The 71164-nt window shown below is 42.0% G+C and overlaps 4 protein-coding genes and 1 long non-coding RNA gene across 20 annotated transcripts; 2 read left to right on the forward strand and 3 right to left on the reverse strand.

Moving 5' to 3' along the window:
* Positions 1–9710: 9710 nt before the first annotated feature.
* On the forward strand, positions 9711–11233 carry LOC122002209 (tricetin 3',4',5'-O-trimethyltransferase-like). The gene is made up of 4 exons (XM_042557298.1): positions 9711–10193; positions 10272–10582; positions 10658–10722; positions 10807–11233. The coding sequence occupies exons 1-4, from the start codon at positions 9775–9777 to the stop codon at positions 11101–11103; spliced, it is 1092 nt and encodes a 363-aa protein (XP_042413232.1). The 5' UTR covers positions 9711–9774; the 3' UTR covers positions 11104–11233.
* A 404-nt stretch (positions 11234–11637) lies between these two features.
* LOC122002208 lies at positions 11638–29851 on the forward strand. Its single transcript, XM_042557296.1, has 7 exons — positions 11638–11849; positions 12491–12642; positions 14605–14706; positions 14798–15457; positions 27365–27432; positions 27505–28078; positions 28303–29851. Exons 2-7 carry the CDS (start codon positions 12538–12540, stop codon positions 29710–29712), a joined length of 2919 nt encoding a protein of 972 aa, XP_042413230.1. The 5' UTR covers positions 11638–11849; positions 12491–12537; the 3' UTR covers positions 29713–29851.
* Positions 29852–30572: 721 nt separating this feature from the next.
* On the reverse strand, positions 30573–34392 carry LOC122002210 (zinc finger protein GIS-like). The gene is made up of 2 exons (XM_042557299.1): positions 34266–34392; positions 30573–31496 (listed from the first exon to the last, which is right to left on the reverse strand). Exon 2 carries the CDS (start codon positions 31489–31491, stop codon positions 30796–30798), a length of 696 nt encoding a protein of 231 aa, XP_042413233.1. The 5' UTR covers positions 31492–31496; positions 34266–34392; the 3' UTR covers positions 30573–30795.
* A 76-nt stretch (positions 34393–34468) lies between these two features.
* Positions 34469–38869, reverse strand: LOC122002211. Of its 16 annotated transcripts, none has more exons than XR_006117617.1 (9): positions 38655–38831; positions 38520–38583; positions 38221–38375; positions 36084–36758; positions 35953–36007; positions 35824–35874; positions 35495–35702; positions 35355–35415; positions 34469–34612 (listed from the first exon to the last, which is right to left on the reverse strand). XR_006117617.1 is itself a non-coding variant. In XM_042557302.1 (7 exons), exons 3-7 carry the CDS (start codon positions 38365–38367, stop codon positions 35643–35645), a joined length of 375 nt encoding a protein of 124 aa, XP_042413236.1. In that variant the 5' UTR covers positions 38368–38375; positions 38520–38583; positions 38655–38831; the 3' UTR covers positions 35617–35642. The 16 variants fall into 16 exon arrangements, 3 of the variants coding, with proteins under 3 accessions (XP_042413236.1, XP_042413235.1, XP_042413234.1); XR_006117615.1 differs by adding an exon at positions 36853–36957 and having other exon boundaries at positions 35495–35874; positions 35953–36137; positions 36697–36758; positions 38655–38828; XR_006117614.1 differs by adding an exon at positions 36853–36957 and having other exon boundaries at positions 35495–35874; positions 36697–36758; positions 38655–38821.
* Positions 38870–40613: 1744 nt separating this feature from the next.
* Positions 40614–42938, reverse strand: LOC122000422. Its single transcript, XR_006117125.1, has 2 exons — positions 42713–42938; positions 40614–40813 (listed from the first exon to the last, which is right to left on the reverse strand). It is a non-coding gene; the product is annotated as an uncharacterized LOC122000422 (long non-coding RNA).
* Between the last annotated feature and the right edge of the window lie 28226 nt (positions 42939–71164).

Consider the following 71164-nt stretch of genomic DNA (forward strand, 5'->3'; position numbering starts at 1 on the left):
TGAAAATGCGGTAGAATTACTCTGACTCAGCTCAGCTTTGGATCCAAGAAATGGATACAAGTCATTTAACATTGATGATATTTGTAGACATGTTGAAAATTTTATCCCAATGATTTCACTAATAAGGAGAAATTGCATATAAAGTATCAATTAGAACTTGTTGAGCATGATATTCGATGTAACAACCATTTTCAGAATGTGAAAACACTTTCAAAATTGTGCCAAGTCTTGTCAAATATGAAAAAGATGGAGAGTTACTATCTTGTGGATAGATTAATCAGACTTATTTTGACTCTTCCAGTTTCTATAGCAACAACAGAGTGTACGTTTTTAGCAATGAAAATTGTTAAGACACGATTATGAAATAAAATGGAAGATGAATATTTGGCTAGTTCATTGCTAATGTACATTGAAAAGGAAATTGCTCAAACATTCAACATTATTGATGAATTTGAAGCTATAAAGAAACGCAGAGTACAACTTAAAATGTTTAACTATAGTAAAAAGGTAAATAGATAACATTTCATATTTTCATACATATATATGTTTTCATAAATTATTATTTTAAATTTATGAACTATGATAGCTGCTTTATAATTAATAAAGTTTTATTTTTTATTGTTTACTTTGTGCAGAATTGATTGCTATGGAATTTATTGTGGATAAAGTGTCGAAAACATTGAGATTATAGTCACTTTAATTCCCAGGTGATTATTTTGAATCAAAAATTTCTTATTACTTGTAGTTTTTGGTGCACTGGATTATTATTATTATTGTTGTTAATATTGATACTTTGTGGGTAAGAAATATTTTAATGATCTTGGAAAGAAAATTTTTATCTCTCCTAGATAAAATGTCTAGCTCCATCCCTGGCAACAAGGTTTGCCTCCAATTAGTACTAGCAAGCATGGAGGGTATGTGATCCAAGATGAGAAGAAGAAGCAGAGAAGCTTTGGAAGAAAAATCTCCCTTGGCTTCTTGGTGTCTGGCGCCAAGGCAAAGGAGAGGAGAGAGAGGGTGGCTAGGGTTTTCCAAAAATCCAAACCAATGAACTAACATTTTTTCTTTTTTTCCCCTCCTCATAGAGGAGTATTTATAAATCTCTACATGACTTAGGTAGCAAGTTATATCCTCAACCTAATAAGCAAAACCAAACCAATCCAAATCCATCCGCACTTTCATTTCAACAAATATCTTTCCATATTTGTCTTTTATTTAGTCCAACCAAACATCTTATGTCTTGATTTGATAATTGAATTCTCAAACTTATTTTACATCTTTCAGATACTCATAGTGCATGTGATTCAATAGGTTTTCAATTTATCTTGGTCATTCATAATTAACTATTTAATTATGGATCGATTATAAGTGACACCTAATAGTACATCATGATCACCAATTAATCAGAAAATCACAACTGATTCCAGAATAAGTTCTAAACCCTTCAGCAGCTACAGTGAGTCGTGCCTCGTTCCATTCACTCATCTTATACTCACTTGGTTCATGACATTGTTTATGTGTTTCTCCCCACTAAGCTGATTACGTCACACCTAGCCCAAGTAATATTTACTTGTCTTGTGGATTCAAATTACTCCAATTATGTGTTTAAGAGTCTCATACTCTTAACATGTGATATTTTACAAAGGCTTTGAGTAACAACCCCGACAAGTGGTCATAGGATATATGTCTCCCCGCAGGGAGCGGTGAATCCTCTGTCTGCTATCCAACACATTCGGACACTTTGACTTATACCCAATCATCTTGGGTCCACATCTCTAAGAAGATGTTTTGTTTAAGATGTCAAAGTATAAATTTCCATGACCAAGGTGACTTGAATACCTCAAGTAGAAGGAAACTTACACTTGAGCTACAGTAAGAACTTCACAGACATATCTCCAACGTTGACGAGTTACCCATAAAAAGTTTTATAGCAAGTCACTCCGATGAACTAGTTACCATAACTAGTACAAACGCCCAATGTCTCTAGCTAGTGAGTAATAGATGTTTGGTCATGTTGGAATCCCAAGGTTGTTTTGATGTGATCAAATAAGTTAAGTTAGGTCATGTTAGTTTTTGATCCCTGTATCTAAGTGTGCAGGAGTTTAGGAGCACAAGAAGTCGAGCGGAAGACACGGACGGTACGGGAGAGAGCCAACGGGCTCGGTGCATCTGAGGGACAAGGTGCCGTGGAAGAGTACACCGGTGGACGAGACGAACGTGCACAACATTCGATGGATGAGAAGTCGGAGCGGAAACCTGCTCGAGGAAAAGGCCGAAATTGGGTTCAGGTGAGCCTTATTTCAATTTGTCGAAATCACCCAAGTGAGCAGAGCCGGAGCGGAAGACCCGGACCGAGGTGAGGAGCACTGGAGCAGAGGGTCTGGATCAAAAAAGTCAACCATGTTGACTTTAAGGGTACGAGCGTCAGGACCCATTTCGGGTGCCCAGACCAGTCCAGGCGCCCGAAGCGATTCCGGGCGCCTAGAACCCAATTCTATCTAAATCACATTTGACCGTAATCCGTTGCGGAGGGGATAAAGTTTTATCTTCGTCCATACACCTGGAACCCTTCCAAGCACCCCGACCAAGGCTATAAATATAACCTTGGTCCAAGAAGCTAGTATCAACAAGCATTCTTGCAACAACACTTGTACACGCTCTAGTTTTCATTTACCTTCTAATTTTTTGTGTTTACACTACTATAAAGAGGCTTCTCCGTCTGAAGAAGAGTTAGTGCATTTCACTTCCTTGGATTAACAACCTCCTCGGTTGTAACCAAGTAAATTCAGGTGTCTCTTTCTTTTTAGTTCATTTTCTATTCTATTTTTATGCAAGTATTCATTTAAGTCCGAGAAAGGTATTTTTCTATTTTATTTTGTGCAGGGCTATTTAAACCCCCTTTTAGCCGACCTAACGGTCCCAACAAGTGGTATCAGAGCCAAGGTGCTTTAGGAGGACTAATCGTCGATCGAAGCAAAGACGATGGTCGGACCGAGCATATACCCACCGAAGTTCGAGGGGGAGTTCACTAGTTGGAAAAATCGAATGCAGGTATTCTTTAAAACTGACTTTGAATTACTTTTAATAATGAAGTTCGGTTTTGTAGCATCCGAATGTAAGAAAGAATACCAGTGGATGAAGAAAGAGCAGGCCGACTACATGACAAATGGTAAAGCAGAATTCCATCTACTGAGCATCCTTCCACCACAAGAAGTCAACCGGATCGACACCTACAACTCAGCAAAGGAGCTTTGGGAGAAGTTCTTTAAGCTACACGAAGTGACGTCCGAGGCTAAACTAGCGAGACGAGACTTACTCCACAACCAGCCGACGAACCTATGGCTTGAAGAAGACAAAACAATTGCACATCTTCACTCGAGGACTAAGGAGCTCATCATCGGACTTTCGAATCTCGGAGAAAAGGTAAGTAACCGAGATTCGCTAAGGTACGCTCTCAATGCATTCCCTAGGAATACCAAATGGGTATCATTAGTAGATGCCTTCTATATCTCTAAGGACTTAGAATCTATTACCTCAGAAGAATTCTTTTCAACTTTTGAAGTGCATGAATTGAGATGTGTAAGTACGAAGGTGCCGAAGCATAACATTGCCCTCAAAGTAACAAGAGATGAACATGAGTCAGAATCTTCTCTCGACAACGAAGAAATGGTGATGATGGTAAGACGTTTTAAAAAGTTATGTAAATCTAAAAAAACTAACCATTCGCAAGATAGAAAGAAAAGGACGATTAGATGCTACCACTACAACGAAGAAAGACACGTCAAAGACAATTGCCCTAAGTTAAGAAACAAGGACAAGGACAAAGGAAAAAAGCATGTTCAAACGAATAAGTGCAAGACACTAAAGGCGACGTGAGACGATATGTCATCCGAATCGGAAGTCGAGACTTTCTCCAGACTTGCATTAATGGCAAGTCATCAAGAAGATGAACACGAAGCAAAGCTCATCCGAAATGAGCATCAATAAAGGGGGAGTTACATCGGAAGAAAGCAGCAGTTCAGGGGGAGCTACGGATAATGAAGTCGACAAGATAAGTCAAGTACGATCTCTCCCACCTGACAAGTTATTTAAGTTTGTGAAATTATTAACCAAAGATTGTTGCAAACTTGAAAAAGAAATTAAAATTTTAAAATTAATTCTAGTAAAATCTTGTCCATTAGAAGAATTTGACAAGATTAAACTGGAAAATGATATTTTTCAAAAAGAAATAAGTAACTTGAAAAATAATGCATGCTCATATAATACAAGTTTTAAAAAATTCAATAACCTAAATTGATATTTTAGATATCACAAAGGATAAATTAGAAATATTTCAAAGAAATATGTTCTTAAGAAATACCTAATCAATCCAGTTGTCTGGAACCTTTATTGGGTTCCCAAGTTTTGCCTAACTTGAATTTTATTTAGATTTTGAGCTTTCAGCGAGAAAATTAAACGTTTAATTTCCTTATGCGACTTTGTCTAAAACTGGTTGATGATCTAATAACCAAGAAGGCCTAGTGCCTCGCCACAGCCTAGAAGCCAAATATTGAAATAAAATGTTTAATCGACTAACTGATAAAGCATTAAAATTGAAATTAGATAATACTTTGAATAGTTATCCAATTTTTATAAAATTATAATTTTTTTTTGCGAATCTGCTTAACTTCTTTAGCAATTTTTTAAAAACGTAGAAATTATTTAATTTTTTTTACTTAAAGTTTCTTTTAAGTTTTTTTTTAAAAAAATGTATTTTACTTAGATTTTTTTAAATTTTTTTTTACTTTATCAAAATTTCTACAAAAATTAATTCTTAAAAAATTTCTTTAACTGAGAATTTTTTTTACTTAGAAAATATTTCTAAAATTATATTTTCAAAATCAGAGTTTACTTAGAAATTTTTTGAAAATTCAAAGTTTTATAAAAGTTACCCTTAGACTTTTATTAAACCCCATTTTTTTATGTGATCAAAGGGGGAGAAGAAAAAGATTAAGTCTAGGGGGAGGTAGCTTAAAATTAAATTTCCTATTTTTCGTGCTTTATTGCAAAATTTATTTTTTTTTTTACCTTTATTTGTTTACCCTAACATAACTTGGGTTGCTCACATCAAAAAGTGAGAGATTGTTGGAATCTCAAGGTTGTTTTGATGTGATCAAACAAGTTAAGTTAGGTCATGTTGGTTTTTGATCCCTGTGTCTAAGCGTGTAGGAGCTTAAGAGCACAAGAAGTCGAGCGGAAGACGCGGCTAGTGAGAAGGAAGGTACTGGAGAGAACTGACGGGCTCGATGCATCTAAGGGATGAGGTGCCGTGAAAGAGTACACCGGTGGACGAGAAGAACATGCGTGACGTTCGAAGGACGAGAAGCTAGAGCGGAAGCCTGCTCGAGGAAAAGGCCGAAATTGGGTTCGGGTGAGCCTTATTTCGGTTGGTCAAAATCACCCAAGCGAGCAGAGCCAGAGCGGAATACCCGGACCGAGACAAGCAGCACTAGAGCAGAGGGCCCGGACCCATTCCGAACGCCTGGAACCCAATTCTATCCAGATCACGTTTGACCGTGATCCGTTGCGGAGGGGATAAAGTTTTATCCTCCTCCAGACGCCCTGACCAAGGTTATAAATATAACCTTGGTCCAAGAAGCTAGTATCAAGAAGCATTCTTGCAACAACACTTGTACACGCTCTAATTTTCATTTAGCTTCTAATTTTTTGTGCTTACACTGCTGTAAAAAGGCTTCTCTGCCTGAAGGAGAGTTAGTGCATTTCACTTCCTTGGATTAACAACCTCCCCGGTTATAACCAAGTAAATTCAGGTGTCTCTTTCTTTTTAGTTCATTTTCTATTCTATCTTTATGCAAGTGTTCATTTAAGTCCGAGAAGGGTATTTTTCTGTTTTATGTTATGCAGGGCTATTCAACCCCTTCTAGCCGGCCCAACGGTCCCAACAGGTCAGACCAATGAGTATAACCCATGCTAGTCTAACAGAATTGATGATGTCCAAATACATCGATTTATTGACTAAGGAATATTTCAATACTTTCATAATTACACATGTAGAGATACTCACTAGTTGTGATCCAATTACAAATTCTCTCATGCTATGAATCAGATTGAGGGCATTCAGTAAGTGAGCTTAAGATCATTCAAACACATAAACAATGTGCACTTAAATAGTAAATCTTGATTTATCAAAATAAATAGTACAAACCATAAGGTGATTACCTTAGGACACCTTTCAAGCATAACAACTACTTTATTTTAAGAATATAAGAAGGTCACTTCAAAAATGTCTCAAGGATTATCCACTAGCAGAGTTGAGCCATTAGTTACAAGCATTGGAAGTCTTCATAAAAGAACACTAATATAACAAGGCATAAGGCTAAAGGTGGAAATATGGATGCTAAGACTGAGTTAGATTGGTATCTTGATGAAGATATTAAGGTTGCAAATGAACATTTTGATATTTTGCTTTGGAAACTTAACTCTTCCAAATTTCCTACTTTGGTTGAGATGGCTTATTAGCGATTCCTATTTCTATTGTGGAATTGGAAAGTACTTTTAGCACTGGGGGCGTGTTCTTGATTTATTTAGAAGTTCATTAACTCCTCGATTAGTGTAAGCTCTCATTTGCCTTCAAATTAGTTATGAAAAGAAACTTCACCCATTAAAGTAGAAGATGACTTAGATTATCTTAAAGAGATCAAATCTGGTAAGAAGTTCATGTCTTTTTTTATGTTTAATTTATGTTACAATTATTTTGTTATTTAATGTTTTGTAATAATTTTCTTAATTCTTTTAGATTTGAATAGTGTTGGATTGGGTTTTTGCATAACTGAAATATAATCATTCCAATGAAATGTTGTAAGTTAAATTTATATATTTACTTATTGTTACAAGATTGTGATTTATCCTTGGTAGTTGTAAATTTGTAATGAATTTATTGTTTTTCTTCAATAAGTTTTTTAAAATGAGGATGAGAAAGATATTATCAATTAGTTTCAGTAAATTTACATATTTAATTTATTATATTCGTAATCACTTTCTAATTGTAATGATTTTTTTTTGCCAAACAAGATTTTAAAGTTGAAAACTTTCAAGTTTCATCTAATTTTAAAGTTTAGCAACGTGTATAATTGTATATTGAAAGATTGTTAGGATTGTATTGACCGAGTAAAAATCGAATCTTGAGATTTGAAGTTTGTAATACTATTTTGATATTTGTGGTGGTGACATGGATTCATTTGATTGTTCACAAATCACAAGTCCATGTTGTAAATTATAGAATGTGGCTTATGTACTATTTCTTACTTGTGGCTACTGATTATCAACCAGGTTGATAATCAATCAAATAAAGTATTCAATTCTCAGTGTGATGTGATGTGATAATAGGAAATGATTTAAATTCATAATTATTTTAATAAATTAATATTTTTTCTTTATCTCTAAACTAATATTTACAGTAGTACCAAATTAATTTAATTCATTATATAAATTATATATAACCGATCGTATAAATTAGACTGTAGTACAAAATGATTTAATTTTAGATCAAGAATTTTTAAAATCAAAATTGAAAAAAATCGAACCATAATCAAATACAACAAGACCAAACGAGCCAATGCCCATCCCTAATTACATCGAGTCTCACATCTTATACCGACTTCGAATAAGTATTTGGACAACTCTCTAAGGCTTGAATAACTTTCATTAATTTTCTGAAAATTAAATATATGAAGTGATGCGGATGCAGCTTGAGGGCAAAGGGAGGATTAGGAGAAGGGGGAGGGGTGTTTTGGTCTTTTCGCATTTAGGGTTCTTTGGTGCTTAAAGAAAGCACTGTTCACGGCGTCAGAGGAGGAGAGGAGGAGCTCGTGTTATGGTTTCCGCCGCCAAGAAGAGGAGGTCGCCGCCAAGGAAGGGAGGCCACGACCAGATCCCTGTCGTTCTCGCGAGTCCTCTTCTCGACATCGCATTTCCGTCCTCGTCGTCTTCTTCGATTCGCTTCTCTAAGGTTTCCACTCTTCTCTGCGATCGCTAGCTACCGATCCCTTTATGCCTTGCCTCCTAGGCCCAGTTGCCGAGTAGCAAAGTTGCCACTTCTTCCCCATTGGTGAACAGAAGCAAGAAGGGACATGGTTTCCTCCCCTTTCATGTTCGTGAACAGAAGTATATAGTGGTGGAGTTTCTTCTCCCTATTCTCACTTGGCACCAGCCTCGGCAAGCCACTGCTTGGTTGCCTCTTCTTATCCGTGGACTGACAGTAGGCAAGGACGAGGGTGAGCAACAATACTTCACCTGCACCAAGGATTATGATCCGCCGCTAGGGATAGACCAGCGACGCCGCTGGTCACACACATCGCCACTGTCGGTCGCACACCTCCTCCATCATCGTTGGTGAGCCCTTGCTTCCTTCCTTTATTTCCCCTCTTCGTTGCCTCCCCTAGCGGCCGCCTGCCCGTCTCACCGCCGCCGCCCTCCGATGCCACATCCACCGTCGGCCGACCCACGACCTCCATGACTGGTATTGTGCTTTGTGTGTTGTGTTCCGGCCATCGAGCCGCTGAGTTATTGATATTATCCGACCTACGTGCCGTATGTCAACCTGCGAGCCGTTGTAGTATTCCGGTCTGGGTGTCGTTGTCATGTCTCGGCCTGCATGCCGCCTTTTGGATCCATGTTGCACCGGATTCCATGTCGTCGCCCCCGGAGCCGACTCCTTAGCTAGTTCATATTCATCTACTCATTCGATCAGCAGTGCGACCAGCTTACCGATCCATCCGAGGGCGCCCCCTCCAGGGCCAGGGTATATCACCGTACTCGTCTTGTATTTATTTAATTCTATCATTAGTCAACTACTTATATATTCGCGGGACCCGCCTCGAGCATCGGGGTACTAAAGATCGGGGAAACCCGATCGCTGACTGCAGGTAGTGTTGACCAGAGGACATCGGACGACTTGGTTAACGTAGGAGACAATCCACCATCCGGATCATTAAGATACGGTCAATATTCTAGACACGTTGTTCCGATAATTCCGTCTTCTCAGTTTCCCGATGGGATCATGAAGGAAAAAAAGAATATCTATTTACCTAAATAAAAACTAGTATTTTCATTATTTTTTCTTATAAATACATCATCGTAATTAATTAATCAATTAATTAATTAATAAATAATTATGGATGAGGGCGACTAACATTTTCAAACAATTGTCGAAATTGATATCAAACATCAAAAAAAGTGCAATGATAATAATAATTGAATATCGGAAGAGAAGTACAGCTAACGTTTTAAAATGACAGCAGAGAAAACAATCAAAATATTAAAAAAAAAATAGTAATTGACTTAAGAAAGGGTCATTAATTACCAGACAAGCATTCCGAAGACTTAGAAAAGTCATCACAAGAGCCTGGTAATTTTTGTCTAACACAAGAAGAAAATTGCAGTGAATTTAAGAACAAAGTGGCAGCTGACAGCAGCACCATCACTCATTCACTTGGACTAAGATCACAGGGGAGACTTTTCATCTCGTGCGGGACCCATGCAGTTGCCTCGGTGCGCTTCGACATCCCCGCCATCACGATCGAGCGGCGAAATTACTGTCACGGAAGCAGCAGGCGGAGCAGGTGGAGACGTTTTGTTCAATTGATTGGCCTTGCAATTGATTGCTACATCGCGGTAGGTGAGCGAGAGAGTGTTATTAAACTAACTCGATCCACGGAGTCTTCGTCCTCCTTATCTTACCCACGGTTTTGGTTTAATCTGCAGCGTTTAACAGCCATGGGATCCCTCAAGGAGGAGGCGCCGGAGATGACGCCGGAGGAGGACGAGGTGGCCTGCATGCTGGCCATGACTCTCGGCAGCGCGTCCATCCCGCCCATGACGCTCAGGGCCGCCGTCGAGCTCGGCCTCCTGGAGATCCTGGTTAAAGCCGGGTACGGCGCGAAGCTGAGCCCGGCTGAGATCGTCGCGCAGCTGCCGACCCAGAACCCCCAAGCCCCCGCCATGGTGGACCGCATCCTCCGCCTCCTTTCCGCCTACGACGTCGTCGCGTGTGCCGTCGAGACCGGCGCTGACGGCCGAGTGGGGCGGAAGTACGGCGCCGCGCCGGCGTGCAAGTACCTGACCAAGAACGAGGACGGCGTGTCCATGGCCGCGCTGGTGTTGATGAACCAGGACAAGGTCCTGATGGAGAGCTGGTACCAGATCCAATCTTTTCGGATTTTCCCTTTTCGACTCATCGAGATCGGAATTCAGTTTAATTAATTCATCGGCAGGTACCACATGACGGAGGCGGTGCTCGACGGCGGCATCCCCTTCAACAAGGCCTACGGCATGACGGCGTTCGAGTACCACGGCACCGACCCGCGGTTCAACTCGGTGTTCAACGAGGGCATGAAGAACCACTCCATCATCTTCACCAAGAAGCTGCTCGAGAACTACCCCGGCTTCGACGACATCCAGGTGCTCGTCGACGTCGGCGGAGGCGTCGGTGGCACCCTCTCCATGATCACCGCCAAGTACCCTCGCATCAGGGGCATCAACTTCGACCTCCCCCACGTTATCTCCGAAGCTCCAGCTTTTCCAGGTCGAAGCCCAATACATTCAACAATTACTCACATCCAAAATTAACTCATCAATTCTCTCGAATTCGGAGATGCAGGAGTTGAGCATGTTGGTGGAGACATGTTTGTGAGTGTCCCAAATGGCGATGCGATATTTATGAAGGTCAGATTGTGCTAAACTCCAACATATATATTAAAACAGAGCTGTCTTTTGTTTCTGATCTGTATTTTCGGGTCCTTGCTGCAGTGGATTCTTCACGACTGGAGCGACGAGCACTGTGCCAAGATACTGGAGAACTGTAGGAAGGCGCTGCCGGAGAAGGGGAAGGTGATGCTGTTCGAGTGCATAATTCCGGCGGTGCCGGAGGTGAATCTCCGGGCGCAGGGAGTGTTGCACATGGATCTGGTGATGCTGGCTCACAACCCGGGAGGGAAGGAGAGGACCAAGGAGGAGTTCGAGGCCTTGGCGACTCAAGCAGGGTTCCAAGGATTCAAGTCCACGTATATCTACGCCAATACGTATATCATAGAATTCACCAAGTAGAGTTTGTTTGTATGAGTCATGCAGTTTGATGCGATTGTATCTGGCTATCTGCTATTACAGTTTGTTAGATCATCTATTAATGCAATATTTCTTTCTCGTGATATAAAATCAACGGAGTTGGTTGAGATGAGATCGGTCTTTCCTGGACTTCGATATGGTGTGCTGTTTATACTCTGTCCAACTACTTTCTAAAATTCAACTTCAGTTCGATGTCCCTTACATGTGCAAAGCATGGGGGTGATGCCAGGGGTCGTCAGGCATTCGCCGGGCAGGGGCGTCTGTGCCGCCGGGCAGTCAATGAGAGCGAAATGCGGAGGACCTGAAGGCCTGCAGCGTAGGGCGTCGCCGTTGAGGCCTTCGACTGCGGTGCGATTGACCCATGACCTACAGCGCCTCGGGAGCCGCCCGCCGTGGCAGGCCAAGCCACACTGGCTCGAACTTTTAAATGACCCAAAACGCCCTGCCTCTCAGCCCACGTCACCAAAGAGATCAAGGGCATTTACGTCAATACGGCCTTCTTCCTCACATAAAAAGCAAGTAAAGCCAAGACAGAGAGAGAGAGAGGCAAATCCAACAGGACCAACACGACGCAAGCGTTCCTTCCCGTCTTTCTAAATTCTCCCCCCTTGCCGAATCCGTACAATCTCGTCCCAAATTTCCTTCCGTCGTAGCAATCGATCTCGCTCGGTAGCTCTTCCTCCGGGCGCCGGCGGTTCCTTGCTGTCCTCCGTTGCGGTTCGCTGCTGGTATAATTTTTCTTCGCTGCGCCGATTAGAAGCTTTCGTGTTTGTTCCTTTTCTACACTCAATATTGTGCGGGGCGAATGGTCGTGCTCTGAGTATCGATTGGATGGAAGTTTTTTCTTATCTTCCTGAAATAATGTTTGGGAAAACGATCGGAAAGGGAAGCAATTTGGGAACATGGTGGGGATCGGCACTGTAGAGAGCTTGGGTTTGATCTATTTGGCAAAATTATGTTCTTGTATTGGTCCTTTTTTCCACCTTATGTGTGCTTGTTTTTTACTTATGCTGGCAACTAGTGGTGTTAGGTTTGTTGGATTGGTCCAACTCCTCATCATTGCTAGAGGGGCTGGACTTTAACGAGGCATGTTATGGCAATTTCCTTGTTTAGGTTAAGATTTCACATTGTTAAGAGTGAATAGAGAACCTGGAATAGTTGGCATTAGTGTTCTAAGATTGATGATCAAGTATCACGGTTCTTAGGCGATGCTTATTAGGTTTCTTATGACTCGTTTATTTTGCAGAATGTTGAATCGTATTTTAGTTATATGACTAGCACAATTCATATTTGTTGGTATTTATGCGCCAGTAGCTATATATTATGCATAAATCAACTTTTGATATACAATTCATTTTTTGTGATGCAGGTGACAATGATTTGGCTGTGACAAGAACATTGGTCGCTTTGTTCAAAATGATAAGCAACAAGGTTCTTATCACGTACAAGAGGAAGCGTCTTTCAGCCAATGCTAAGCCTGCAATTCTAAAATCTGATTCATCTGTCAAGGTTGATGGGGAGGTAAATTTCAATTTCTGAACAGACAAATTTGATATTCTAAGTCAGTAGAGGATAATAGTGATAAGTAAAAGGAAAGTTATTGTCTGTTTGTTATTTGTGCTCTTTTTTCTTCACCTATAGATGTTAATTCTAGTGTACAATTTTGTGGAGCTTAAATAACCACAAGTAATTTTGTATGCTCTTTGGCTGATTAATGTTAATACAACTCAACTGAATTTACCTGATAGCGTTCTTTCATGCAAAAGTGAGGCAACTCTATATATATATCTAATTTCGGAGGGAAAAGAGTGAGCATACTAGCATAAATTTCTACATTGATGCTGTTATTTCTTTTGTATTTTGATTTCAGCATCTAGTAGGTTGACTTCTTCACGTTTTTTGTTTTGGAGATAGTTTAATTGATTACTTGGTTTGTTTTTGTTGACAACAAATACATATGACATAACAAGACTAAAACTTTGTCCTATGTAGCTTGGAGCCCTGGACTAACACACTAAGCTGCTAAATTCTTTAACACCCTTCACAAACTAATCTTCTCATCTAAGTCTTTGAGGTTCTATAGACTGTTTGTCTTGGATAATTTTTGTAATTTTCCAATTTCCTTATAGGAAAAGGAAAAATTGTTTGTGACAATATATTTGGTAAAAAATTTATAAGAAAATGTGTGATGAAAATAAAAGAAATGGTGTTCTTGTTTATGTGAAAGGTTGATTTGTGTGTGTGTGTGTGTGTGTGTGGTGTAAGCATAAAATTTGTATATTTGTTAAAAGCAAATAAGGCAATGGGAAACATATTTCTTTTACTTTGCATTTCTAGCTTATATTTGCTCATGACAAAGGAAATATAGGTTTTTTTCCTTTAAGAAAATACATTTTCTAATTTGTCCAAGGTAGTGTGTCACATTATGCTGGTAGCATTTGGCAAGCTTGCCAACAATGCATTTTATTCACCTTTCGTGCACATTCAAAGATCGCAACATATTTATTAGCACCACAATGTTAGGAGTCAATTGTTTTTTAAAAATTTTAGTCTAAATTGAACTCTAGACTAGACTAGGTTATTTCCATCAGAAAGATGTTATACAATATGCACCTTAAGATGCTAGTTTTGCTGACTTGGATAAAAAGCGGAACTAAGTACCTTGAGAAGCGCGAGTACCAGCAAACTATCTCTAACCATGAAGTATTAGATCTCAAATAATGCTTTAAGTTTAATCAGTGTTCTTATTGTCATGCCGAAAGATATTTCATTATATGATGTTTGCAGAGTTCTCAGTAGTGGATTCTTAATAGTTGAGAGTTCATTTGGATCAATTTTTAACTTGAATTATGATGAAAATTTTAGGACCTTAAGGAATTATGTTGAGACTTTTTGGAACTTAAGGGTCTTAACTTAAGCAAGATTAAGTCCGAGTATTTGAAATGTAAATTTGCATGGATGAGAAAATTATAGGAATGGTTGAGATGGATATAAAAGGAACTCTTTATAGTTAGACTTTTGAGATATTCTCAAGTTGAAGAGATTGAAGAAGGTATGCTTCGTCTTTGATTGACAGAAGCTGGCTGGTTAAAATAGAAGAAAGCAAGCCAAAATGAAAGACTCTATTACCAAATCAAAACATACCAAACTTTTCACACCTAAAGTAAGACAACTATTAAAGTTAGTTACAAATTTACAAATTCAAAAAGACCTATAGTTTTCAGTTTGCATCATCTGTTCTAGAAAATTTTCTACTTTAGTCCATTGCCTGGTTTTTTTCTGTCTTCTCACATTTTTGCAATAAAGGTAGCATTGGCATGATAAGAAGTTTATCCTTATTGCAAGAAATTGCCAATCAAAGGATAGATCACCATACTTCCACTATCCTTTTTATATTTTTATATTCCTCTTGCTCTGTTTTGTTATACACCAACTGATATATATCATCTATTTACTTCTTATGCTTCCATTTACTTGCCACAGCATTGCTTTAGGTGTGGTAACGTTGATGTTAATGAAAACCTGCTTGTATGCCATAGTTGCTTTGGAAGCTACCATCTTCGATGCATTGAGTCTTCTTCTGAGGTTTATGACTACCAGTTCATATTTTCTCCTTGATATTTCTGTATGTTCATGTTGGCCTGATATTTCTTCTCCTTTTTTTTTTTGCATTTAGTATGTTCCCGAAGACAGCTGGCTATGCTCTACTTGTACTGAAAAATGTGATACTGAGGTACCTTTACTGCTCCAATTCGGCAAAATAATAGAAAATGAAATTGTTGGAGAACCTGAAATGGGTTTAATGAAGCTGGGTGACCAGAGAGTGCTGTTGAATTCAAGATCACTTGAAGAGAAATTTATTGAAGAAAACCCTTCCCTAATGAATCCAACTATCAAGAGAGTAAACAACATTAAAGATAATTTAGGTGCAGATTTTGGATCAACAGGAAAGATTGTTAAGGAAACTTCAGGATTTTTATCATCAAATTTGGAGAGTGTAGGAAGATCAACTCATATAGATCTGAATACTTGGACTGAAACAGATCCTAATTCCATATTTTCAGAGAGTGTTGCCTTAGTAGTCAGTTTGGATAAAAAGTGTGACATTGTTGTGAATGATGACTGCCCAAAAGAGAACACCAAGACACGCTTGATTACATTTCATAGAAGAGTAAAAAAGAAACAAAAGATAGATGACGAATCAATCACCAGATATTCAAGGGATGAGAGCAAACAAAGCCAAGCTGGTACACACAGCCATGAATTAGGAGGAAGCTGTAGATGTGCTGGCTCAACAGTTGTATCAGATCTAAGCAGACCCAGCCAACTTCAGGATGTGGGTACACTTAAACCTTTTTTATTGTTTGTTTGTCATAAAAGATAGATATTTTCTTTATCAATTGTACTTATTCTTTCTTCAGTTTTTACTTTTAATATCTACAAAATAAACTGCAAACACAAAGAGAAAAAGGAATAAAAAATGCTAAAATTTTAGCATAACACATGGTCAATGGAGTTGTTTATTATTAAAAGATGCATAGAATCAAAGAGAAGCATTACTGTTTAGTTGCTTGTTCTCATACCCTATTCTACAATTTCTGTTAAATATTAATTGTCAGTTATGGTTCTCCAACCAGTAATAGTGACCAACATTAGTATGAATCTTGGTGCCGCATTAGCTGTTAAAATAATAAAATTGACATAACATTAATATGAAGTAATTGTTTGTTATTTCTATCCTGCCTACTGTGAACTATTCAAATTCTTACTGCCATTTTTTTGGGGGGGTGGAGCTTGTGGTTTTTTATTGAATGTCTAGGTGGACAATTTGCAAAAAGGGCCAAATCTGGGAAGGTGAAATTTGCCCTAAAAACTTACTTGGGGAAGAAATTACTGCAAAAATGTTGGAGAATATATAAAACTGAAATCTGGCTCTCAGTTTTAATATTTCACTAACTAGACACCTTTGTTATTAACTACCATTAACAACTTCAGTTTGACTGTCAGTGTATGAAATGTAGATTAAAAAACCTTTAATTGAGTGTTGAACATCTCATTGGGACTGCAGAAGTAACTCCATCTTTGATAATCCTTGAGGAAAGTTCACACTAGGGTCTTTCCAACATTCAACTGGAAATAGGTGATGGTGTGCTAAGGTCATCATTTCTTGAATGGCGTTTTGGCATGATCTTTGCAGTACTTGCCTTGAGATGTTTGGAAGAATTTATTGACCACTACTCTAGGACTATTTCTTAATTTTTACAAATATAACCCACAAGGTCGCCTGCATGCGTTTGTCATGTCAAAAAAATCTCAAAAGAATGTTTGAATAATACAAAGAGTGTGATTTTGATCAGGCCAGCATCCTTAATCATGTAATATGTCCACACATGATGATTTTATTTCATACTTCTTTGAAGATAGTCCAAAATATACTCATCCTTTAAGAATTTAAATCTTACAATCTGAGTGCTATGCCGACAATCCTACTCTTCTAGGTTTGATAATCAATTTCTTTCGAGATTAAATGAAAACTCAGTGCTTTAGTGCTTTATGGTAAATTTGTTTGGTAATAAGTAATATGACTAATGTACCAGAGAGTGAATAATAACTTTGAAGGGTTTCTCAGGAGTGAAGTTATTTGGCCAGTCAGTTCTTTAAAGAATGAAAGATTACCTTAAGGTGTTTATGCTTACCTCTGAAGCATCACTAGCAAACTCAAAGGGTTTCAAAAGATCTGGAAATCTGTTGACTGGTGTATATATTGTAACATTGATGAATCAACAAAAAAAATTGCATAGTATATAACAATTTTTCATATGTGCTTCTCCAGACCACAATGTGATGACTCAGGTTTCAATCATAGTCTGGATATGTCAGTAATGTCTTTAAGTTCTGAATTAGCATAAAGACTTTAGAAGATTAAGAGTAAGATTGAAGCACTTGATGATAGAGAAACCAGTAAACTATTATACAATTAAGGTGCATTTGGTTGGGAGTTATCATTGATAACCTTGGTAGGTTTAAGTAATCAGTGATTCCCGGTAATGCAACATCCCGCCATGTCAGCAATCAGGGAATATAACTTGGAATTGGAAAATCTTAGAAGCCTTAGGTAGCATGTGGTTGGCATTTTTCTTTTTCATTTTTATTTTCATTTTCATTTTCATTTTCTGAGAAAAGGGAAAACATTGTTTGGTTGACATTTTCCACATCCATTTTCTAGAAAAGGAGATATAATTCTATGGAAAAATAGAGAATGTCTAAAAGTCATTTTATAAGAAAAGGGAAAACATGTGTTTTTCAGAAATGAAAATAGAAACCAAACGCTCCCTTAGGTTTTCCATGATTCCGAGGTTAACAATATTTTTTTTTTTTTTGACAAAATTATCCTCAAGGCGAGCAAGCGACGGAGAGCAGTTGACTACGACGAGTAGGTGGCAATGTCAACCAAGGCCGACCATCGTCGGGATGAAGCAACGATGGCCCAAGGCTCACGATTCTCCTCCTACGAGTGTCCTATAATCAAACCATAGAGGACAACATCCTCGGGTAGCAATAGCAGAGACGACGCCGGCGATTTGTGGAAGTGGTGGCGCCGGCAGCTTGCGAAGGAGGCGGCGGTGGCGCTAGCAATCGCGTGGGTGAGGGAGAAGCGACCCAAGGTGCACGATTCTCCTCCAAACAACATCCTACAACCAAACCATGGAGGTCAACGTCCTCGTCGACGGGCAACGATGGCTTGTGGAGGAGGCGACACCAGCAATCGTGCGGGTGCACAGTGAAAACCGTCGGGGAGAAGCACAATAAAGTGAAGAATTAAAATTTTTAATCAAATATCTAAATTTATTTTAATTATATTTTAAAATATATAAATTTATTTTAAATTTTAAAAATTATAAATCAATTATATTTATTTATTATATATATTATCAACTTATTAATTTAATTTATTCTAAAAAATTAATCAAATATTAATTGAACGAAGGGTAATATAGTAAATGTTAAATTAGATTATAGTATTACCTAGGTTGAACCAAATAATATTAGGGTTATATTTTATTCCTTATAACCTTGGTTATATAATTACATGGTAATCACATAAGCAAGGTTATGTACAAAATTTGAACCAAACGCATCCTTAATGCAATGGAAGATTTTTCATCCTTCAACTTTGATACGTGATATTAAGAACGGACCTAGGTATGACGTAGCAGTCAAAGTCAAGGTGAGGTGGTGGTCTAAGTCAAGGGAAGGTGGTAGTGAGAGGATCACTCTCAATAGGGTTTGGTTCCTCGTCCATCGCTAAGGCTCTCAATACAAGGACGGTCGCCAAGAGGCCAGTCAGACCAAAGAGTGCTCCCTGTCTATATTAAGACATCTAGTATATATTCGACCAGTCATCATCCATTCGGATTTAAGAGAGGCCCGATCGGCCACAAGGCCAATCGAGAGTAATATTCGGACAAGTCCGAGGGACCTAGCCTTCCGCTCTGAGTGTCTAGTATGCAGTGGATCGATCTCACAGTCAATCAAACATATGAGTCTTCATTGTTTATTTTCCCGTCCTCTTGCATATGGGTGGCCGGATATAAAGTTAACCAGAGTTACATGGCTTAGTATCTATCTCTGAAGAATCAACATACAAGGCAAACCTCAGAATAAACTCGACTGGATTTCTAAAGCTCAAGCTATCACTTCAGGGACAAACCTCCAAGTACAAGGTCGATCGGCTGAAAGTACCAATCATGTCTCTTGGGCTCAGTTCTCCATTCAGAAGCAAGTATCCCCATATATGACTTATCGATCATAAAGTCGTCCGGATCTAAAGGACTTGGTTCTCTATTACTTCATAATCAGATCTCCAGCATCACACGACATATATTTGAGCAGCCCTAAGGGCCGAACGCCTAACCATACTTAGTGTGTATACACACACACTCGGTCGACTAAATACCTGGCTAGGACATCTTCGAGGGACTATATGGTCAGAGAATACGAATCATTTGTCAAAGAATATTCTTTTGTTGTTACATGAACATTCAATGGAACCTTCTTCTGAGGTGACTCTACACTTTTTATCAGCTGACACATTGTAACAACATATTCCTTCAATTGCCGCATTAATGGCGTAAGTTACGAAAAGGGTGCATACGGATAACGGAAGATTCTTCAAGCGACGACTGCACGCATCTCAGGCGACTTCTAACACTCGACATTCTTTGCCACCTCATGATTGTGGAAGTTATGAGAGGTGGTATATAAAGGGATCCTCTCCGTTAGCTAGGTATGGCTTTACAGCAGTCTCCTTTTACGCGCGAGACTTTACTGTTCATTTCTTTGTTTTTCCGCTTGGACATTACATTAAGTTGAGCATCGGAAGGCCTTTGCCAAGACCCCTTCCCTGATTTTTGGGCACACATTATGTCTGCTCGTTTGAGTGTGTGCAAAGAGGATCTCCACTCTCGTTCGTAATCTTTTCTCTGATTAAAAGTCTTCCTCCAATCAGCATTCGAGCCACCTATCCAGCGCGTCATCTCTCCAACTTTTAGACAGGATCATATTTGGCGCCGTCTTTGGGATTCTTCGGCTGAATCTGAAACGTAAGGATAGAAAAAGTCGGATGACTCACCATTGTTACCTTAACGCAAGAGGAGTTAGAAATGTTGATCAATACTCGAGCGCAGAAATTGATGCAACAATCGGCGGTACTTTGTCGCACGACCCCGCTGTGTCAACAACAGGAACAAGCCCTCATACTGAGTGAGGGGTCTGGGTGGGAGGTCCAACGGAGCGCCAGCCAATTCCTCCGGCAGCTGGTTTGGTGCCGCCATATGTTCCACCAATCAACTTACCATATGTGCCCCAATTGCCTGCGTATCACCGGGTGCTATTTCGCACGCCGCCCGAGCATATAGGTTGAGAGGAATAACCCTAAGGATCGTCTTCTGGAGACGCACCCGCTCGAGATTTACGTAAAGGAAAAGTCTCGATGGCTGATAGCTCTTTCAAGCGGATTAGTACACCGTTCTCCCATGGGGTGCGTTCTCCTAGGGGGTGTTGGACGATAAACTGTCTAAACATTACCGTTCCTTGGCGATAGCGGAATATGCAGGGTCCACAGACCCCAAAGATCACCTCAAGTTCGAAAATGCCGCCCTTCTCTACCAGTACACGGACGACGTAAAGTGTCGAGTGTTCCTCACGATACTCTCGGGCTTGGCACAGAGGTGGTTCAAGCGATTGTCCGTTAAATCCGTTTATAGTTTTAAGGATTTCTGCAAAGCTTTCCTCCATCATTTTGCCTATCACAAGACCCCCTTGAGCCTCTTTTCACTCAAGCAAGGGCCTAAGGAGACACTCAAGGCTTATATCAAAAAATTTAACCAGGTGGCCATGGATGTCCCCTCGGCCACCTTAGAAATTCTAGTGCCTTTTCCCAAGGACTCTACAATGATTTCTTTCGCTCTCTCATTAGGAGGCCTCCTAGAGACTTTGACCATCTACTAAGCTGAGCAATCGAATATAGTAATGTAGAAGAAGCACAGTCCGCTCTCTCAGATGGAGGTCTCTGCCCCCGTTCTAGCCTCTGCCTCAGAGCGCCGAGCTCCTCCACCGTCTCTTCCGTATAAGGGACCCCGAGCGGGTCCTCAGCCCTGTCCCAAGAGTCGCAACCTCATGTTGTACAGCATGTGGGGTTGAATGGGTGGAATGCCCCAAGCCCCTTAGATGGGCTCCACCCAGATTCTACGCCTACCATCGCTCGACGACACACAACCCTCAAGACTGTTACCATTACAATCTCGAGCAACGTCGAGCAACTAACCAAGGGCTTCGCTAGCGTTCACCATCTCCTCGTTGCCAGTCATATCAAAGGCCGAACGGGCCACTCGGAAGAGACTACAAGGGTGCCAACCGACGTCAGAGAACGCCTCAATAGCAAGGAGATCAGGCTCAGGCTCTCATCCGAGTCTAGCAAGAACAACCCTCGAGGCGGCAAGAAGAAAACCGCAATAATGCTGTTGGAGAGATATTGGCATAATTGTCGGAGGCCCGACCGACGGAGATTCTAACCAGGCAAGTCATGTGCCCATCGACTGGAGATCCATGCAGTCGAATATAGCCCAGAGCAGGAGCAAGGGCTCGAGATTAGCTTTGGGCCCAAGGATTTGGAGGGGGTCGAAGTGTCTCATGATAACGTTTTAATAATTATGGCTATTATAGCCAACTATAATACAGGTAGGTCGGTGGACATCATCTTCAAGTAGGCGTTCAAGTAGTTGTAGATCGAAGAAGGTGAGTTCCAGCCCATGGTGACTCCATTATATGGATTCACGGGCAATGAGGTTCAGCCGCTCGGACAAATAAAGTTGGTCATATCTTTAGGAGAGGAGCCCCTAATGAGGATGTGTTGATCGACCTTCATAGTGGTGGGCACGCCCTCAACCTACAATATAATTTTGGGCCGACCAGTCCTTAACAAATTTCGAGCAGTCATATCAACCTTCTACCAGAAAATAAAGTTTTCCAACCAGGTTGAGGAAGTTAAAGGAGATCAACTAGTAACGCGCAAGTGCTACGTCAACATTGTCAAGATGGAGGCCAATGTCGCTTGGAAGATTCAGCGGATAGAGGTCAACACCATTCGTGAAACCCCTTGTACACTATCTATGAAGAAAAAGAGGAGGTGCAAATTCGGCCAGGCGGAGGTCACTGACAGAGAAATCATTAGTGTTGAAAATTAAGTTGGACTATGTTGGAGGGAGATGGGTCGAGGAATTACCAAGTGTACTGTAGACTTACCGCACTACTCCAAGAAAAGCAACGGGTATAACCCCTTTTCATCTTGTTTATGGTGGTGAAGCAGTTGTTCCAGTTGAGGTGAGCGTGGGGTCCGATCGGAGGTAACTATATGATGAAGATAATGTCGGTTGGTGTCATATGGAGCTCGATTTGATAGAAGAAATCAGAGACAAGGGAATAGCTCGACTGATGGCGTACCGCAAGAGGATGAGACAAAATTACAATAGAAGGGTTTTTTCAAGATTTTTTCAGGTAGGCGACTTGGTTTCGAAGCGGATTAAGCCAATCGAGGATGTCAATAAACTGGAGCCACAATGGAGTGGACCATACAAAATAGTGGAGAAGTTGCCCTCGGGTTCCTATTATCTCCAGGATGCAGATGGAAAAATATTGGAGCGACCTTAGAGCACGAATCATCTGCAACCCTATAGGGCTTGAGAGTACGCTTGTAATGCATTAATGTAGCATGTTGAATTTTGACACTTAATAAAAAATACAGGCGACATTCTTGCAAAAGGTCCATATCCCAGACTCTCAAGCACCCGATAGGGTTATAAGCGAGCAATACTCTCGCTTCTATAAATCCCATACTCCCGAGCACCAGATCGGGTTATAAGTTGTTGGTGCAAGTTATACTAATAATTATGTTTTGATGTATGACAAATAGGTTAAAGTTAGATGTGTTGTTTATCTAACCTTTTACCAAGTGTGCAAGACTTGGTGGGTCTAGAGGATCGGAACACCAGGCTGAAGTCCAGTTAGGTTGATAGCTAACACGAAAACTAAATTGGTTGAGATCTGGCAGAAGGAAGTCTGGCACGAAATTCAGATCGATTGAGATGAAGGAAGTCCAGATTTGTTGAAATATGACAGAAAGTCCTGGTGGGTCAAGGGACTTGACATCAAGGAAGTCTTAAATGGTGAGGTAAGTTGAGGAGAGAGATCTAGTGAGGATGAGTCTCGGTGGGACTATAGGCGCGGTCTAGTTTAGAGCCATTTGGGAAGTCTAAGCTGGGACCATAGTTAGATCTTGGTTTTGAGAAGACAGGATCTAAGTCATAATTTGATCATATTTTTAATGTGCTAACTTTGTTTTACAGGATAATTTTTATGCCTAGATTATTTATTTTTTTTGCAGAAAGAGAACCGAAAAAAGTGGTCCGAATGCCCAGAAGTGGTCCGAGCGCTCGGAGTCCGGGTGCTCGAGAAAGGCTCAACTTGGAGCAACCCCGGGCAAGTGCCTGGCCTGGCAGTCTAGGTGCCCGGAGTTGCTCCAGGCGCCCGAACAAGGGAAAGTTGATCTTCGAATTGTGGTGGAGCACAACGATTGGCCAGCCCACGTCAGCAATCCAGGCGACCGGAGAGGGTCCGAGCGCCCGAAGGTGGATAAACTTCGATGAAGTTTCGACGAGAGCTCGCCACGTCAGCATAGTCCAAGCGTGTGAGACGGGATCCAAGCGCTCGGACTAGGGAGGAGACTTCGACCAGCAACTTCAGAACAACAATTGCTACGACTTTTGTACTCACGTGTTGTTCCGGAAAGGTCTTCAGAATACCTAAAAGCTGCATCAATAACCTGCGCTTAAGTTTACTAAATTGTATTGTCGGTATAATTTAATTCCTGCAATTGTACTTAAATTCTGTAATTGCTTCGTGATTACAGTGATTGCCTAACAAAAACACTCAGCGAGTGGGAGCCTTGGAGTAGGAGTCGTCGAAAGTTCCAAATCGAGTAAAACCACCTATGTTAATGCTCGCTTTTCTTTTACTTTGATTATTTCCACTGCGTCTTCTCTTGATTTCCAAAAAAACGACGAACGCTATTCACCTCCCTCTCTAGCATCTTAACGATCCAACATAAGCATGTATGCTCTTGCGCTAAGTCGCAGACTCCCGAGCATTAGGCCGAGTTTTAAGCGAGCATGTTCTCGCGCCTCTATAAATCTCAGTCTCCCGAGCACCAGGCCGGGTTATAAGCGAGCATGCTCTCGCGCCTCTATAAATCACAAACTCCCGAGCACTAAGCTGAGTTATAAGCGAGCATGCTCTCACGCTAAGTCCTAGACCCCCGAGCATTAGGCTAGGTTATAAATGAGCATGCTCTCGCGCCTCTATATTTTCTAGACTCCCGAGCACTAGGTCGGGTTATAAGTGAGCATGCTCTCATGCCAAGTCCAGACTCCAGAGCATTAGACTGGATTATAAGCGAGCATGCTCTCGCGCCTTTCTATTTTCCAAACTCCCGAGCACCAGGTCGGGTTATAAATGAGCATGCTCTCACGCTAAGTCTCAAACTCTTGAGCACCAGGTTAGGTTATAAGTGAGCATGCTCTCACTCCAAGTCCTAGACTACCAAGCATTAGGCCGAGTTATAAGCGAGCATGTTCTCGTGTCTCTATATTTTTCAAGCTCCCGAGCACCAGGTCGGGTTATAAGTGAGCATGCCCTCACGCCAAGTCTCAAATTCTTGCATATCCGATCGGGTTATAAGCAAGCTTGTTCTTGCATGTATTTTATTCATATTCCACCCAAGTTAAAATTCTTGCTCAGATTAATTATGCCACTTGGAAGAAAAATTATTTCCCCCAATTTAATGAGGATAATTGGTTGACTTATGAGCATGCTGGCTCACACGTCCGAATATCCAACTACTACTTCATTCAAAATAATTCTTCTGTACGGTCTTATTATTCCGGTAGCTTGATTATGCGGCTTAGTGTTATTCCGCCTAGGTTATTATTCAAATTAGCTAAGTATGAGTACAATTATTCTTATTGGCCTGATTATTTCGCTTGGTACAATTATCTCGCCCAACCCACTAATCAGTTTGGCTTAATTATGATTCTGATCACTAATGCAATTAACCTTCGGATCTCCGAGTTACTGAACCTTTCTTATGGGGAGTGCTCGTTCGGATTTCATCTTACAAAGGAGGTATTATTGAAATATTGAATATACGCAAGACAACAGAGAGGGGAGTGTCATTGGTTCGTACGAAAAGACGTGCATTAGTTGTCGCTTCAAAGAATGTGTTAGTGGGACATGTGACACTTGTCCATAAATGGACATTTATGATGGTTAAGACAGCCGAATCATTATGTTGAAAAATACCTTTCCACGTATCAATGGTACACTATTGGGCATATCGATCCTCTGACATGCATTTTTTTCAAAAAAAAAAATATATAGCTAAGTATGACATTAAAGCTCGAACGGGAGCCTGATTGAACGATCGGATTGAAGGTCTATCCACTCGGCCGAACCAACAAAGAGGACGATCGAGCAAAAATAAGACTTAGATCTACTCAGTCGACTATCAACCTCCTTTGATTAGACTTGAAGGGGAGGCTAGTGATAGGGGATGTTACGAACGGACCAAGGTATGATGTGGCAATTAAAGTCAAGGTGAGGTGATAGTCAGAGGGTCACTCTGGCTTGGTTCCTTGTCCAGCGCTAAGGCTCTCAGTACAAGAACGACCGACCAAGAGTCCGGTCAGACCAAAGGGGCCTAGTGCTCCTCACATGTATTAAGACACCTAGTATATATTCGATCAGCCATCATCCGTTCGGATTCAAGAGAGGCCCGACCGACCACAAGACCGACCGGGAGTAATATTGCGACAGGTCCCAGGGACTTAGCCTTCCGCTCTTCACTCTGAGTGTCTAGTATACAGTGGGTTGATCTAACAATCGGTCATACATATGGGTCTTCATCTCCCCGTCCTCCTTCATATGGGTGGTCGGGTATAAAGTTAAACAGAGTTACAGGGCTTAGGATCTATCTCTGAAGAATCAACATACAAGGCAAACCTCAGAAGAAACTTGATCGGATTTCTAAAGCTCAAGCTATCACTTCAAAAACAAACATCCAATTACAAGGACGATCGACTGAAAGTACCGATCGGGGCTCAGTTCTCCATTCAGAAGCAAGTATCCCCACATATGGTCGATCGGTCATTAAGACGTTCGGACCTAGGGGATTTGGTTCTCTATTATTTCATAATCAGATCTCTAGCATCACACGACATATATTCGAGTAGTCCTAAGGGCCGAATGTCTTACCATACTTAGTACTCTACTTATATATAGACACACACACAGGTCACACCAGCCTGTCAGAAAATACCAACTGTTTGTCAGATAATATTCTTTTGTTAACCTTCCTTGGAGGTGACTCTACATTTTCTATCCGCCGAAAGCATTGTGATAGCATATTCCTCCAACCGCCGCATTAATGGTAAGTCACGAAAAGGTTGCACACAATTAACGGAAGATTCTTCGGACTGGGACTGTACACCTCCCAAGTGGTGCATATTCCCTTACTCGATAGCTTTTGACACCCGACATTTTTTGTCACCTCATGATTACAGATGTTATGAGAGGTGGTATATAACGGGTGGTCATCTTCGTTGGCTACGTACGCTGTTACAGCAGTCTCATTTATGTGCGAGTCTTTATTGTTCATCTCTCTGTTTTTCTGCTCGGCCACTACACTGACTTGAGCGTTGGAGGTCCTTTGCCAAGACCCCTTCCTTAGCTTTTGGGCATTGATATTTTGTCTGCTCGTTTAAGTGTGTGCAGAGAGGATCTCCACTCCCATTCAGAGCCTTTTCTCTGATTAAAAATCTTCCTCTGGTCAGCATCTGAGCCTGTCCAGCACGCCAACTTTCTAGCTTTGTCCGAATCAAACTTGATCTCGATGCATCTTAATGTTAGACCTTCTCTTTCTCAACCTTTTGAATGTCATATTCAACTTTAAAACTTTAAATCGCGCTTGGCATCTTTTAACATTTGTTCACAAAGCATTATTGCACCCATTAGCTTAGGATTGCCATACTAGATAATGACTTGAGTGATTCATCTGTTCGAAAATAAGTGGATATATTTCTTATTTATATGTTACAATTTTTTAATAATGGATACCTTATACAATATGTATATTAGAACTAAGCTTCGATGTATTTGAAAGCTGAAACTAACTTCTGTAAGGAATATGGACTTTGCAAGTGTAAAGCTAGATTTGAAATTTCTTACTAGCATGCTTTGTACCTATTTGATCTCAGAAAGCCTTTTGTTTTCTCAAAATAAAAAATAAAAAAATGATCCCATGAGTAAAATTGTAGTAGCACCTAGGATGTTGAATTTGGCTTTTGAGACCATAGCCTCTACCACCTTAGAGCTCGTGGTTTCCAATTCGACAATATATGTTTATCATTATCTAGTTGCTTTTAAGGAACTGGCAGGAAATAGTCATTTTGTCAATGTGCATACTTGTTGGAAGTTTAATCAGAAAGCATGACTTGGTCCAGTTTAAAGGATTTCTCCGAAAAATGAAGTAAATAATTAATGATGCAAGCCTTATTTCTTCATGTCCATTTGATCCTCCAAGTTTTTAGAAAAAATGTATCTTGTTACTAAATCCCCGTGACATGCTGGATAGGCACATGATATTAGGAAGGATGCTCATGTTGAAGATAATGGTACTGGACTTAAACACACTGGACAAAGGTAAATTACAGTTCTTGTTGCTTGTCTCTATAGTTTCAGTTCTTTAAAGTGATATGCATTTGTATTTATTAGTGATGTAGCAGATGAACATAAAGAGCTATGTTTTCAGAGGCCCCACATTGTGACTCATGATCCCGCGCCTTCACAACCTTCTCATGGTCTTAATTATCAATCTGTTAACTTGGATAGTTCACCAAGTGACGCAACAGAAGAACCTATGTTACTGAACAACAACAAGCATCCAGGAAGGCCCAATAATGTTACATCAATGACAGATGACAAGGGAACTGAATTAGTCTCAGAGGAGAGAGGGATGGTGAGTGGAGCAGAGATTTGTGCTGCCATACCTGTTTCAACTTATCTGAGCAATTCATTTGGTAAGCAACCTACAGTTGCTATGGCTGGAAACTTGCTGGAGTCACAAAATTCATCTCAAAATTGTGAGCTTGTGATTGTCAATGAGGAAGCTAATAAGAAAGTCAAAGCCTTAAAATGGTTGAAAACACTTGACAATGAATTGGAGGCTAAAGGAGTCGGCTCATCCAATCAGAAGGAGAGAAACAGCACAAATTGCAGGGTAGAATCAAATGGAAGAGCTTCCTCTATGAACCTTATTAACACAGTCACAAAAATTGAACTCAACAAGGTGAGATTAAGCCTAGGAATGGGATGTGTTTATTTCATAAATGTTTCAATCTATTGCATAACATTTCCAGACTTTTCAACCATTTCATCTGTCAAATATCATTGTTCTTATTTTTCATATTTCTCATATTAACTGACAAAGAATAATCAGTAATGCCATTGGTGTCATTATATAGCATTTCTCCCTGTATTGATACATACTTACTGAAAGCTCGTCCACTGCAGGATATGTCAAAACAATGCAGGAATCAGATATCCGGACTAAAGGAAACACTTCATATGAAGCCAAGACACTCAATATATGAAAAGCAGCAAAATGAAAGGACATTTAACAACCCTAAATATACTGATTTTCTAGATCTTTCTCTTCCCATGGTTTCTGAAGTGCATGAAGTTTCCATGAATGATTTACGGACCATTTCAGTGCCATTAGGTGGCGATGACACTCTTGATACCACTTGGCACAACATGGGTGGAGTTGCATCCCTAGATAAGCAATTGCATGTGAACCATATGATTGGCTCACGAGAGAGTGGTTTCTTAGATAAAGTTCAGAGGGTTCCTCATGAATGGTCTGAGGAAGAACTAGATTCCCTTTGGATTGGTGTGAGAAGACATGGATTGAGTAATTGGAGTGCCGTCTTAATGGATCCAAAATTATGCTTTTCAGATTCAAAGGCTGCAGAAGACTTGGCTGAGCGATGGGATAAAGAGCAAATGAAGCTTCTTACTGGTGCATTATATCAGCCAAGCAGACCTACTTCAGATATTTCAGGGCATCTTGGTAGGGATGACAATTGCTGGAGGAATGCAGCATCAAATAGATTTTACAGTGAGAGAGGCTTGCCTTGCTTCGATCTACCGATACTCAGAGCAGAAACTAAACTTTCTCTAGGTGGTGTATATGGTCAGGGTGAAAACAATACCAAGAGAAGGTTGCCCCATTTGTCTGGCTTTACTTTGCACCCTCTTGCATTTAAAAGCTCCTCTCAAAATCCTTTTGTAGGAAGTATCCCAACCGGTACTATTCACCAAAAGCCAGGAAATGGTCATCAGAAGAGACTCAAAACAAAGTACCTCAGGTATGATTGTGAACCATCAGCTTCACCTAAAAAAAAGGTTGAAAGGGAAGCTGCTGCTACAGGTGTTGCAAATAGTACTCTTCCCCATTGGCTCAAGGAAGTGTTAACTACCCCTCAACGACGAAGTAGTTTGTCAATGCCTTGTGGAGTTTCAAGCTCTAACTCTGCCAACATGATCAATGTTGATGAGAGAGTCACTACTTTTCCTAGTGCCGTGGAGCCACCTTCTCGGTGCAAAGATTCCCTTGGAAGGGGAATTTTGAAGCGGAATAGCATGACCTCTAGGAAGAATGTCAACGCCGTCAAGGTATCAGAATATTCAGTTTCTATGGATAATTCTTTGTTGCAGAGTGGGTTCTCCCTCCATCCAAATGTGGGATCAATTCCTCTGAAACCCACACCACCCATCAATACATCTTCTCGAGCAAGCGACGATGTCGTAGAGCTTAATAACACAAGTTGTGATCCTACTGCACCAAGCTACTTGGTAGTGATCAACAGCGATGCATCTTCTGAGGAAACGATATCAGATGATCAGGGAAATAGGTGGTAGCTAGCCCCATGAGATATTTGCTTATAGTCATTTGTACAGAATTTTGTTATGTCTGTGTAGTTCGATTATGCAGCAAGTTTCTTGTGCATAGTTTTGTTGTGAGTTGCAACTTCTGCTCATCAGTAGTTTCTTGGCATCTTGCTCTTTGGATCCTTTCTACATTGCTGCATTGTTTTAGATTAGTTTTTACCATAAAAGGAAATAAGAATTTTTTTATTCACAGGCTCTGTCTGTCCGCTCACTTAAGCTTTTGTTTACTTGAATGGAAAGTTTTTAGACTTTGTTTACTTGGATAGAAAGTCAAAAGAAGGAAACCTTTGTTTTTTTTTTGTATTATTATATATCTTCCTCCCTTTTCTATCTTTCTATATAGAGAAGGAAACCCTTTTGGTGAAGAGGCAGGACTCCTATTTTGAAAATTATTAAGGCAAGTATCTTATATGTTCAGAACAATTTTTTATACTCAATTTTCACTGATTTCAGTTCAGAAAAGCTGTGCTTGCAAACTTAGAGTCGGCCGGACGGTGTAACCAGTTAAACCCAGAATGAAAATCCGGTCATCCTTCTCTAAATCTCCATGAACTTTGTCCTATAGTTTCTCTATCATTCTCTATGGACCTTCCATGATCCACCTTAGACACGCCAAGTCAATCTTGATAGATCTTGTACAACTTCACACATACACATGAATACCGCAACACACCTAACTAAAACCCTTTGTCAACTCATCAAAACAATTATCTGCATACGCATACATATAGAAAGAGATGAAAGTTCCAACAATGAAAATTTTCACCTAAATAAACCCTTTGTCAACTCAGCAAAACAATTATCCGCATAAATACATATAGAAAGAGATGAAAGTTCCAACAATGAAAACTTTCATATCGAAAATAGAATGAATATATATCAAGATCCACTATAATCTGTTGCCAAACCATGTATAATATAATTTAAGCACTTCTCAACTCACCAACTATAACCATAATCCAGTAACAAGCAAGAAAACAGGATAACATATTGTAGCTCATGTTCAAAAACTAGCGATTCTTCCACAAAAAGTGATCTTCAGTTAACCACCATTCAGAGATGAAGGGTAAGATCGATCTCCCCTTCGTTGGCAGACTTACCATCCTCGACATCTCCTTCCTTGGCAGACTTACCATCCTCGACATCTCCTTCCTTGGCAGACTTACCATCCTCATTATTCCCACGCTCGAATGCAGATTTTAAGCTTGCAGGCGATGGCACCATCATATTTTGCTGTTCTACATTTGATTCTTTCATGGTCCTGGATGTGCCAGCATATCTCGGGTTATATTTCCTTTGCCAGTTTGCAAATCTCCATTGCTCTTCTCTTGCCAAGTGCTGATCATAAGGAGAAGCTGAGAAAGATTGCGGCAGAGAATACCTTGGATCAATCCTTGATGGCAAATGATAAGGGTGATAACAAGATTGTCGCGGCTCTGGGTGATAAGGAGGGTGAATCCATGGACGGAAGTGGCTTCTAGCAGCATGTGTGGAAGATTGAGTTGTGTGGAGATGAGTTTGGGGTGAGAACATGGGAAGGAGTTGGGGATGCTTGTTGAAGATCTCAGCTTCATGTTCAGCAATCTTGGCAGCATCTCGTTCCCTTCGATGGCCATTTTGATGGCCACCCAATGCTTGCGAGCTTGTGAAGATGCGATCACAATATTGGCAATTGAATGTCCTCTCTGGTTTAACCTCTGTTTTGTTCTCCTCTGGGTCTAATAATGCATTCCTTGCTTCATTAGCCATTTGATCTATGAACCACATGAAGGTTTATATAAAGATTAGCTAAACCAAGCACAAACTAGCAGAAGCAAAAGTTGATTGACTATTGATGAAGCAAAAAAATGTCATGATTGATGTGAACATAGCATAGTGAATTCAAACTATCTACGAATTAGCAAAATATATTTCTAATAGATCGAGAAGAGAAAAGGAAAAACACTGCGACGATTAAAAACCTCAGAAGAAACTATGGGATGACAAGAAAAACATGGAAACACGAAAAAGAAATAACATCTTCATTCTCTTAGCCAACATGAAGGATAAAAGTACACACAAGTTAATACTTCTGGTGGGTAGATGTGAGAATGAGATGTACTTGAGAATTGGTCTCTTCTTATACTGTTGCAAATGAGGAACAAGCTCACAATGGAAACCTGCTTTCCAAGGAATTTATTTACTGAATCAAAACTTTCTCAAAAAGAAGTCTAGGTTAGAAGAAGATTTGGCCAGGCAAAAAAGATCTCTAGACATAATGGGAGTATAAATTAAGGCAATCTCTCTTTCCTTAAACAACATATTCATCCCTTCCTAACCTTCATTAGTAATTGTCTAATTAATTCAAAGTTAATCTCTCATATGAGGTAGCAACACAAGTGCAATAATTTATAGTCAACAAAATTACCAAAAAAAATAGAAATTTAAAAAGGGACTTAGTAGGATAAAAGCAGTTGTAAGCTTTTGAACTGTCTCTAAAAGAATTATAGAAGCATTTTGTATTGACCATGGGACGCGATAATTTTTCAAACTTAAAAGTTTTCACTGCCCCGCTGAAAATACAACTCTTGAACAGAGTCTATTTTATACAATTATGAAAAAAAATAAATACAATTGCAACAAGTATAAAATCAATTTTTTTTTCATGGTTATAAAATATTATGCCTAATTTTGCCAAGTTATACATGCTTTCTCGCTTAATATAAACTCAAGTCATTAACTTGAGATACTTTTCCAGACATCATTTAAAGGAGAAAATAAGAAAAATCCTATAAGGCTAGTCGTAAACAAAAATAAACAAATTTAATAAGTTCGAAGTTATCTTTCCATAGAATTACCAAAGAAAGCAAATAGTTGGCATAATAAGCTCGCAAGAATGGCATGTACTAATTGCAAAAAACTTTGTTTCAAATGAAAGAAACCGAAATTTCCTTTAATTTACTAAGAACATTAAGTAAGAAATAAATTAAGACTTCCCCAATAAAAAATAAGAAGAAAAATAAGTAGCTGCCATGAGTACATACTATTTTAGACTAAAGAAATTGGTATTATATTGTATGAGGTTTAAAATATTGTTCCGTGCAAGCGTTTTAGTTCCGGTATAAAATATTACCATATTGGCACAATAGTGTGTCAGCACTCAACGTATATCAAAGAATACCAAAGTAAAATTTACATCTTTAACCCCCTTCACCTTAGTTTATTTTCTACAAGTAAAATTATAAAAATGAGATGGTTATTTCAAATTTTCTTTACCGTACAATATTGATACAGCACTAAAACTTTCTACTTTAAAAATAATAAAAATATGTCAATTAGATAATTGAATAAAAAAATAAACTATTTGTTTTTGCTTCAATGCATGTTGAGAGAGTTTTAGACCTTTAATCTTCTTCCACTTGATTAAGTATAACAATTAGATAATCAATTGAAATAGAATTTTAGAGAAATAAACTACAAAAATAATAAACAATAGTCAAATTAAATCTCATTCGACACTTCAACCCATGCCAAAGTGTATCAAGTGCTAACACCAATACAATAATCATTATCATAGGAGGCATAGGATAGATTACCCCCGCTAGCGATTATTAATTTAAACAATTTACCAAAATGAAAAGTTTCACCTATGCCGCCTAGCACAACACAATTTGTCAAACTATGCTCTCGCCATGAGATTCTATATGAGGGTAGATTGTTAGAATATTGATACCTTTAATATCATTTTTAAGTATATGTTAGACATAGTGTTTTTTTAATCTTTGTCACTCATCCCATCCTCTAATTGAGTCAACTTATGTAATTGTAAAACATATTGGGGCTACATAGAGTTACACATGATTGCTCATGGGATACTTAAACCCATCATATAGTTTGATTGTTTGTGCCACAGTAGTTATAAAATAATTGCCTAAGGGAGACATGATGATCATAGGTTCCAAAAACTCCACCATATTTTTAAAAAATCACTTTTTAATTTCTAAAAATTTTGTTCTACCATTTCCATTAATTAACATAATATTTCAGTTATCAAAAGTTAAAAAAAAAAAAATCCAAATAGAAGGTCATATAGAGGTGCTTGGTTCCAAGCAACTAGACAATAAAAAACCGACGACAAGTAATAATCACACATTTAGGTCAAGTTTGATAGAACCATGAAATATCATATTAATAAAAAAAAACTGTATAATCAAAGCTCAATTGGATTGATTTACTAAACCAAGTCGATAATAAATTCAAAAACTATAGTGAGAATGCACAATAACATTAGCTGATGAATAATATTTCCTCTCAAGGTCTTTTTTCCTTTCATCATTTTTAAATACTATCTCATAATTAAATGGCAATATGTTCCTTAAACAACTAGAAAAAATATTTGCATCTATTTCTCTCTTATTTACCGATGATTTCTCATCCTCAAGATATTTAATTAGGGAAATTTGACCTAATGATCAAGTCAGCTTGAGTCACATGCATAATAAATCGACTATGATCAACCTTGTTATTAATAACACCACTCTCACCTTAACAAAGGTGTCACCAAAGTGATCGGAGAATATTTGAGATTGCTACCATTAGCTGTGTCCCTTGATCTTCTCCATTTGCTTGCCATTGTTTCATCAGAGGATGCATGCTGCACTTAATTCTGCTGGAAGTTATATACTTTGACTACCAAAAATGAAGGAAATCATTCTTAGAATATTTAAAAGATTGTGTTTCAACTTGCCTGAAATGGATGATACAGAACTGCTCCAACAACATACTAGCACCAACACTGGTTTCAAAAATAATGACACCATTATGGGAGAAATTATCAGCCAGCTCCATGCCTCCATCATCTTCTTTAATATAATGGTTGAATACAACCAGGCTACAATGAAAAGACAAGGTAAGAGTAGGAATACAAGCATGGTGAGATGGAAGACGGAAAACAAGTATGGCGACTCAAAAAGTAGTGTTTATACAGAGACGGGAGAGAAGAGGCAAGAGTAGGAAGATCAAACTTAACTTGCTTCCCAATCTTATACTCCTAAAAAGGACAACTCAGTGCATGAAGCTCCCGCCAATGGAGGGGTCTGGGGAAGGGTCTATTATATGCAACCTTATGCTCCTAAAATTGAAAAGTGAAAAGGACAAGTTTTGATAATTTTGTGCACTCATCTCCTAGGAGTCTCCCAAAGATTAGCCTCCTTCAACGACCTTCAACAATCTAGTCTTTGACGACATCCCATGGGCCTCCTCTAGGAGCCTCCCTTAAGCCAACCTTTGATGACTTCAAAAGTATGAGAAACATTCGACAACTAGCCTCTGATGACCTCCTATAGCCTTAGAGAAATCATTAAGAAGGCAGGGAGGGCAGAGGTTAATAAAGTGATATCCTTTTTCTCTCCCAATTTTACTTTGTTCCAAATTATTCTTTTTCATCCATTTTAATTTACAAGTAAACTAGAAATTCTTTAGTTTACAATATCTCACACCATCTCCCCACCATATTTCCTATCCACCCAATTAAATATGCTCTCAGAGATTCAACATATCTAGTTTAATTCACACCCAAATATAGGAACTTGAATGTTACCAACCAACAAAGTGAAAAGAATTAGGACACTTACAAGATGACTTTAATTAACATAACTTCCGTTGACTTTCTGCTTAAACTCATTGCCAAGGGAACTGAAACAGGGTACAATATTACAATTAAATTAAGCATTAATCTGACAGCTATTTCACTTTCATGGAAAACTAAATTTACCCGAGAGTCATTAGGTTCCCATGAGTGGAATAGAAGACCTTCAAATTTCAAGACGGGAAGAGCCTAGCCATAGAGAACACAGGAGTGCTGTTCATGCTGCAAAATTACTTTTGGCAGCATGAACAGTCGTGTCGGATGGTATGCAGAATTAGTAGCAGAACTCCATGGAGGAGAAGCCAAAGATTTTTTTGCCACTCTGTTGCGTCTCCTGATTCATCCGACACATGTTCCTCAAATCAAAGTTTGTACCTTTTCCCTCCCCAACACGGCCGCCTCACCGACGGCACCTTTGAAAAGCTAGTGAATGCAAAATGTTTTAGTTTATTAACCTCTTGGAGAGCCTTTGAAAGATCATCCATTGTCAGGACAAGCCGCTTATCCTGGAGCACATGAACAAATTGAGTATGAAAGCATACGAACTCACTGGAAATCATTACTGAAGTGAGTACAGGAAGCACCTTTGGTTGCTCAATTTTATCCTTGACTGGTGCTGCTTGTCTCGATTTACAATGCCTAATTAAATATTGCAAAGAACAAATACAAAAATGGTATGAGTTTCACTAATTGAGTTAATAATTCAGTATCTTACCAAAACTTGGGAAACGGAAGGAGGCAATGATATAGGAGCCTAATCTGGACTCATCTGTAATTTGTTTCCATAGTTACCAAAAGAAGCAACTTCATGATACAGTAATTTATCAAATTTATAGCAAAGAATTTCTCTTCATCAAACAGCAATTTCTCAAATTGGAGATGTTTGACATCAGTTGTTTATTAGGATGTAAAATGTCATCTTGAAATGCACTCATGCAAAATAGAATATCTGTTACAATGACAAATGGAAAAAGTTCTTATCAAGGCAAGTTGTACTACATCACTAGAACCATTATCAAAGGTTCCCCTTCCAGTTTCTTTTCAAGGCAAGTCATACTACATCACTAGAGCCATTATCAAAGGTTCCCCTTCCAGTTTCTTATCAAGGCATGTCCTACTACATCACTAGAGTCACAATGTGTCTTGTCAAAGCCCCTTCTCTCTCACACACTTCTATTCCTAGTGACTTCTCCTTCATATGGATCTCCAAACTTCCCCCCCATAGAATCTCTCCTGCACACAGATGATCTGAAAACAGCACTCCTAGCTTCTCTTCCCACTAGAAGAATTATCAAAGATTGACATCAAGAAATTTACAGGATACATACTGAAGAGCATCACTTGCAACGTCTGCGAAAACTTTTGTGTAGCAACAGAAATCAGCTTTGTCCTGTCAAAAGTACAAGTATTATATCATTAAGCTGAAGATAAAACAACCAATAGATTAAGAAATCATTTTTCAAAGAAAAGGAAAAGGGAAGCACCATATCCCACAAGGTCAGAAACAGCATATATATCACGACTTTCATATGATGAACGGTAAGCACAGATTGGTCACAAGTTTCTCATGTTTCTTCCATGCAAACTATCTAATGCAAAAAAATGCATGTTATAATTTAAACACAGATTGGATGAAGGTTGTTAAGTAATTAAAAACATGACAAATAACATGTCTATGCACTAAATAGCCCTCCTGGTTGAACAGTTATCTGTCTTGAAAATTCTTTATCTTATATTTCAAATACCTTCTCCAAAAGAAATTTCATTAAATACTATTGTTCCAACACCTATGTGTTAGATTTCTTTTAAACGTCAATAAAGGCCTAGCTATCGATATCGGCAATCTTAATCTTTAAGTGCAATCAAGGGTGATTGGGAGTTTGGGAAAGTTCAAGGCTCCAATGCCATAAATTTTTTATTTTTTCTACATGGGAGCTTTGAATCAGGCATTGTCTATGCTCTTGCGAAGGTGGGGTATTGGGCTGAGCACACACCATCCTTCCAAACAAGCCATTGAGAACTGGAGCAAAGTAAATCTGATAATAATCAAAGATGCTTATAGGGGCAGATTATCCTTCTAAGTATTAAGTGCAGCAAGATAAAACAACACAAGAAAACTCGTAGAAGAAAAACAAGCAACAGGAGGAACATACACAATTTTTTACAAGGTTCAGCAAGGACATGTCTGCATCCAGTCACAAAAAGACAAAAAATAATTTATAAAGGAAAGAACAAATAAAATAACTCAGATTAATACACATGAAATATCTATAAGTGAGAGAGTTCAAAATCTAAGATCTATTTCTTAACAAGAAGAGAATATTGATTTAGATATCATTAATAAGACAAAGATTGTCAGACGAAATGAAGGACCTTTGGAATTTTGCATGATTATCATGTCTCTTTAGGTTAAAAAGAAATTTTTACAAGACAATTGTACAACCTGTAACTTTGCAGATCAAAATGTAAGGTTGCTAGGAAAGTAGGGGGAAAAACTACCAATACAACAAGTTAACAGATATGAGAATGCTAAGGTGAAATGTAAAGTTACTAAAAAGGTTAAAATAAAAATTATTTGAGAGTAGATGATAAAATGAGAAAATTTAGATTGAGATGTCAAAAATACACTCAGCGACAAGCTGACAATCAATGGGGTTTGACAGTCAAAATAATCAGTGAAAGGTGCAAGGATAAGATGTCAAGAAAATATTAATTATGAAATACAAATAATTTAATCAACTTAGATATTACTAGTACATAGAACTCGATGGAAGAAGAAGATTTCCGTGACTAATACTAAATATTTGAGACAAATGAAGCTTGAGTAAAATTATGCTTATCATGATGATGACCTTGACCTCCCACTGGAGTCTGCAGCCAATCTTGATTTTGTTGCCCTCTAATCCATTCCTGATTTCATTATTATTCAAATTTTCACCACGCATGACAAAGGGGACTTCGAGTCTACAACTCAATATATTTCCATTTCCATCTAACATTGTTACCACTGCGAGGAAAACATTATAACAAAATTAGGGCTACAACACGAATGTATAATTGTTCCATAGCCAACCACCTACCAGATGATGGAAACATCAAATGCAGGTCTTAATAGATAATAAAAAATAAAAATCAAGAATAAGGTACCAACAGTCTTATGTTGGGCAGTGGAAACCACTCATTGCGAGGTAATGCTCCACCAGCTCGTCAGGAATCTGCACGATTTCAGAAAAAAAATTCAAAATACTCAACGCCACACGAGAACAAAACGAATCAGATATTTTACCGTGGGAGTGTAATCCATGAGGGAGGCGAGTAACTCGGTGAGGGCAGCGTCGTCGTCGTCGTGTCTGCCATCGCCGACCACAGACGAAGCCGAGGGACTCATAACGGCCCCGCCCCCGCCCCCGCCCCCTACTGGACGCCTTCTATCCCCCCTCCCCCTCCCACTACCTGCCGATCTAACCCACCTCCGCCCTCGCCGAGGATTTCTTCTCACCGGCAGACAGCAGCACCACAGGAGTCGAGGTGATCGATCGCGGGTGGTTCCCCTTTGACGGTGGTAAGCGGATCGGATCCATCTCGTAATAGAATGAGGTCCGAGTCCAGAATCGCATAGCGCTTCTTTGTTTGGACCTTGCTAAGGCCCAAGAAGCTACGCCTCTTCGATTATGAATTAAAAACTTTAATCTGCTGATTATTATTAACAGTATGAACATTAAAATATATTAATTAAAAATTCTAAATTTTTAGTCGAACAAACATGATTAATAATTTTAAAAGGTGCTTTTTAATGGCAAAAGTAATAAATAAATCGGTAATACATTTGCATAATTTTTTTTATTTTTATTATAATTCTCTAAATATGTATTTTAAGGAAGAAAAATACGAGAGAAAGCATATTAAGTATATTTTTACACTTAAAGGAATCATATTAATTTTACTAACTAACTTATACCAAGATTTCCTTACGAAAATTTAAAACAATTAAAATATTAATATATATATATATATATATATATATATATGATACAATGCGTGATCGTGGAGTCGGAGAGATGACGTGGTCGAGCGTCAAGACCGCGATATGGTCAAAAGTCAAGCTCTCGTGGAGATCAGAAGTCAAGCTTACGTGACGGTCAGAAGTTAAGCCTACGTGATGGTAAAAAATCTGACTCACGTGGAGGTCAAGGATCCGCCCTACGTGTAGTTCAAGGGGCTCAGTTGCAAGATAAGTGGGGTTAGGCACGAATAGCGTCTCAAGAATGGACCTGTGTCGAGTGAGGACTTGAGTACAGGTCGGGATTGTGTCAACCAAGGATACAGGTCAGGGCTTCTAGCCTTGCGGCACGGGATACAGGGACAAGCGTACAGGTCGGGATTGTGCCAACCAAGGATACAGGTCAGGACTTCTAACCTTGCGGCACGGGATACAGGGACAAGCATACAGGTCGGGATTGTGCCAACCAAGGATACAGGTCAGGGCTTCTAGCCTTGCGGCACAGGATACATGGACAAGCGTACAGGTCGGGATTGTGCTAACCAAGGATACAGGTCAGGACTTCTAGCCTTGCGGCACATGATACATGGACAAGCGTACAGGTCGGGATTGTACCAATCAAGGATACAGGTCAGGGCTTCTAGTCTTGGGGCACAGGATACATGGACAAGCGTACAGGTCGGGATTGTGCCAACCAAAGATACAGGTCAGGACTTACAGTCTTGCGACGCCAAGTACAGGGATCAAAACGTACAGGTCAGGATTGTGCCAACCAAGGTTACAGGTCGAGGCTTCTAACCTTGTGGCACAGGATACAGGGACAAGCATACAGGTCGGGATTGTGCCAACCAAGGATACAGGTCAGGACTTCTAGCCTTGCGGCACAGGATACATGGACAAGCGTACAGGTCGAGACTCAGGATAGCTACAGGTCTGCACCCACAGGTCAGGATCATCAAGTATAAAGAGCCAATACAGGAAAAATGGAATAAGGGGGTCGGACGTTATTGTAACGACCCACCTTCTACACTACTACTACTCTCTAAAGATGGACGTTACTTAACTACTAACTCTACTTAACCGGTATGCTACTTAACACGAGGAGTCTCTACCGAAAAATTTCGACAGCATCTCCCCTATACCGGTGACCATAAACTGGGATACATATATATATACATCAGCCACAGGCGGCTGGAACATATATCAGACAACCACACAGTTTATATATAGTCAAAAGAATCAAAATACCAAAAGATCAACTCCAGCAATACACGATAAAACAATCCCAAGAAAATAGCATATACAAGTTTTAAATTCTTTTAACAATTAAGACTCTTAATAAAAAGAATTAACAACTTCTTAGATCACTCCACAGTCCAGACATCACACGCCCATCAAGCCTTCCCTTGTCACCTCTTTTCATATCTATTTGGCTTTTCCTTTATCTGCAGTAGGAGGAAATGCAAACTATAAGCATAAAGCTTAGTGAGCGCTATCTAACTCACAAAAACTCGATATGCATGTATATAAATAAAAACATGCTAAAACTAAATGTTAACATGTAAAGCTACTCATGCTCATAAATAGCAAAGTAATCATACTAACTAAAATACTAAACATGTATAGCCAATCATGCTCATAAACCAATAAAGGAATTATACTAACTGAAATACTAAACATGTATAGCTAATCATGCTCATAAACCAATAAAGGAATCATACTAACTGAAATACTAAACATGTATAGCTAATCATGCTCATAAACCAATAAAGGAATCATACTAACTGAAATACTGCATGCTAGAAATAAGAAGAACTAAACTTACTGATTCTAAACATATGTGAAGCTTGTTTCACTTGTTTAATACTTATACTTTAATACTTTAAAATAATAATAAACTTCTCTTGGGTCCGGCATTGTACCAATTTACGCGCATCCTTAATAAGAGTTGAGGTAGCTAATCCCGAAACTACTAAGGTACTCCTAGGCGATCTTGTGCCTAGGGGCGATCTAGGAGCCCACCCAATGGACCTTGTGTCCGGTACATGCCATTTAAAAGTAAAATACTTATTTTCTTTTTAACTATTACTTCCTTATACTTGTTATTATTTAATTCTCTTATAATAAAATGCCTTGGCATTTATTCAAACACTTAGTGTGCTTTTAATCCTAAACTTCTGGAATTTAGGATCAATTTAAGACCTTGGTCTTTTCTTACTTATAATCCAAAAGGATTTAATGGAACACATAATCATTCCACTAAAATACATGGTTGTTCATCTTATTAAAATAGTAAAGACAACTAACTATATGCTTTAGATTAAAGAGCTATTAAAAGCTAACTAACACATATATGTATATGTATCAAAATCCAGAACATGATCAAGGACTATCCTATTCACGGCAGCCACAAAAATACTAAACTGCAGCTAAGAAAACCCCGAACTTCATGCCTACTGGAATAATAAACAGAATCTGCCAATGCTAAAAAAAAACTATTCATGCTCATTAAATTAGCACAAAAAGGTCTAAACAGAAAATGTTAAACATAGGGCTGATCATGTATGTTAAATAGCAAAGAAAACTAATACTATGCACTTAGATTAAAGGTTGTTCATATAACAATTTATTCTAATCAACAAGAAATCTATGAGCTAAATGCAACTAAAAATCTGCTCATGCTTCATTAGTTGTGCACGCCTACTGCTACACAAAGAAAACTAGATGTTTGATACAAAAATCTGGATTTGCTTGACACTTGGTTGTTCTTTTTCATTGCAGCAAGGAGAAAGAAAGAACAAAATCTAAAACTGAGATAAACAAATCTATTTCCTTTCATGCTCACTGCCTAAACAACAAAACTAAAATTTTCAAGGCTATATATAATCCGATCAACACTTATATAACAATAGAACCAACTAAGCATCTTCGGTCAAGGCTTGAACACTACTACAATGTATCCGAAATTTCATGAACCAAAAAGGCAACAACCAAATCAAGCCACACCTATCTGTACAGAATCCAGGAAATAGGAGGAACAAGAGCAGCTTCGAAAACTAAAGGAAGATTACTAAATCCTTATCAACTAAATTCTGCATGGCATATTCCGGAAGCAAGAAAAGAAACTAAATCCCTAATCAACTTCAATTCTGTACAACATGATCCGTAGGCAAGGAAGAACTAAATCAAAGCTTAAAACTGATCAGATCATCTACATGTTCTGAAACAAGCAAGAAAAGAGGGCTAAATCCCTAACAACTAAATTCTGTACAAACACAATCCGAAAGCAAGGAAAACAAATCGAAGCTCGGAACTACTCCTACTGCAGGTGAGTAGCAACTCACCTAGCGTTCTTGGACTTACAACCGAGAAGAAGGCTTCTAATGCTTCTAGGGCTTGCGGAGAAGTGAAGATCTCGATCTTCTTCGCGCCTTCAAGTTCTCCTCGACGAGAGGAGCTCGGATCCGCAAGGTTCGCCGGAAGAAGGCCGTCGCCAGCCGCTGGAGGGAGGAAACCTAGCTCCGTCGCCTCTTTCGCCCGAGCAGAAGTCGTGACGCCGCGTAGAAGAGGAGAAAGAAGAAACGAGGGTTTAGGTTACGGGAGAAAATAAACCTCTCTTTATAACTAGGTATTCTATTAACCAACTACTACTTAAATAAAATTCGCTCTTAATTTGTTTACAAAACAATCCGCTGATCACTTGGCTAGCCGCTCCGCTTAAAGCTTTACTGCGGTCGGAGGTCTTCGGGTCTAGCCTCGGCTCGACCCTTTTTCTGCAACCTTTTATTTCTATTATCTATAACCACTACTTAAATTTATTTCGTTCTCTATTTGTTCACAAAACAGCCGTGGAATAGTTGGTTGGCTGGGTTTGCTTAAGGCTTGGCTTAACCTGAGGTCCACGGTTCGAATCTTGGCTTGGACATTATTTTTGTCCAAATTTCTCTCGTTTAGTAAAAATACCAAACGACCTCAGAAAATTCCATAAAAATATTCTAAAAATTTCTAGAATATTTCTATAGCATTTCTAAATATTTTTAAGGACTTTTAGAACTTGAAATAGGGAAAATTGGGTCGTTACAGCTACACGACAAGCAAGCCAAGGAATCGTAATAACCTGTCAAGGAATAATCACTGCCTATCAGAGAATATGTCAATGGTCTGATGTGTACAACCCTAGGATTCCTTCCTAGACCTATAGAAGGACGCCATGTGTCATCCATCGCCAGACAAAACCTGACATCCGACATTCCCAAACACCCATCAGACTCCAGAAACATCCATTGTAGTATAAAAAGGGATGCTCTGTCCCTTACGGAGGTACGCTCACTCGTCATTTCATACTCATCTTCTACTTTTCGTCTTTTCTCTGTATTTCTGGGGAAAAGTACCTGACTTGAGCGTCGGAGAGCCTAACCCGGAGACTTTTTCCCTAGTTTCTGGTCTCTAACGGCTGGTCTAAGTGTGTAGAGAGTCTCTGTTTCATCATCTCCATCACCACCCCCCATCATCCACTCGTGTGAGCTCTCCCGGAGGGTGCCAGATCGACCCGGCTTCGCAACGACTTTCCATTAACACCAGCGACCTCGCGACCCGCCTTCATCCGACTCAGCTTCCGGACGAGATCAAATTTGGCGCCGTCTGTGGGAATCTTCCCTACCTGATCCGGAACGTGACGATAGAGGACTCGGAATGAATCAATGTGACCATGACTGCGGGAGAATACGAGCTCTTCAAGGAGGCCAAGAAGCGGGCAGCCTTAGAAAAGCAGCAAACAACCGTCTCCCAACCAAAAAAGCTACCCGAGGTTTCTAAAGAACCTGCTCACGCCTCTGATCGAGGCTCTAAGTGAAAACAACCTCTGGAGTTTCCACCTACTTTCTACAGGGAGCGGGGCTACGGTTACTATCAACCCGAGCCTGGATATTACAGCCACAAGGAGCAACCCCAAGCTTCGGTGGCTGAAAGTTTGTTGCCTAAAGATTCAAAGAAGGGGAAGGCTATCAACCCTCGCGACGAACGTCGGTCAGAACCGGAAGAGAAAGTGTCCTTCTCTTCCAAAATCTTAGAGGAGAGGCTACCCAAAGGGTATCGGCCCCCTGCTATTGGGGAGTACGATGGCAGTAGAGATCCTGAAGATCATCTTCGTAAGTTCAGAAACACAACCTTGCTACACCAGTACAGCGACGCCGTTAAATGTCACGTATTCCTGAACACTCTGTCTGGCTCTGGCCAAAAGTGGTTTGATGGACTGCCGCACGAGTCCATCACCTGCTTCTCTGATTTTAAGATTATTTTCTTGCGTCATTTCGCCAGCAGCAGGAAGTACCAGAAAACTGACCATTGCTTGTTCGCTCTCAAGCAAGGGTCTGCTGAGTCGTTGAGAAGCTACATCAAGCGTTTCAATCAAGTGGCCCAGGACGTCCCCTCGGCCACATCTGAAATACTTATGAGCGCTTTCTCCCATGGGTTGACCGAGAGAGAGTTCTTTAGGGATCTCATCAGAAATCCCGTAAGGAACTTCGACGAGATGCTGGAAAAGGCGGCCAGCTACATAAACGTGGAAGAAGCGCAGGCGGCGCGAAGGAAGGCGGACAAGCCACCTCCCGCTGCTAACAGACCGGAAAGAAGAGCACCTTAACCGCCCGCTCAGCCTCTCCCCCGTGCACGGGACGCCCGACCGACTTTTCACCCCGGTCAGGATGCCCGACCGGTGCCACACGTAGCTACAATTCAGGTCCCCCGACCTGGACCTTGGGGGCCGCATTATTGCACATATCATCGGTCCCACACGCACACTACCAGCAATTGCTACCAATTTGCCCGTGATTCTCGGCGTGCTGCTGAGCTGGGTCTGCCACCTCTAGAGCTGGCTCCTCAGCTTCAGCGAATGATGGAAGAGTGACGCATTGCAGCGAGGCAGGCTAACCGACCCCGGGCCGAGCAAGAGGGGCCAAGCATACAACAACAAGGGCGCACTGGAGAGCTCGGAGAAGCCCGCGAAGCAAAGAATCGGGGCAATGCCGCCATCAGGGACATCGGCATGATCTCCAGAGGCCCTACCGATGGAGATTCATGCCGGGCGCGCAAGTCCCATGAGCGTTGTTTGTAAATACATGCGGTCGGGTGTAGCCGAGAGCAAGCTGCAGGCCCGGTCATCAGGTTTGGTCCGCAAGACCTGGAAGGATTGGAGTTGCCCAATGATGACACCCTCATTATTAAGGCTGTCATCGCTAACAACTGTGTGGCGCGAGTCTTTGTTGACACGGGTAGCTCTGTCAACGTACTATTCAGATCTGCTTTTGAAGAAATGCAGATCGATGCCAGCGAACTCCAGCCAGTGGCTACTTCTGTATATGGCTTTATTAGTAATGAAGTAAGGCCTATGGGGCAGATCAAGCTGGCTATATCCTTGGGAAGCGAGTCATCGGTCAGAACTAGGTGGTGCACCTTCCTTGTGGTTGACTCACCCTCTTCTTACAACGTCATTTTGGGCCGACCTACCCTGCATGAATTTCGGGCGGCAGTTTCCACTTTTCATCAGAAGATCAAGTTCCCGGTCGGAGAGCAAGTCGGGGAAGTTAGGGGAGAACAGTGGGTCTCTCGGCGATGATACATTGACATGGTCAAAGTAGAAGCTCGCAAAGCACAAAGGACTCAAGATGGAGCTGTGCACGCCATCCAAGAAGAGACCCTACCCATAACTGAAGAACTCATCCCATGGGAGGAAGTCCAGCTATATCCTGAATGGCCAGAGAGTCTTACTCGAGTAGCAGGTGACTTACCTCCCGAGCTCAAAGAGGAATTGATCCAGTGCCTGACCCACAACAGAGATGTCTTCACTTGGTCCACCGAAGAATTACCTGGGGTCAAGCCTGAAGTGGCGGAGCACAAGCTGCATCTCCTGCTAGATGCTCGGCCTGTAAAGCAAAAGAAAAGAAATTTTTCGGCCGACTAGAATAAAATTATCAGAGATGAAGTGGAACAGCTCAGGAAAGCAGGACATGTTCGTGAAGTACAATTCCCGTCCTAGCTTTCCAATGTAATTCTTGTGGCAAAGCCCAACAATAAGTGCAGAGTCTGCATAGACTTCCGGGATCTCAATAAAGTCAGCCCTAAAAATTGTTATCCCCTGCCTAGGATTGATCAGCTAGTGGACTCAACGGTCGGCTGCGAAAGAATTTGCATGCTAGACGCTTATCAGGGGTACCATCAAATCCCCATGGTTGTGGAAGATCAAGAGAAGGTTAGTTTTATCACGGCAGATGGTACTTTCTGCTACACTATCATGTCCTTTGGGCTCATAAATGTTGGAGCCACCTACCAAAGGATGATGAACAAGATCTTCCGAGAATAGGTCGGGCGCAATGTAGAGGTCTACGTAGATGACATACTCATTAAGTCTCCCTTAGCCGCAAATCTGATAGCAGATGTGGAAGAGACCTGCGGAACCCTACAACAGTACAGATTAAAATTAAATCCCCTGAAGTGTTTGTTCGGGGCCAAGGGAGAAAAGTTCTTGGGTATCTGGTGACAGAGCGGGGAATTGAGGTCAACCCAAAGAAGGTCAGAGCACTACAGAACATGAAAGCTCCCCAGAACTTGAAGGAAGCTCAGAAGTTGGTCGGTCGAATAACAGTCTTGTCCCGATTTATCTCTCGATCGACAGATAAAGTGGCGCCATTCTTCAAAGTTCTTTGGAAAGCTTCTAAGTTCTAGTGGGATGAAGAGTACACGCGGGCTTTTGAAGAGTTAAAGACATATTTGGAAACCCTGCCTTCTTTGTTCAAACCCGTCACAGGAGAGCCACTCTGGGTCTACTTGTCAGCTACCGCCGAGGTCGTGGGGGCAGTATTAGTAAAACAGCAAGATAATGTACAATGGCCAGTGTATTTTTTCAGTCATCTATTAAAAGGAACTGACTTACGATACACAGCTCTGGAAAAGTTAGTTTATGGATTGGTACTCATGGCTCGGCGACTAAGGCCTTATTTCCTATCTCATCCTATCACAATCTTGACAAATAGCACCATGGGTAAAGCCCTTACCAATGTCGAGGTTGCAGATCGGCTTATTAAATGGGCAACCGAACTGGGAGAGTACAACATTGCCTATCAACCTCGGACAGCTATTAAGGCATAGGCTTTGGCCGATTTCCTGACCGAGTCATCAGACTGACTCAGAGGAAACCTGGAAAGTATATGTAGATGGGTCGGCCACGCGTCAAGGGAGCGACGTTGGAATTCTTCTGATATCTCCCCAAGAATACATCTTGCAACTGGTCATGCGATTGAACTTCAAAGCCACCAACAAAGAAGCAGTGTATGAATCTCTATTGGCAGGTCTGCAGGCAGCTCGGCATGTAGGAGTTGCCCGAGTCATTATTTACTCAGATTCTCAATTAGTAACTCAGCAAGTAACTGGTAATTTTGAGATCAACTACGACAAGTTGCAAGTATACCGAGAGGCTTATGAGAAGATGAAAGAAGAGTTCAAGAGGGTCACGGTCAACAAGATTCCTTGAGCAGATAATGGCAGGACTGACGAGTTAGCCAAAATGACCAGCTCCTTAACCACATGAGTACTGGACAAATCGATAGCACAAACCTTCCTCATACCCCAGGTAGATCTACAAAATAACTTACATGGGGTTATTGATTGGCGAGCACCAGTGATTAGTTATCTTCAACAAGGTACCTTACCGACAGACTTGAAGTAGGCATGGCTGGTCACGAAAAAGGCTCATGCATACACTTTAATAGGAGATCAATTATACAAGCGGACGTTCTCCCGACCTTTACTCAAATGTATAAGCATAGAAGAGGCAGATCAAGTCTTGCGAGATATGCATTTGGGGTATTGTGGCAGTCATGCTGGAGGTCGAACACTTGCACGTAAGGTGTTGCTAGCCGGATACTTCTGGCCCACCCTACAAAGGGATGTGCAACAACTTGTGAACACTTGTCTGTCCTGTCAGAAACATCAGAATTTAACGCATATGCCTACCTATGTGTTAAAAATGTCTATCATTTCTTACCCCTTCGATCAGTGGGGTATAGATATTGTAGGACATTTCCCTATGGGCAACCGGCCAAAGGTGATTCTTGTTGGTAGCTGTGGACTATTTCTCTAAGTGGGTGGAAGCCGAAGCTCTGGCAAGGATTACTGAAGAAGTAGTTATTCAATTTTTATGGAGGAATATTCTGTGAAGATTCGGCATACCCCACAAGTTGGTATCAAATAACCGGAGACAGTTTCAAAGTCAGAAGATCCAGGCCTGGTGTCAGGGATTCGGTATCATACAGGCCTTCACCTCTGTAGCCTACCCTCAAAGTAATGGGCAGACCAAGGTGATCAATCGCGAAATTGTACGAGAACTTAAAGTAAAGCTGGATCATGTCAGAGGAGATTGGGTAGATGAGCTGTAAAGTGTTCTCTGGACGTACCGTACAACACCCAGGAAAAGCACAGGCCTCGCTCTGTTCCACCTGGTCTATGGCAGTAAAGCAATGGTACCCGTGGAGATCGGGGTGCCCTCAACCAGAAGAATTCTATATAACGAAGAGAATGTCGAGCGATGATTGACAGAGCTGGATCTCATTACTGAAACTCGTAAACAAACAGCAGCCCATCTATTTGCTTATCGACAAAGGATGAGCCAAAATTATGACAGGAGGATGGTTCCTCGTTTCTTTGGAGAGGGAGACCTGGTCTGGAAGCGAGTAAAGTCTGTGGGGGATGTGACTAAGCTAGCACCTCAATGAGACAGGCCTTACAAAGTTATTAAAAAGTTAGCATCAGGCGCATACTACTTACAGGATGGCCGAGGTAGGAATCTAGAGCGGCCCTGGAGCGCTAACTACCTTCGGCCATATCGCACCTAGACAACTACCTGGTCGGCAAAACCTGGTTCTCATAAGTGCAAGGCTGTGGAAGAGTATGGCAGATCGGGAAAACATTAGTTAGCTAGTAAAACTGTTGGCCCGGTCAGGATTATAGCATCCTTATCTTTTGTAAATTATTGAAAAAGTAGATGATAGAAGCAAACAGCAATATTCATTATAGAAGAATAGTTCAATTTACACAAGGCACAAGTACAAACTACTTGAAAGCAGAAAAAACTTCATCAGACATCTCGTTTAAGATGCGATGATGATCCAAAAAATCTGCGGGAGGGGCGGACTTGAGATATCCTTGTTCATGCAGTTGCCGCACAACCCCTGCCGCCCCAATAGATAACGAGACCACAAAGCGGTCTCCTACCTGAATGCCAAATTTTGGAGAATGGAGGTAGGCCTCCCGGCTCTGCTTGCATCGTTCATCTTCCCCCGCTTGGTATATCTCCAGGGCCGAAGGTAACTCCAGAAAGGCCAGAGCGGGCCTGGGACAGTTCAACCTTCAAGGCAGCTATTTCGACGGCTTGGGATTCCAGGGTCTGGCTCTGCTCGTGCAAAAGGGTCTCTTTGGCTTTTAGCTCCTAGGTCAGTTGATCTACATTCTGCTTATGGAGACCCTCAGCCTGGCTCTTTTCGTCACGAAGGGTCTGGAGCTCCTGGTTGGCCATCCGCAGGACTTGACAATGTTGAGCATTGGACCTCTTCAAAGATTGTATTTCAGCCCTTTGAGCACGGGCGGTTGCCGTAGAGTTATTCAATTGCAATTCCAGCTCAGCTACTCAATCTGACAGTACTTTATTACGATGATAATTAAGGTGGAGCGTTTGATTTATCATCATCGATTCAGCGTGAGCCTGAGCTAAGAAAGAATAAGTTTAAGAAGGGAAGAAGTTGTGTTGCATGAATAGGTGGGGCTTACCTAGACATACAACTCAGAAAATCTATCCATCCTATCAGGTACGGAGATATTCTCCATCAGCTGGATGCTTTGCTCCCAACAGGTGCCTAGTTCACCTCTTAAAGTAAGACGGCTGGTAGGAGCGTCCTGTTGTCGCCTCAGCTCTGTTTCGGAAGGCTTGGTGGAATAATACCTATGGTAAGAGAGGTCTTCCGATCGGGAAGTTGTGGCTGCAGGCTTTGGAGGATGAGGGGTTGAGTGAGAGGGCCCTGGTCGCGCTTCACCAGGCGGGGGCGCAGTTGAAGGACTCGCCGTATCATCTGGCACTTGGGGAGGAGTATTGACAGGTTCAGAGGAAGGGGGTGTAGTCTGTTCCGGGGCACCCGTGGCAGGAGGAACCGCATCAGTCGGGGGACTGGGGGCCAGCGCAGGGGGAATCGGAGACCTAAGGATTGGATCAGCAGATGAGTTGCCAGCACCTCCCGTGCCTAAGTCTGGCTCTGGTGGAGCGTGCCTTCTGCGGAATCTCAAGGGTTGGTCATCCGAGTCTGAGCCTCCAGGAGGAGAACGAGATCTCCGAGCTGGAGGGGCATTAGTTCTGGCAGTTCTGGCAGGATCGACAGCGAGACGGGCCTGCCAGTGTTGGTGCGGGAAGCATCCGACGATCGAACTCGTGTTTTGATAATGACAAAGAATTCAAAGTTAAGATGTTTTGTATCTAACATGTTGAATGAGTGTTTCAGGAAAAGTCCTAACTGCGGTTAGGCAAAGGAATAAACCCTAGGGGGTGGTAACCCTAGGTCATAGGGGGGTGGTAACCTTATGCGGAAAGTCTTGGCAGGTCGATGACTTCAGGCAAAAAGTCCTAGGGGGTGGTAACCCTAGGTGGAAAGTCCTGGTGTCGCGAACCGGTGAAAAGCTGGACTAGGGAAGCGGATGTCCGAGAAAGTCCGAAGTATCGAGTCTGAGCAAAGTCCGGTCGATCGGAGGATCGCACTAGCAAGGTAAATCTCCGAGTGGAGTAGGTGAGGCGCGTTCCCCGCAGAGGAACAATAGGCGTCAGGTCGACCTAGGATTTCGGTCGAAATCCATTAATCGACAGTCCGGAGACTGTCTTAAACATTCTTTATTATCCATACTATTATTTTGTGCTAACTTTATGTTGCAGGATGTTGTTTGGGACTAACATGTCTTGCAGGTACAAAATAACGAAGATTTGCCTCGGATGAACAGTGTCTGAGGCGCCTCCATGGGGCTTGGAGGCGCCTCGGGTTCAAAATCCTGAGCTGGCGCAAAGAGCAGGCTTAAGGCGCCTTGGATGGGTTAAAGGCGCCTTAGACAGCTTGGAGGCGCCTTGAAAGGGTTTAAGGCGCCTTTAGGTCGCGGCAGTCAAAGGATTATCCCAGCGAGTAGATCGGGATAAAATTCTCATTTAAGGCGCCTTGGAGCTTGTTTAAGGCGCCTTGAACACTGTTTATAAAGGGGATTCGACCAGCAGCTTGACGATACAACATTCAAGTCTTCCTTCTGCATTTAGCTGCTAACGAACTCATCCCGAAGTGCTGCAACTCGACACCGACAACCCGAAGCTTCAATTTAGTACTTTCCATTGTCGGTATAATATTATTTACTGCATTACTTGTAAATCATCTTTGTATACTTTCGAACTTATAGTTGTTGCCCACCGGAAGCGATCAAGGATCGCGGGCCTTCGAGTAGGAGTCGCCTTAGGCTCCGAACGAAGTAAAATCGACCTGTGTCTTTTGTGTTGTTTTCTTTATCTATTCCGCTGCGTTTTGTTTCTTTTATTCCGATATGAACGAAACTTCCGCGAGCGCTATTCACCCCCCCCCTCTAGCGCGATCTCGATCCAACAATTGGTATCAGAGCGGGGTCGTTTTGAATCGGTGCAACCACCATTCAAGACAATTTTCTCGTGGAATTTTCATATTTTTTCGGAGTCGATTAGAATTTAGCCTCATAGCTATATTCTAATTCTTTTTCTTTAATCGATTTTCTGTTCGGAGTTGGTGCAACACCACTCGAGTTCGTGATTCTTTTATATACTTCCCGCACTACTAATCCAGGACCAAGTCCTGGGATTTTCTTGTCATTCTTTTTCTTCATAGTTATTTTAAAATGGCTCTACAAGAAGGCTACAGTACAGCCCGGCCCCCACTCTTCACCAGAGAAGACTTTGGTTACTGGAAGGGCAGAATGGAAAACTTTCTGAAGATCCAGTTCGAGACGTGGATGATCGTCAAGACTGGTTTGGATTTGCCAACAGATAAAGATGGAAATCCTACTCCTTGCGAGGATTGGGAACCAGCACTGATCAAGAAAGTGGAAGCAAATTCCAGAGCAACTTGTACCCTCCAGTGCGGACTAACAAAGGAGGAGCTAAACCGGGTCGGTCCGTTCTCAAGCGCCAAGGAGCTATGGGAGAAGCTGATCGAGCTTCATGAAGGGACCACCGATACCAAAGTAAGTAAGCGTGATTTATTATTCAATAAATTGTATAATCTAAAAATGAAGGAAGGTGAAACGGCAAGTTCACTACACGCGCGCATTCAAGACATCCTCAATTCTCTCCACGGAATCGGACAAAAGGTAGAGAATCGGGACGTCATAAGGTACGCACTAAATTCGTTTCCGAGGAGCACATTGTGGGCATCAATGGTAGATGCCTACAAAGTCTCCAAGGACTTATCCGCTTTAAAGTTAGATGAATTGTTTAGTGAATTTGAACTTCATGAACAAACTAATGCACAGCCATCCAAGAAAGGTGTAGCTTTGCTTGCAGGGACAAGTAGAATGCGTGAATCGAGATCCCGGTGAAAAATCGAACCGGAATTAGAAGACGAACCCGACTCAGAAGACTCAGAAGACGAACTGACCAGCGAACTCGTGAACCTCGTGAAGAGGCTCTACAAGAAGAAGAAGGGCTTCAACAAGAAAGATCAGAAGAAGGCAGTTCAATTCAAGGAGGCCCAACCTAGTCCGAAAACAAAATTTGAAGTTACCTGTTACGGGTGCAACCAGAAAGGGCATATCAAAGCCAACTGTCCCAACCAAAAAGAGGCCAAAAAGCAAAGAAGAAAGAAGGCCCTGAAAGTAACATGGGACGAATCTTCTTCGGAGGACGACGACGACGAACTCGATCAGACGAGTTTGCTCGCATTGATGGCCCGGGACCAAATCATCAAATCTGAGAGCGAGTCGGAGGCCGAGTCCGAGCGAAGCCACAGATCCGCATCTGTTTCCGAAGGGCCAGACTCCGCTGTAAGTATTCCTAGACTCAATAATTTAGTTAATTATTTACTTCGCAAATTAGCTAAATCGAACTTTAAGATTAAGTCACTTCTAAAGGAAATTTCTGTCCTTAAAGAAGTGACTATCTCTGAATCCTTACCTAATCAAGTTCAGACTGAAGATTCAACTCAAGTTCAAAAACTTGAGAAAGAAAATTCAAGTTTGAAAAATCAGGTCAAGGATTTAAAAGATATCTTAGAACGGTTTTCTTTAGGTTCCAAGAATCTTGACCTAATTCTTGGGACACAAAGAGCCGTTTACAACAAAACTGGGCTGGGATATAAAAGTAAAAAGAAATATAGATTTTATCTATCCTTAATAAACAAACAAAATAGTAAATCAGTTCAAGCATGGGTCCCCAAGTCCAAATTGATCAATCAAGTTGGACTTGGCCAATACTGGGTTCCGAAGGATCAAATACACTACCTCGATAGACCATATCGAGGATATGATCCAGGGAAAGCTAAAAGAAAAACGATATTTAAAATTCAAAATCAAATTGAAAATTCGAAATTAAATTATAAATTTAAAATTCAAAATTCAAAATCAAATTAAAAATTCGAAATTAAATTATAAAATTCAAAATCAAATTTACAATTCGAAATTAAATTTAAAATTCAAAATTCAAAATCAAATTAAAAATTCGAAATTAAATTATAAATTTAAAATTCAAAATTCAAAATCAAATTAAAAATTTGAAATTAAATTATAAAATTCAAAATTCAAATTAAAAATTTGAAATTAAATTATAAATTTAAAATTCAAAATTCAAAATTCAAAATCAAATTAAAAATTTGAAATTAAATTATAAATTTAAAATTCAAAATCAAATTAAAAATTAAAAATTAAATTTAAAATTCAAAATTCAAAATTCAAAATTCAAAATTCAAAATTCAAAATCAAATTAAAAATTCAAAATTAAATTATAAAATTCAAAATTCAAATTAAAAATTCGAAATTAAATTATAAATTTAAAATTCAAAATTCAAAATTCAAATTAAAAATTCGAAATTAAATTATAAATTTAAAATTCAAAATCAAATTAACAATTCAAAATTAAAATATAAAATTCAAAAATAGATGGTGGATCCACACTAGCTGGCACCTCCAACTGAACTATCCGACAGGGTAACTGAACATAATTTACCCGAAATGGGTAAAACAAGAGTAGATTACCCGGCAAGATAATTAAGGCTAGTTTGAAAACGGGCTGAGTTTAAATTGAACCACAGTACCGGTGAAGTTTTTGGATGATAGTACGTTAGGGAAACTTGGGCATCGCATGTCTAGGAAGATATGGCTTCGACCTGGTGCATTTGGCCAAGTGAAACTGACCGAAGCTACCCTTAAATGGATCCTAACTTGTCAGACCAAGGATTAGTATTAAGTTCAATGGGTAGGACTATTTGGAAAACCTCGAAGGCATGGTTACTTTAATGAGCTCCGAGTGACTAACCATAGCCCAGAAGTTTATCCAAAGAATGCTTACTTGTTGAACCCAAAACTAAACCTGAATCTAACACAAAGTTAAACCAGACCCTTAAATTCTACAATAATTCATCTCACAATAATTATAGGATGCCCTGATTGATAATTTACATCGGGTGAGATGACTAAGGAATTAAAATTAAAACTGAGTTAATTAACAATCATTTTAAATTTCAAAATTTTTTTAAAAACTTAAATTTCAAAATTATTTAAAAAACTTAAATTTCAAAATTATTTTAGAAAACTTAAATTTCAAAATTATTTTAAAAACTTAAATTTCAAAATTATTTTAAAAACACTTAAATTTCAAAATTATTTTAAAAAAACTTAAATTTCAAAATTATTTTAAAAAACTTAAATTTCAAAATTATTTTAAAAAACTTAAATTTCAAAATTATTTTTAAAAAAAAACTTAAATTTCAAAATTATTTTAAAAACTTAAATTTCAAAATTATTTTAAAAAACTTAAATTTCAAAATTATTTTAAAAACTAAATTTCAAAATCATTTTAAAAACTAAATTTCAAAATTATTTTAAAAAACTTAAATTTCAAAATTATTTTAAAAACTAAATTTCAAAATTATTTTAAAAAACTTAAATTTCAAAATTATTTTAAAAACTTAAATTTCAAAATTATTTTAAAACTTAAATTTCAAAATTATTTTAAAAACTTAAATTTCAAAATTATTTTAAAAACTTAAAATTTTAAAATTATTTTAAAAACTTAAATTTCAAAATTATTTTAAAAATTTAAATTTCAAAATTATTTAAAAACTTAAATTTCAAAATTATTTTAAAACAAAATTATTTTAAAAACTTAAATTTCAAAATTATTTTAAAAACTTAAATTTCAAAATCCTTTTAAAAACTTAAATTTCAAAATTATTTTAAAAAAACTTAAATTTCAAAATTATTTTAAAAACTTAAATTTCAAAATTATTTTAAAAACTTAAATTTCAAAATTATTTTAAACTTAAATTTCAAAATTATTTTAAAAACTTAAATTTGAAAATTATTTTAAAAACTTAAAAATTAGTTTAAAAACTTAAAACCAAAAATTATCTTACAAAATCCATTAAACTTTAAAAAAAAAATTTCTTCTTATTAAATTATTTAAAATATATATATATATATATATATATAAATGGGAGGGCGCCTCCGACACTGGAAGGCGCCTCAAAGAGCGGCGGGAAAGTTCCCGCCGCATCACCTTAAGGCGCCTCGGATCGATCCGAGGCGCCTCCTAAACCGACTCAAGGCGCCTTAAACACTTTTAAGGCGCCTTCAACTCCGAGCTTTAGAAAACGAACAGAATCTTTCTGTTCGTTTTTCTGCCGACGCCGAACACCTCTTCCGCGTCTGGATTCAAGCAACCAAGGCGCCTTCAACCTGTTTAATCTTCCCTCAACACGTGGCAATGCCTCCTAGGTATAATCCCAATCCTTTCCGATCAAGTTTTACGCAGAATTTTTGCTTATTTCTATCAATTTTTGGCAAAATTGTTGAAAATAGGAAGCGCCGACACGTTGATCCTAATCTAGTTAGACTTCCATCAGCAGATATCAGATTTCCCACTATACATCTTAGGGATACCTTTGCTAATTACGTTTTTGAACCAATCAAACCCAGATATGTAAATAGGGCCTTTTATACTCAGTTTTGTCAGCCATCTATCCAAATGATAGAGTACTATCAACTGGACCAATTGGTTTACTGCACTGATACAGTAAACCAAGAGTTATGTGCACAGTTTTATCACAACCTTGAGAGGGTTGATGATAATATATACTCCACCAGAGTTGCTGGCGTTGACATTGAGCTGACTCCCACCCTGCTTCGCACCACCCTAGGACTTAGGGCTTCAGAGTCTACCTTCTTATGCTACCCCAGTAGGGACCTGCCATTTGGCGATCCTTACTCCCACATTACGTTAGATACTATCTACACGTATTTATTTGGGGAAGAGAGACCTGCTGGCCTGACTGAGTTCAAGTCAGTCTCTCTTCGGGTTCAGGACTATGTGATGTATAGGGTCCTGACAGCATGTATTTTGCCGATCTCATCTCGAGATGTCCCGAAGATGAGACCTTCACACTCATTTTCTTGTACGCCTTGTGTCATCGATTTGACATCGATATAGCCTTGCATATGTTTCAGAACATTACCTGTGCATCTGGGACAATCACCTCCAGGACAGTACACATGTCCTATTGTCATATTCTGACACGCTTCTTTTCGACTATAGAGGGTATAGATGTGACCAGGGGAACAGTCATTCCTCTTACTATATATGACGAGCGATATCACAGCTGATGGAGTTCTAGCCTGGACAGGACGACCACAGCCAGCAGCTGCCCCTTTCGCTCCAGCAGCCGAGGATATACCAGGCGAGGGAGAGGAGTGGGCTGATTTCTTAGCCGAGGCTCTTTTCTCAGATCCCTCCCCGTCTGCCAGACCATCCACCTCAGCTGGACCTTCGACATCTACATCACTCTCCGTCGAGGACAGACTTGGTCGACTCGAGGTCGAGTCCATCCAGACACGACAGATAGTTCTCTCTATTCGATCTGAGATGGCTGCCGGATTTACGTCCCTTCGTGACGAGATACGACGTCTGGGTCAGCCAGCACCCGAGCATCCCCATGCACCATCTTCCGCTGATGACCCTCTAGCTGATGCTCCTCACATGGATGATCCAGCTATTTGATATGACTATTTTATGCATTGTACTATGAGCACCTGCACTACCTATTCATTTTGTTAGACTTCCTTGAAGGGTTATGTACTTACTTGAATGCTTAGTCAGTTTAACAAATTCTGGATTTATTTGTCATTTTTCAAAATTTAGGAAAAATAATTTTTTTTTTCAAAATTCCCAATTTTCTTAGATTTTTCAAAATTTTGGAATTAGCCTAAGTTTTCCCCCTAGAAATCATGTTCCCCTAGAATTAAGCCAGAACATCTCACAAACACCTAGGTTTACCTTGATTGTGTTTGAAAAATATAGAACGACGTGAGATGCATAGGGTTCAGCCTGGACTCAAGAATGCTTATATCTGTACATCGATATGAGTCTAGGCGTTAAACACGCAATAAACATCAATCAAGTCAAGTCTTCCAGCTCTAGTCAAATCTAACTGGACCAAATTGACTTGACTTGACTAACCATGTGAAAGTTGTTGCCCTATAGGCAGTCAGCAAGTAGCTAAAGGTTAGACAGTTGGAAAAGTACACTCAGTTTTCTGCTTAAACATGTTTTGATCTTTAGGGCTCTGATACCTAGTAAGTTAATTGAATATAATTCATGCTTGGACTTAAGGACCAACTGAATTTGAATGAATAAACTAAACCAAATTTAAATATTGTTCAAACTTAAGTTTACTATTAACCCAAGTTTTAAAATTCAATACTTCTAAAGATCTAAGCTAAGTTACAATCTTAATGCTCAAATCCTTGCTAAGCCTAGCTAACTTTGAAATCTAACATTGTAAATTCCTACAAAGTTGTTTTTATTACCCTCAAAGATTAGTTTTCTCCTAGCCTTTAAAATTTATCAAAAAGATACCTCTTTTCACTTAACTATAAATAAGAAATGAATGTTAAGTATCTAGTTATTCAAAAGTCTATTATTGTTATTGATATATGGCAAAGGGGGAGAGTAGCAAAATTCAAATTTAAATTACTACAAAAGGGGGAGCATCAATTAAGGGGGAGCAATAGTTAAGGGGGAGCAATAGTTAAGGGGGAGCATATAGTTTAGCAAATTTGCTTTGGTTAATGTGTTCACCTATAATTAGCAAATTTGCCTATGTTAAATGGTTATCTATTCGTTTGTTTACTTAACTTTGAATTTGAGTTGCCATAATCAAAAAGGGGGAGATTGTTGGTGCGGGAAGTATCCGACGATTGAACTCGTGTTTTGATAATGGTAAAGAATTCAAAGTTAAGATGTTTTGTATCTAACATGTTGAATGAGTGTTTCAGGAAAAGTACTAACTGCGGTTAGGCAAAGGGATAAACCCTAGGGGGTGGTAACCCTAGGTCATAGGGGGGTGGTAACCCTATGCGGAAAGTCTTGGCAGGTCGATGACTTCAGGCAAAAAGTCCTAGGGGGTGGTAACCCTAGGTGGAAAGTCCTGGTGTCACGAACCAGGTGAAAGACTGGACTAGCCGGGAAGCGGATGTCCAACAGAAAGTCCGGAAGTATCGAGTGCTGAGCAAAAGTCCAGTCGATCTGGAGGATCGCACTGGCAACAGGTAAATCTCCTGAGTGGAGTAGGTGAGGACGCGTTCCCCGCAGAGGGAACAGTAGGCGTCGGATCGACCTACGATTTTCGGTCGAAAATCCGAAGTCAGACCCGGACAGTCCGGAGACTGTCTTAAATATTCTTTATTATCCATACTGTTATTTTGTGCTAACTTTATGTTGCAGGATGTTGTTTGGGACTAATATGTCTTGCAAGTACAAAATAACGAAGATTTGCCTCGGATGAACAGTGTCCAAGGCGCCTCCATGGGGCTTGGAGGCGCCTCGGGTTCAAAATCCTGAGCTGGCGCGAAGAGCAGGCTTAAGGCACCTTGGATGGGTTAAAGGCGCCTTAGACAGCTTGGAGGCGCCTTGAAAGGGTTTAAGGCGCCTTCAGGTCGCGGCAGTCAAAGGATTATCCCAGCGAGCAGTTCGGGATAAAATTCTCGTTTAAGGCGCCTTGGAGCTTGTTTAAGGCGCCTTGAACACTGTTTATAAAGGGGGTTCGACCAGCAGCTTGACGATACAACATTCAAGTCTTCCTTCTGCATTTAGCTGCTAACGAACTCATCCCGAAGTGCTGCAACTCGACACCGACAACCCGAAGCTTCAATTTAGTAATTTCCATTGTCTGTATAAGATTATTTACTGCATTACTTGTAAATCATCTTTGTATACTTTCGAACTTATAGTTGTTGCCCACCGGAAGCGATCAAGGATCGCGGGCCTTCGAGTAGGAGTCGCCTTAGGCTCCGAACGAAGTAAAATCGACCTGTGTCTTTTGTGTTGTTTTCTTTATCTATTCCGTTGCGTTTTGTTTCTTTTATTCCGATACGAACGAAACTTCCGCAAGCGCTATTCACCCCCCCCCCCTCTAGCGCGATCTCGATCCAACAACCAGGACGCCCGGGAGGCCGCTCGAAAGGAAGGACTTGCCGGAGGAATGTCTCCAGACCCCCAAGGAGGTCGGGGGGTCTGTCTGTCGGAGGGTCCTGGCATTGTGGGAGAAACTTGAGGAATAACAGTGGTAGTTACTCCTAGTCGAGCAGCCGCAGAATGAGGGAGTGGTCTTCTGTCCAGTATGATTCGGCCCCTGCGCATTATCTCTTGCTCGTTAAGGGGGAGAGGCTGGACTTCTGAAACGCGAAGCATGGTGTTGGCTGCAAGGGTAAAGCAAAGTTGTAAGGACTACGTCAAAAAACAGAGCAAAATAATTCAAGGTTAGACAAAACTCACCTAGAGAACGAGGCAGCTTGGAAGACGAGATGCAGCTCAGTCTGAAGAAGGACAACATGTCTTCAGATAGCAGCCTTGTCAAATCTAGTCGCCAGCATCTATGTTGAGCCAGAGCATTCGTGAAGAGGGGGGTCATTATTAAAGTCCCCCACATAAGGGACCCCTGGAAGGATTCGTTACCAGTGGGTAGGCCACTCCACGCAAGAGGGAAACTTCAAGAAAAGATACCTATCCTTCCAAGCTGGATCAGAAGAGGGAATAGGACAAAAGAAGATAGTCCTAGTGTGGGCCTGGAAGTCGAATAAACCTTCACTGTGCTGACGGGGTGTGAAGAAGTAGTGGAACAGTCGAGCAGACCAGGAAAGTTCACAAACTTCACACAAAATCATGAAGCCGCATAGAAGCTTTATAGAGTTGGGAGTTAGCTGGCCCAGAGAAATTGTGAAGTAGCGGCTTACGTCGGGAAACAGAGGATGGATGGGAAGACGAAGCCCTGCTACGAATTGTTCCTTATACAAAGTAACGTAACCTGTTGGAGGAGAAGAGGCCCGATGCAGTATGGTGGGAATGATGATATGCATGTCGTGGGAAATTTCATAGTTGAAGTGAAGATCATCCAGATCCATGCCATCGAAAGTAGAAACTCCAGGGGGTAAGATAATGTTGGAAAAAGCCATAAGGAGACGTTAAGTAGAAGCCAGGAATAAGAGATGGAGGTAGGGGCAAAGAGCACAGGGAGTCAAGGAGCTTGAGAGGAGGCGGAGAAAGCAAGAGAGAAAGAGTAGAAGAGAGAAGCCGACGAAGAAGTTTCATGAAGAAGCGGTGACCCATTTATAGCTGACGTCCACGAGGGCAAAACGGTCCACGCAACATCTAATGACCCCTAGTAAAAGCACTTTGCAATACGTGTGCAAAAAAGAGCAGCATGATCTTCACAGAAAACGAGGCATGAAAAAAGAGAAAGGAAACAGTAAGTAGCGTAAAGTACGAGGGTCATCATGAGTCACCTTGGGAAGGAGCGACACAGTATTACGAGGCGTTGGTGACTCAATTGTTTGTCTTACAGATACCACGTTTAAGGGGTGAACGAGCTCGGGAGCCAGTCCAGGACAATGAGCAGGTAGAGGTCCAGGTCGGGGGGACTGGGCAGAACATCATCGAACTCAGGACAGATCGTAGGTCGGGGAACAAGCGGACGACCAGGCAGGAAGCAGGCAGGTCCTTGATCGAGATATAAGAAATGGAACGCTTAAGAGAAATGGGAGAAATTTCTTTAACCTAAGTGCTTGCGGATAATAGCAGCTCGGGAAATGTCAAATCAAAAAATGGCAGATCAAAAAATCGCAAGTCGGGAAATTACAGATCGGGAGATTTCCTAAAGTTAAACAACCTTCCTACAAAAGCAGTATCCAAAGGAATACACATTAAAGAGTTTTTAACATCAAGGCTGGGGATCTGAGGGAGCTACATCACTCGGGGCAGGAGTTGGAAGAGCCAAAAAGTTATCGTCTGCGGCGAAGGATGGGAAGGCTGAATCAGGAACTTCATTTAGCAGGCGCTCCCTATCCAGGAAGTCAGCTGGGGGAGCAGAGCGAAGAAGGCTTTGCTCAAATAGTTGATGCACTGCGCCTGCACCTCCATAACAGACCATCCGGTCGACGAATTCCCCTATCTTCTTTTGGAACAAGGGAGACTTAATATAAGAAAGCATGTAAGCTTTGAGACGCTCTCCTTCGCCTGATCTGTACTTCACCAATTCCACCTGCACTTCTTCTGTAGAAGCCAGGGCCAGTGCCTTCTCCTTCATCAAGGTGGAAGCCTCCGTCTGGGCCTTGTGGAGATCTGCTTGAACGGACTTAATGGTGGTCTGGTCTTGATCCTGCTGGGCTTTGAAAATTTTCTCCTGGTCAGCACTAGCGGTTAGGTCTGCTTAGACAACCTCTAGGTCTTTTTGCAAAGCTTTATGAGACTCCTGGAGTGCCTTCAGGTCTGTAGAAAGAGAATCCAGCTTGGAGTTCTTCTCCTTCGACTCATCCGCCAGCTGACGGCGACGTTGCCCCTCTAAATTCAGCCTAGAATCGCTGGTCTACAGGGCCGCTTGTAGCTTTTTTATCTTTTCAGTGGATTCCTGGGCTAGGTCGCGTGCAGACTGAGCAGACTCTCCGACCGCATGCAGATAAGAGTCCAGCGGATCAAAGGGGTCACGTGGAATCAACGGCAACTCCGATTCTTGAATACGAGCCTTCAGCGACTCGATTTCTCGGAGCAGGTCAGCAGCAAAATGAGCCAGGCATAAGCTGCTGGAGCAGGCCTGCTCGACAAAAAGAAAATCAGCAATGATATGTGAATTAAGTCTAGAAAAGGAAAGCTCACCAATATTATGTGTCGGGAGGCCAGATCCAGACTCTCCCATTGAGAGCCGGCACAGAATTGATCATTGGCTGATCGCCAAAGGGTGGCTAAGTTGCCGAGCAGCTGAATTTTGCCGCGGACTAGAATGTCACCAGTCTCTGTTGAAGTCCCCGCCAGATCTGATTCAACCTCGGAGGGAAGGCGCCAGGAGGATGTAAAATCCAGCTCGTTCCTTTGGGGTTGGGCCCTGGTGCGAGCAGATGACGTCGAAGGGGCAGCTGGTAGAAAGGGGGACACAGAGCCCACGGGCTGGTCTCCAATAGAAAGACCAGCCTGCTCTAGAGCCAAAACCCGGACGGGAGTAGGGGTCGGGACTTATGCTACCCGAGGGGATTCTGGAGCAGGAAATCTGGGTGTTGACACCTGGACTTTGGGACGCTTGGAAGAAGCCTGTTCGGGCAGGTGAAGCGGGGGAGCCTGGGTCGAAGGCGCGACTTTCTTGCGTTTGCGCTGGAGTCGCAGACATTAAGCCGGAGGCGGGGAGGGAACCCTCTCCTCCTCGATGGGCTCCAAAGCTGTAGGGATAGTTTCAGAGGGGCTCGCTGGCAGAAGCAGCGGGGGAGAGGATGCTGAGGTTTCCTCCTCAATTTCATGAGAAGTAGGTGAAGAGGCAGCCAGGCTCTTCTCAACCTCCTCACCCACAGCCTGCAGAAGGTGACTGGGCCTTCGAGCAGATCCCTTAGATTAGGCCTGGAACATAGTAGCCTCTGCAAAGCAAGGAGAAAATACTTCAGTTAGTGAAGACCGGAGGAAGGAAGAACTACATCTTACCAAAAGGAGCTCCTATAGCTGCTAGAACCGGGCTGAGTCCGAAGAAGTGTAAAAAGCCTTCGCTTAATATCACCGAGAGGAGAAGTTGAACTCCTTGTATTTTCTCATAGGCGGTATGACAGGCAGGAGTATGAGTATGGTCACACAACTCGAAGGGAGAAGGAAGAGCGGGGCGCCATTGGGTCGGCCAGGTCACCAACCTGGGCAGTCGGATGAAGAAAAAGCGAGACTTTCAACCTTTGTTGGAAGAAGGCATATCGGAAAAAAATTTACATCCAACTCTGGACTGCACCATAAACACGCCCGACTCGGATTTTTTCAAGGAATAAAAATGATGGAAAAGTTTTGCGGTTAGAGTAATCTGGAATACCTTGCAAAGGATGACCATGCTATAGATGGCAAATAGCGTTCGGCGCAAACTGTGAAAGAAGGACCTTAAAGTACTGACTCAATGAAGAGAAAATGGGATGAATAGGCAAGCGGAGACTGCACAAGAGTTGGTCCTTGAAGAAGGTTACAAAACCTTGAGGAGGAGAGGAAGGGTGTTCAGTCGATCGGGGGGCACGCAGTTCATAGTCGGCAAGCAGGTGCAAGTTACTTGAATTTGAGCCATATCTCTAGCATCCAAATCTGAAATGTAATATGAATACCATGGTGTCATGTTACCTTCCGCCATTGAAGAAGAAGGAGTAGGATGGGGGCAAAGAGAAGAAGCGGTTGCAAGTAGCAATCCGGGAGAAATGTAAGAGAAAGAGCAAGAAGCGATAGAGCCAAAAACCAACAGTAAGGTGAGAAGGTGATGGTGGGCGACCTTTAGGGTTTATAAAGAGAAGCCCCTCGGAAGCATCGAGAGGATAGGAGGGGGTATAGTAACTTGAGTCGTTAGATCTAGGGTCGCGTGCTAAAAGGCATTTGATCCTGTCCGAACGCTGAATCGATGGGCGCTGGGCACGTGGCACTCTTCGAACTGATGACATAGATCTCTGACCGGCCGTATGGATCTCCAGCAAACCTGCAAGGAAGTCGGGCCGGGAGGAGGTTCCCGGCGACGACCCTCCGACGCTCAAGTCAGGCAAGAGGAAAACGAAGAAGTGGCTCCAAGGATGAAATCGCGTACCTCCGGCGAAGTCTGAGGGCTCTTATATAGAGCTGTGGGGAGGCTTGTGCACACCTACCGAGGTGTACACGTGTCCTATACCATACCTTAGTATGAGCTTGCCAGAGGAGCATGCCTGACACCATACTGCTACAGTCTGAGCACCTCTCTGATGGGACAGCAGAACCATCCGTCATACGATTCTGCGTATGGCCTGGTCGTCGAATATGCCTGTTGTCAGAAGATGATGTTCCCCAATGTCCCCTTGTCTTTGTCTCCTTTCTCCCCGAGCCGAGCGTCCGTCCGCTCGGCAGGCATCGGTCCAACCGGGCGTAGGTATCGGTCCGACCGGGTGCCCGGCGACCCTGTTCACCATGAGCGTCGGAAACCCGACTCCCCGTCGGGTTGTCTTTGATTCCGCCCGGACCCGATCGGCCGGTTGACCCGACCCCTCTCCGATCGGATGGGCCTCATGCTGATCATTTTACCTTTTGACCTCCACGTGGCGTTGACTCCCCTCCAAAGGGGGTCCCTCAACCTTACTGCCGGATCACTTGCCTCCCCTTCAAGTCTAGTCGAAGGAGGCGCATAGTCCGACTGACTGGACTCCCATAGCGCCGAGCGGCGCATCCAAGAAACCATCCTCCGCTCGGCCCGTGTGGAGGTAGATACGGCCTCAATCAACACCACGCTCCCTCGGATCTCCTCAGAATTTGCGCCAATCTCCGTCATTAAGGCCAAGCACGTGCTCATTAAATGCACTCCAGTGGCCGAATGCCACATGGTGCTGCTGTCGTCATCGTACGGCGGCGGCGTTGCGGGCGACGAGACCGAGGCGGTTTGAAATAGACGGCTCGATGCGTGCTTTGGTTCCCGTGACCTGCATCTGACGGTGGAGGCCGCTCGAGCTCAACCCTATAAAGCCTTCACCTTCTCCCCCTCCTTGCCGCATTTGTGCTTTCGCGTGCCCAGAAGCTTTCCTTGCCGTTCCTGCTCCGGTGATCTTGTTGCTGCTTCTTCCGGCGACCTCTCACACCTTTCCTTCGATCTTCGTCTGCTTCTTTGTAAGGTCCTTACCCCTTCTCTGTTATCCTTGTGTTTTTTTGTCGAGTCCTCGCTCTCTGGTTGTTGTATTGCTTGTCTTCTTCTTTCTATCGTTTGCCTCTTCTCACCTTTTGTGGTTTCGCCCGTTCGGACAATGGCTAGTTCCTCTCAGCTTCAAGACCAAGCCCTCGGCCCATGGTATACCACCATGGAGTCGCGCTTTGATCGGCGCGATGCCGATGTTCTGATGGATAATTTTGGCATCCCTCTGATTTTGAACTTATCTTACCCTCCCCCTCCGCTCGGCCGCACAAACCGCCGCGCAGAGCTTTCTGTGTTTTCCGCGACCAGTTCATAGCTGGTCTGTGCTTTCCAATCCATCCCTTTATCGTAAAAGTTTGTAATTTTTTCGGCATTCCGCTCGGAAGCTTAGTCCCTAACACTTTCCGCCTTCTATGCGGCCTTGTCGTCTTGTTCAAAATCCACAACATTCCCTTCCGACCGGAGGTTTTCTATTATTTTTATTATCCTAAACAGTCCGAGCTGGGTACTTACATGTTCCAGGCTCGGCCTGGTTTAGTCTTCTTTAATAAACTGCCCTCTTCCAATAAACATTGGAAAGAGTACTACTTCTATCTTCGTCTTCCTGAACGGGCCACTTTCAGAACCCAGTGGCAGGTCGGACCGCCAATCTCCCCTGAGCTAAAGAGGTTCAAGACCCGACCGGACTATCTTTTTGCTACCAACATGCTAGCCGGTCTGAAGTTCGACATCAACAAATTCTTACCCGAAGGGGTGATGTACATATTTGGCTTGAGTCCGATCCGGACTCCCCTCCCGAGCGGCTTCGGTAAGAATTTTACTTGTATATTCGCCTTGATTGCTAACTGATTTTCTCCTTTTTTTCTTTGCAGTGGACATTGTCATGGAGTCCGTGATGGCCGAAATTTTGAAGAGGAAAGCGGCGGTGCTCGAGGCCGCAGCTGCCAAGGAGATGGAGGCGCTTGGCATTGAGTCGGTCGGTTCACATGAAGGGGAGAGCGGGACTCACGAGGAGTCGGCCGCTTAAGCCTCCTCGGGATGTGGCGGGCGCCACCTAGCAGGGGCCAACCGTCCAGGAGGAAGGCTCCGCCAGAGGAAGAGCCTCTCTCGACAAAGAGGCGCCGAACGGAGACACCACTTCGCTCGACCACTTCCGCGGTCCAGCCGTCCGAACGGACCACCGCCAATTCTCGCGGCAAAGCCCCAGCGGTTGAGGCGATTTCGTCTGATCGGACCCCATCCCAGCTGGATGCGTCCGCGGACCCTCTCGAGGCCATTCCTGTCAGTGCCCTTCCGCCCGCTCCCCGCCAAGTCCAACGTTCGTCCATTTTGTCCCAGTTTTCGGCGCCGACCTCCGATCCTTCCCTAGCTTCCGCTTAGACGACTCCCGATCGCCACCGTACCATCAGGGTCTCCCTACATCTCCCCACCGAAGAGTTGATGCCCGAGTCCGATCGGTTAACCGCGCCCGAGCACATGATCACCATGAAGGGGCCCCTAGCCGAGATGTGGGCCGACGCTCGAGCACGTGTCGCGATGATTCCACTCGGCAATCTGGCCAACAGCCATATGTAGCAGGCCACTGGGGTAACTATGTTTTCTTTGGAGTCTTCTACGCACTTTCTCCGATCGGCTATTAATGATTTTATTTATGTCAGAGATGGGTAGAGGAGATCGCTGTCTCCAATCGTCTGGCCATGGTGGACGAGGAGCTAAAGAGGTTAAGGAGTTCGGGCGGCGCTCCCTCTCAGGGTCCTTCATACGCCGAGCTGCAAAAAGAGCTCAAGAAGACCCAAGCTCTGTTGGCGGCTGAGCAAAAGAAGATAGCCGATCAGGCCCACACTCTGGCCGAACTCGATCGACAGGTCAAATCACTGGATCAAAAAATAAGTCTGGCGACCGATCGGAAGAAAACGGCTATCGCCGATCTGGAGAAGAAGAATGTCCAGGCTCGGGGCCTGGAGCAACGAGTCAAAGAGGTGATGGAGCAGCTGGACGGCGAGAAGGCGAGCCGCTCGGCCGAGGTGATTAAACATAAGGATGAGCTGAAGACGCTGCAGGAGTCTCTCGAAGCTTCCCAAGCTGCCTTCAAGGAATATCAAGAGGCGGAACTCGGCCGAGTCGCAGCCTTGAGGCTGAAGCACATCTGCTCGACTGAATTTTCAGAAAAAGTATGCGAGCAGATGTATAATGCCTTTGAGATGGCCATCACCGCCACAACGGACTACCTGAAGTCCAAGGCTCAGCTCCCTGACTCCGCCAGCATCCTGGCCCAAGACTATGCGCCGCTCCTCAACACCATCCCAAAGGACCTTTATGATTTTCTAGAAAAAGTCTTTATGTACTTCGGCCGATCGGGCAAAAAACTTTCTTTTTTGTAATTCGGCCGCTCGGCCTTGATTCCTCTAGTTTTAATGAAAAATTTATCTTTGTGCAACTTCGTTTTTTACTTTGCATGATAGTGGGTGATTAGTCGGGGCCTTTGACACACTTGGCCAACTAGGCCTCCCGAGCGGGCATAGGTGACATTCGACTGGTCACTACTTTCCCTTGTCGCTTATCTTCAAACATCTTTCATTCCGGTCGGAGGGTTTATAGTCGCCGGCGCGACTCTCGATATTTAACGTCGGAGCTCGACGGTCTTCCGGCCGGAAGGTTTATAGTCGCCGGTGCGACTTTCGATATTTAACGTCGGAGCTCGACGGTTCTTTCGACCGGAGGGTTTATAGTCGCCGGTGCGACTCTCGATATTTAACGTCGAAGCTCGACGGTTCTTCCGACCGGAGGGTTTATAGTCGCCGGTGCGACTCTCGATATTTAACGTTGGAGCTCGACGGTTCTTCCGGCCGGAGGGTTTATAGTCGCCGGCGTGACTCTCGATATTTAACGTCGGGGCTCGACGGCTCTTCCGGCTGGAGGGTTTATAGTCGCCGGTTCGACTCTCGATATTTAACGTCGGAGCTCGACGGTTCTTCCGACTGGAGGGTTTATAGTCGTCGGTTCGACTCTCGATATTTAACGTCGGCGCTCGACGGTCTTCCGACCGGAAGGTTTATAGTCGCCGGCGTGACTCTCGATATTTAACGTCGGAGCTCAATGGTTCTTTCGACCGGAGGGTTTATACTCGTTGGCGCGACTCTCGATATTTAATGTCGGAGCTCGACGGTTCTTCCGACCGGAGGGTTTATAGTCGCCGGCGCGACTCTCGATATTTAACGTTGGAGCTCGACGGTTTTTTCGACCGGAGGGTTTATAGTCGCCGGCGCGACTCTCGATATTTAACATCGGAGCTCGACAATTCTTCCGGCCGGAGGGTTTATAGTCGCCGGCGCGACTCTCGATATTTAACGTCGGAGCTCGACGGTGTTCCGACCGGAGGATTTATAGTCACCGGCGTGACTCTCGATATTTAACGTCGGAGCTCGACGGTTCTTTCAGCCGGAGGGTTTATAGTCGCCGGCGCGACTCTCGATATTTAACGTCGGAGCTCGACGGTCTTCCGGCCAGAAGGTTTATAGTCGCCGGCACGACTCTTGATATTTAACGTCGGAGTTCGACGGTCTTCCGGGCGGAGGGTTTATAGTCGCCGGCGCGACTCTCGATATTTAACGTCGGAGCTCGACAGTCTTCCGGCCGAAGGGTTTATAGTCGCCGGCGCGACTCTCGATATTTAACGTTGGATCTCGACGGTCTTCCGGCCGGAAGGTTTATAGTCGCCGGCGTGACTCTCGATATTTAACGTCGAAGCTCGACGGTTCTTCCGACCGGAGGGTTTATAGTTGCCGGCGCGACTCTCAATATTTAACGTCGGAGCTCGACGGTCTTCCGATTCGGCTGACGATGCCCTATACTTGCGCTAATTTTTCGATTTTTTACTCTTGCATTTCAAGTATACAGCCGCACGGAAAGTATACAGCATACATTACATTGGCGCACCTTTCACCCTGCCCGGTAAGGCTGGAGGTGGTTCGCGCTCCATGGTCGATCCAGTTGCCGTCCATCTTCATCTTCCAGATAATAGGCACCCGAGCAGAGCTTTTCGATGACTTTGAAGGGACCCGCCCAAGGAGCCTCCAGCTTGCCAACGTCCCCGATCGGCTTTACTTTCATCCACACTAGGTTGCCGACCTGGAATGCTCTAGGGATCACGCGCCGGTTGTAGTTCTGCTTCATTCTCTGCCGATATGCCATCAGCCGGACGGACGCCTTGGCACGCTACTCGTCGATCAAGTCCAACTCCATCTTCCTCCGCTCGGCATTGTCATCATCATAGTTCTGGATCCGGACGGACTCGATGCCGACTTCAATTGGGATAACTGCTTTGCCTCCGTACACTAAATGGAATGGCGTGACGCCCGTTCCCTCCTTTGGGGTCGTGCGGATAGCCCATAGGACGCCCGGCAGCTCGTCCACCCAACTTCCTCCTATGTGGTCAAGTCGAGCCCGAAGAATTCTGAGTATTTCTCTGTTGGTTACTTCCGCTTGGCCGTTGCTCTGGGGATATGCCACGGAAGTAAAGTGTTGTTCAATGCCATAACTTTTGCACCATTTTTCGAGCTGCTTCCCGACGAACTATCGCCCGTTATCAGATACGAGCCAGCGAGGAATGCCGAACCGACATATTATATGTTGCCAGATAAACCTTTTGACCATCTGCTCGGTGATCTTGGCCAGTGGCTCGGACTCCACCCATTTGGAAAAGTAGTCGACCACCACTAGTAGAAACTTCTGCTAACCGGTCGGCATAGGGAACGGACCTACGATATCCATTCCCCATTGATCGAATGGAACGGACACTGTAGATGCTTTCATCTCCTCGGCCGGTCGGTGGGAGATGTTGTGGTACTTTTGGCAGGAGAGGCACGTCGCGACGGTCCGAGCGGCGTCTGCTTGTAGGGTTGGCCAGAAGTACCCGACCATCAGGATCTTCCTAGCTAGCGATCGTCCGCCCGGATGCCCTCCGCACGATCCTTGGTACACTTCTTGGAGGATGTACTCCGCGTCCTCCGAGCTTACACATTTCAACAGTGGGCGGGAGAAAGCCTTTTTGTAGAGTTGGTCTCCAACGAGCGTGAACCGGCGGACGGTGTCACGCCCGAGCGCAGAAACTCCACGATGGCTATCCTCCAATCGCTCGGGAATGCGAGGCCCTCCATCCGGTCAATGTGCGCCACCAAGGATACTTGCTCAATTGGCTGCTGGATGACGACCGGTGATATTGAACTTGCGAGCTTGGCTAACTCATCTACCGCCTGGTTCTCTGCTCGGGGTATCTTCTGGATAATGACTTCTCTGAAGTGGGTCTTGAGCTTTTCGAAGGCCTCAGCATAAAGCTTGAGCCGAGCGTTGTTAATC

The sequence above is a fragment of the Zingiber officinale genome, chromosome 7A (assembly GCF_018446385.1).
Source record: "Zingiber officinale cultivar Zhangliang chromosome 7A, Zo_v1.1, whole genome shotgun sequence".
In the NCBI taxonomy this organism is placed as follows: domain Eukaryota; kingdom Viridiplantae; phylum Streptophyta; class Magnoliopsida; order Zingiberales; family Zingiberaceae; genus Zingiber; species Zingiber officinale.

Excerpts from the sequence above, each read along its gene's own strand:
- LOC122002209 (XM_042557298.1), top strand. The coding sequence starts at position 9,775 with ATGGGATCCCTCAAGGAGGAGGCGCCGGAGATGACGCCGGAGGAGGAC. Across the intron at positions 10,583-10,657 it reads CGAAGCTCCAGCTTTTCCAG|GAGTTGAGCATGTTGGTGGA; the intron begins GTCGAAGCCCAA and ends TCGGAGATGCAG. Across the intron at positions 10,723-10,806 it reads GCGATGCGATATTTATGAAG|TGGATTCTTCACGACTGGAG; the intron begins GTCAGATTGTGC and ends TCCTTGCTGCAG.
- LOC122002208 (XM_042557296.1), top strand. The coding sequence starts at position 12,538 with ATGATAAGCAACAAGGTTCTTATCACGTACAAGAGGAAGCGTCTTTCA. Across the intron at positions 14,707-14,797 it reads GCATTGAGTCTTCTTCTGAG|TATGTTCCCGAAGACAGCTG; the intron begins GTTTATGACTAC and ends TTTTGCATTTAG. Across the intron at positions 15,458-27,364 it reads GACCCAGCCAACTTCAGGAT|GCACATGATATTAGGAAGGA; the intron begins GTGGGTACACTT and ends CATGCTGGATAG.
- LOC122002210 (XM_042557299.1), bottom strand. The coding sequence starts at position 31,491 with ATGGCTAATGAAGCAAGGAATGCATTATTAGACCCAGAGGAGAACAAA.
- LOC122002211 (XM_042557301.1), bottom strand. The coding sequence starts at position 38,367 with ATGTTAGATGGAAATGGAAATATATTGAGTTGTAGACTCGAAGTCCCC. Across the intron at positions 36,008-36,696 it reads GTTGCAAGTGATGCTCTTCA|GCATTGTAAATCGAGACAAG; the intron begins GTATGTATCCTG and ends ATATTTAATTAG. Across the intron at positions 35,875-35,952 it reads ATAAAATTGAGCAACCAAAG|GATAAGCGGCTTGTCCTGAC; the intron begins GTGCTTCCTGTA and ends CATGTGCTCCAG.